This window comes from Tenrec ecaudatus, chromosome 6 (genome assembly GCF_050624435.1).
Source record: "Tenrec ecaudatus isolate mTenEca1 chromosome 6, mTenEca1.hap1, whole genome shotgun sequence".
NCBI classification, from domain to species: Eukaryota; Metazoa; Chordata; class Mammalia; order Afrosoricida; family Tenrecidae; genus Tenrec; species Tenrec ecaudatus.
The window spans coordinates 8,963,788-9,034,051 of record NC_134535.1 but is presented as its reverse complement, the minus strand read 5'-3'; the positions used below and the strand labels follow the sequence as shown (position 1 = coordinate 9,034,051).

Genomic DNA, 70,264 nt, shown 5'->3' with positions numbered 1-70,264 from the left:
GGGTGGGGGCTGGGCGTGACCAAGGTCACAAGATGGGAGGGGAGGGGGTGCTGGGATTTCCTTCCAGAAAAACATAGGATTCTGAGTATGAAACAGGAACAGGGCGGCTCAAAGGAGGGGTGCTCGGTGGAAGCACACGGGCTACACAGCCAGAGTCCTTTGAGTGGGTCCTGACTCACGACCACTCTGTATGTGTCAGGAGGGAGTTGGGCTACGCAGGTTCTCAGCTGCTCATCACCGGTCTCTCATCTGAGGCGCTTCAGTTTAGACTCTGTGGCCGTTACATCATCTGTTGTCAATTTGAGACTGAAGAGTGAAGGGGTGGAGTTGAGCCTGTCAATCAGGTCGCAGCTGGATGACCTCATTTGGAGGCACTAAGTACACAAGTAGATCAGTGGAGGCGGGACCCACTCACATAACCCCTGTGAGACATTCCTGTTGAGAAGACACATGGACACAGGGCTATGCCAGAGCCCTGGAGCTGAAGGAACCACGTGGAGACCCTGCCAGCGCTGAGATGCTTACAACTCCACTAGATCCACAAGGCTTCCCACCCACTGGCCTGTGATCTTCCTGCATTTGGCGTCATTGCATGTGTTTTGTGAGTCTGAAGAAGACTTTATAGATTGGTATCGGACATATAGGCTAATATCAGACTTATGGACTTGATCTGGACTGGGCCGGGGTGTTTTCTCAATATTCAACTGCTCTTGTATATAAAACTCTTTCTTCTGTTTTTTTTAAAAATAAAGCTCTTTCTTATGCACATAAGTGTGTCTATGAATCTGTTTCTCTAGTCTACTCAGACCAACACAGACTCAAACCGTAAACCTTTAGATTAGCAGTTGTTAACCACCCGGGGACCTTGAGAGGAAATTGAGGCAGGGAGCCCTGAAACAACTTGCCCACCTGGCTTGTCAGGGGGCATTGAATGCCAGAGGCTGGATGGTGGGCAGTTTCGGCCTCTGCGTGTGGGCTCTGTGGGTGACTGGCTGGCGGGGATATGTGGCACACGTGGCCAACCTGTCCGAGTCTCCCTTCCTTACCGATGACCCTGGAACGGCAGCAGAACCAGACGTCTGGACAGGTTCCCAGCCCTTGTCGTACCTTCTTGCCTCTTAAAGGTGTCAGCTGGGTGGGGAGGTTCTGGAATCATCCATCCAGATGTCAATACACTGGGATTCCCACCTTGTGCTTGGCTCTGTTCTAGGCCCGGGGATAGAGCAGGGGAGCTGGCCTCCTCATGGAAGCCCATGCCCACCGCCATCACCACTTACTCTTCTTGAGTAGGGTTCTTCTGGTGCCCCGCCCCCTACCCTCGGTGTCCCAGCAGAACCGAGCTTCCTCTGCAGAGTTGTCGATGGCTGCTCTGGGACTGTGGATCGCCAGACCTCTCCTCCCCAGCTCTCCTGGGGGGCTTTGAGCAGCAGCTGAGTGCATCAATTGTTGGTATCTCCCAGGGATGCCTTACACCTGCAGCCTCGGTGGAGAAAGATAAAAGCAGGTGTGTGACTGGGGCTGGGTTGGGACCCCTTTTGGGGGGAAGGATGTTCAGGGGGAGGGGAGGTAGATGATGTTTGTAGCTGAGAACTGCAGGGCAGAGAGAGCGAACCAGGCAGGCACCTGGGGGAAAGGATTTGGGAGTGGGGGAGTGGAATAAGTCCAGAAGGTGACTCTGAGGGAGGAGTACTGGGGGAGTCTGGGGGAGCAGAGGCAGGGCGAGTGGAGGGAAAGTGGGGGAAGCCAAGGCCAGAGACGGCATGGGGTCCACCAGGCAGGTCGCCGTCAGGATGTGAGTGCAGTGACAGGCCGGGAGGGGTCTGAGCAGCGAGTCTGGGCTCAGCAGGATGGCTGGGACCACTGTGCATGAAACAGACTTGGGGTGGTGGTAGCAGGAGCAGGGGACCAGGCAGAACACCGAGGCAGCCACCCGGCTAAGTCACACTGGTGACCTGGACTCAGGTGGTGGGGAGATGATGGTTGGAGTCTAGACTGGCTTTGCTCTGGGCTTCCAATCCCAGCCAGGCAAGACCGTTCATGAGCCTCAGACTTTGGGGGAGGTAACTCCCCTGCAACCCCTCAGCGCCTGCATCTCATCTGTAAATTGGGTCCACAACAGGGATGCCTCAAAGGGTTGTTGGTAAGCCACATCAAGAGTGGGGGCTCAGGATGTAGCTAGCCCTTTCCAGGGGTGCCCCACCACTGAGATGTGTGTGCATGCGTGCACGTGTACGTGCATGTGCAAGGTACATGTGTGTACATCTGCATGCTTGCGCATGCCGAGATGCTGAGCACCTGGTCCTCGCTCGATTCCCCTGACCCCTGTCTGTCCCATGGAACTAAGCACACACCTTTCATTGTGCCCAGACACGGGACAGCCACCCAGTCACCCAGTGTGTGGCGAGCCTCTGAGGGTACACCCATATGCCAGTGGACCCAGCCTAACTGCTGATGTGGCCTCAGTCAAGCCCCAGTCGCTTAGAGCGTCAGCCTCCTCCTCTGAGATGGGCCAGCGGCCCCATGCCCTGCGGAGAGGGGCTGAGATGGAGAGCGGCCAGCTGGCCCCTTGTCCTCTGCTCTTGGGCTTGGGGGTGCACTGGAGAAAGGAGCCAAGGGCAGGAAGTGTGAGGCAGCAGCAGGGCAGGCTGGGAGCAGCCCAGGTGGAGTGGGAGCCACCTGGAGGGCCCAGAGCAGCTTCGCAGAGCACCTCAGTCTCTTTTCAAGTACCAGTCCACGGTAGAGTTGGGACAGCGAGTGTGGTTTCTTGTTTTAGTTTTGTTTACTATTGGAGTCCTCAGCTTCACTTGCTGCTAAGTGCCCAGGGGCTGTGTGTTCCCCGCCTCTCCCACCCCCACAAGGACCAGGATCTGGTCCCTTTGATCCACTGCCTGGCATAGCCCCAGGTGCCCGGCACTAACAGGAGGAGGAGCCTGGGAGGGAGGTGTGTAATCGACACGCAGTGAAATGAAATTCACCGTTGGTAGAACTCACTTGTCTGTCCCTCTGCGTGGCCTCCATCGAGACGGGAACATTGCATCACTGTCTAGGCTTATCTTTGCCCCTGGCTAGCCAGTCCCCTCCCGGCTCCTGTTGAATCACTTTCTACCAGGAGAGCTCTCCCTTTTCCGGAAACCCGTGGAAGCTCCAGCCCTGGGTCTGCTGAGATGGCGCAGGCTGCTGCGTGGACCCTACAGAGCAGAGGCTGAGGGTGGGATGGAGGCGAGGGGTGGCCCAGGGAAGAAGGGGGACCCCCTTGAGACCTCGGTCTGAGGAGAATCCCTGCCAGGTGCCCTGCATGGTGCCAAGCAGTGGGCTATGAGGCTGACAGTTCCCACGCATGAAGCTGGAGTTCAAGACAAGTCGCTGGCCCCCTCGGGAGGGATATGTACCAATGTGCACATAAGCATGCGTGCACACACATACACAAAGATGTGCACACACGTTACATGAAACCACACGCCTGGATGCATGCACACACGTGTGTGTATGCACATGCACATGCACACACATACACAGGGATGTACACACCCGTATGCCTATATTCATGTGAGGTCTGAGACCATCGGTGTTGGGGACACTGCCCCCCTCCAGTGTGCCCTCCGTGGTCCACCAGTGTGCAGCTAGTCCTCTCTGTATCAGCAGCAGGTGCTTTGGAGAGGAGGGAAGTGAGGACGGCCCAGCCAGATACCCCCACGTCCCTGACTCATGGCTCTTACCCTGCTCCTGGCATGTGGGGGTCAGCGCCAGGAACGGTCCACCTGCCTCCAGCACGTGGCATTTCCTGGAGAGCCGAGAGTGCTGGGAGACAGCGTCCTTGTGAGGCAGCAACACCTCCAGCCCGGTCTTGGGTGCCATCAGGGTCAGGGCTCTGGGCCCGGCAGCTCCGGCCGGAGCTCAGGATGAGCCTGTGTCTACCCCGTTCCAGAAGGAGCTGAGAAGGCCGTGTGCCCTTGCTGGTCAGAGGTCCCCTCCCAGCCTGTCAGGGCTCCCTCCTCCAAGGGCTGCCCAGGCGTGGGTGGAAGGGTCAGAAGCAGGCCCCTTGGCTTTGGCCTCCCTGGCAGAGGGGCAGAGGGGACGGCCTGGCTCCAGGCCCAAGGGCATCTGGCTGGGAAAAGCAACCTCACTCAACTCCACCACCAGCACAGCCAGGAGCAGGAGGTGAGGGTGGTCCCTGAACATTCACCAGTACCCTGAGCCTCCTTGCTGGGAAGGCGCAGGTAGATGGGTGGGGGTCCAAGGTGCTGGCTGCCCTCTCTTAACCCTAGCTGCTCAGGGCTCTACCTCAACCTCCCCGGGGTTTCCAACAACGTGGGTTCACAGGTCAGGGGAGGGAGCACACGCACCCCCCCACCACCCAGTACCCCTAATAGCAACCACAGAGAGCTCCCAATAAGTCACAGAGGGCAGGCCCTGCTGCTCTTACTGTTGGGCTCTGAGACTTTGTCAGTTGCCCAAGGCCACACACTGGTCAGTGGAGGAGTCAGGGTTGAAAGCTACGCTCCTGACCATGGATGCCACCATCCTGTCTTCTGACTGTCCCGCCAGCACCCCCACCCCCACCTCGGGCTCCCTTTCCAGGGCCCCCTCTGGCCAGCGGGATGAAGCCGTGTTCTACTTGCCATAATTGGCAAGTAGAGGGACCCCAGAGAGCTGGGTCACATGAGTGGGCGGGGCCTGCGGAGGTGCTTCCAGGCAGTGGGTCCAGGCAAACTGAGGCCCAGGGAGGCAGTCCTGCAGACCAGTAGGGCCCGAAGGGTGACTAGGGACTCCCAGCGCAGAGCACTGGCCCCTTCCAGCTGCGTTTAGGGGTAAACCAGAAGGCACAGCCCAGCATCGGGGAGCACCAGGGATGTGGGGTTTAGGAGAATGCCCCCCTCCCCCGGGCTCCCAAAGGGGTGGGAGACTCAGGAGAGAGAGCAGGCTAGTCATTCAGTGGCAGGGTCAGCTCCAATATGCCCCCCCACCCCGTCGTACCGCAGTCACCCCTCCCCGCTGGCACTTGCTGCCAGCCTCCCATTCCAGACTAGATCCGGTGGTCCCCGTCCTCCGCCCCCAGGCCTCTCCTGAGGTTGGCACCCTGGTGCTGGCACCGGAAAGCGACATTCCAGAGGCCCCTCACCTCCCTGCCAACCCTGGATTCTTGGCAGAGTGGTAGCATGGGGCTTCTGGGAGACACCCCGAAGGAGCATGGGGGAGGGGTTGTGGTTGGGGAAGATTGTGGGAGTGGCCAGTGCTGGAACACCTGTCCTTGAGGTGTTGGCAGTCCTGGCTGAAGGTAGGGCAGACCCCTGCCCAGCACCCAGGCTGCCGCACGCCCCTGGAGCCACTGGGCCAAAGGAGAGGAAGGCGGCCCGTCGGACGTCTCTTTTCCAAACCCCCAGCCAGCCTCCTGTGATGACTCCGGCTCCGGGGCTTGTCAGGACAGACCTGCTCCTGGCAGCGTTGGCCGCGGTGATCTCTCCGGAGTGACTGCCAGTCCTTCCTTCTGAGGTGCCTCTGCTCAGACTGGACCTTCCAACCTTTGAGTTCGTAGTCAAGTCTGTTTAAAACAAAACTAAACACAAAACCCAACGAGCTTCCAACCGCGTAGTTGACGCCGACTCAAAGGACAGGGTAGAACTGCCCCTGTGGGTTTCTGAGACTGTCACTCTTTTTTTAAAAGAAATAAATCATTTTATTGGGAGCTTATACAACTCTTATCACAATCCACATATACATCCATTGTACATTTGTTGCCATCATCATTCTCAAAACATTTGCTTTCCACTTGAGCCCTTGGTATCACCTCCTCACTTTTCCCCCTCCCTCCCTCCCCACTTCCCCCTCCCCATGAGCCCTTGATAATTTATAAATTATTATTATTTTGTCGTATCTTACACTGTCCGACGTCTCCCTTCACCCACTTCTCTGTTGTCTGCCCCCAAGGAGTGGGTTATAGGTCAATCCTTGTAATCGGTTCCCCCTTTCTCCCTCATCTTCCCTCCACCCTCCCCGTATCTTTATGGGAGCAGGAAGCCTCGTCTTTTTCTCAAAGAGCACCAGGTGGTTTTGAACTGCTGACCTTGCATTAGCAGCCCAAGACGTAATCACTCTGCCATCATGGTTCCTTAAAAAGTCTTTTTAAAGAGCTCTGCTGGTAACAGAAAGATCGGTGGTTCGAACACAGCCACGAAGAGGCAGCGTGCCTACAGCCTTGGGACCTGGGGAAGTTCTCTGACTGGGTGGCTGTGGATCGGAAGTGATTGCAGGGCGGTGAGTGGGCTGAAAAGACACATCCTCTTCGGGTGACGAAGGACCTCTCACTACCTGCGGTGGAAGGCCTTCTGACCCCAGGCTTGGACTTAGCTGTGTGCACTTGGGAAAGAAAGACACACACATGGGCCCTTCCCCTGCGTGAGGGCCTGCAGCAGGCCTCTGGACGGTGGTGCTAGCGGCTGGCTTGGATGCTGTGGGGATCATTCCCAATGTGTTCCCTGCGGCTTCCTCCCCCGGTCCCTGCCCTCCTGTCCCCTGCAGTCACCAGACAGGCCCTTGTACAAAATGAGTCAGGTGGGGACTCCCCTGCTATCACCCTGCGGGTGGGGGGAGGGGCCCTTCACCTCTCGCCAAAAGTTCTTTTCTCCTGAGGTCGTCTGGCCTAAGGATCCGGCCCCACCCAGATCTTCGAATAGTTCTTCTGGCCATCCAAGTCGGGGCTCAAATGTCACCTCCTCCAGAGGCCTCCCCTGACCCCTTGTTCCCACTTGGTGGCTTCCAGCCCCTGGGTCCTCCCTCTCTGCCCACTGTCTCCTTCATGGCATCCATCAGGACTCTGGTGATTCTGTTCTTGTTTCCGTGTTGAGCACCCCCACCGCCCCACCTCCCCCAAGAATGTCGCTGGCTCCAAGGTCCTCACCCCTTTGTCCCCCACCTCCCGGCATGGCTGAGCCCTCTGCAGGCACAGTACAGGCCCACCGACCACAGGCCTATCCCCTCCACGCTCGTCCTCCCCACCAGGCTGTGGCACAGTGCCAGGACTCTGCTCAGGCCACTGGGTTCAGGGGATGCCCCAGCCTGTGCCCAGCAGCCCAAGGAGTGGGCAGGGCAGGCAGGCAGGCGGGAAGAAGGGAGGGAGGACCTTCGGCCCTGACCTTCTTTCTCCCTGTCCTGTTCCCTAGGAACCGGGGGCAGCCGGGCCTGGAAACTCCCCTGGGTCTGACCGAGGGGATGGGCAGTCCCGGGGTGACCTCATCGCCTCGAAAGGAGGGAAGTGGGGTCCGGAAACACAGGGTGCATCGGATGGGCTAAATTTAGAGCTTTGCCTCAGCCTTACCAGACAATATTCCTGGAGTTCGTATTGTTTGCAAGAGGCCAGGGGGCAGACTGCCCACTGAATGGCTGGGGCTGAGCCATGCCAGGCTGTCTGGGCATGCAGGGCTGGGGGTAGTGGGTGGGGTAGCTCCTGTCCTGCTGGGGGGGACAGTGAGGTCAGGGGGCAGGGTTGAGCCAGATGGGGTGGCCTGAAGGCAGAAAAAGGTAGTGGGTCCCTCAAGGATGAGGAAGGGGCTCTGGTAACACCTGCTCAGCTGGGAGAACCTCAGTCAGGGTTCCCATCCTCCCCTCCTGTGAAGGAGGGCAGCCTGAGGCTCAGACCCTCGGACAGGTCACCAAAAGCCACACGGACACCTGGTGTCACCAGGACGGGCATTGTGGGTTTTCAGCGCAGATAGCTCTGCTTCCCCCTACAGTGCCAGCTGGCCCCAGGTGGACAGCAGAGAGGGCTCAGCCTGTGCAGGCTCTGGAACCCGTTGTCATGGCAACCCAGCGTCCAGGCTGAAACGCTCTGGAGGTGAGCCTAGAGTCTAGGCCTTCCCTGGGTAGGGAGGCAAGGGCTTGGTCGGCCTCTGACCTAGCCTGCAGCCTGGGCTGGCCACACTGTCCAGAGCAGGTGCTGTTTCTGCACCCACGCCCCTTCCCACACTGTAGCCAGGCAGCCCGAGGGGAGAGCGGGGTGGCCCCTGATTGACAAGGCTCAGCAGGACAAGCTCCAGGGACCCCCACGCTCCCTTCTAAGCCCCGCCCCCCTCCCACCTGCAAGTACCATTGAGGCCCTGGGAGTTCGGGCCACCTGGCCTGGAAGTGGATGGAAGAGCCGAGAGGTCCCAGTTGACCTCAGCCCTGTCCTCCGTCCTCTACCCCAGCCCCGCTCCAGTTCCAGGTGGGTAAACTGAGGGTCTGGTGGTGGCCGAGGCTTGTTTGGGACCACATACAGTGGTGGCAGCATGCCCTGCCATCGTGGGCCTGTCCCATGACGGTGCCTGGGTGCCCGTCCCCTCTGCCTGCAGCCCGTGGCCCTGCCAGGCCCTGCCGCCCCTGACTTCACACCGTGACTCACGCTATCATGTTCCCAGAGCTGAGTAACCACCTGAGCTATTTATACTCAGGCCCAGCAGGCTTCCTTCCCCCGCCCCCCCACCCCACAACTCAGGCAGGGAGGACGGATGGGGGCGGGGAGGAATGGGGGGTGTGGGCTGGAAGAAGGCAGCTGAGCCCCCCCAATACACACAACCACTCACTCACTCACTTACTCACTCACTTACTCACTCACTCACTCCCGTGGGGTACCACTGTGTAGAGACCCCCCATACCGGACAGCCCAGCACACAGGAAGGACTTGGGTCGAGGCATGGACACTTAGGTGTGATGATGGCTTGGGAGGGGGAATTCCTTTCCCCAGCGAGTCACTGTCTGGAAAAACAAAGAAGGAAAAGCTGAAATTTTTCCTTCCATCAAAACAGGAAGGAGCTGTGAGAGGAGGGGGAGGGGAGGTGGGCAGGGTGGAAGCCTAGAAGTACCCCCGCCCTGGGGTGGTCTTCTGAGACACACCTCAGGAGGGCTGGCTGCCTGGGGGCACTGCAGGCTCCTTCTGAGCACCTGGCATACCGCCTGACACACACCCGGATGCCCGAATGTGCTGAGTGCCCCCACGGCCCCCGCTCTCCCCCACCTCCACCCCATGTACCTGAGACATGCTCACCCACCCCAGGAGGAGGGGTCTGCCTTCTTCCTCCCCAGGAGCCACTGTCCAGGGAGTCTGGGGCCTTTGGTCAGGTTCAGCACCGCCTCTAAGCAGCAGGCTTTAGGAACCGGCTTTCCCTCTGCATCGGGCATGGGAGTGTGTGTGGTCATGTCCCACTGGTCCCTGAGTCTTGTCCGAGGGAGGGGGCTCGCATCACTAGGTGACTGTGCCCTGGGGAGGTCACCTCCGGGACCACCCAGTCCGGATGAGGCAGAGGCTGGGGCACAACTCTCTGGTCTCCTAGCCCTATTCTTGTCCAGGGGGAAGGGAAAGGAGCGGGCAGGCAGGGAGGGAAGATATGGGGAGATGGTGGAAGAAGGGAAGGGGAAGAAGAGGGAAGGGGGAAGTAGAGGGAGGAAAGGCAGGGGGTGGGGAGGAAAGGTGGGGGAGGGGAGGAAGGAGGAGGGGACCTGAGGAGACAGGCATGGCCTGGCCTCTGGTTCTCACCTGGGACCATGGATGCCAGACAGCCTGGTGGCCTCAGCAGGCCCTGCCTGGTGGCTGGGGTGCAGCCTAGCATTGTGCCCGTGGCGTGAGGGTACTACTAAGCCCATTAGTCACCGCTCCGGGCTGCCCTCTGTTTGCTTATGGACTTCTACAACAGCAGCCGCCCTGGGAGGGTGTTTGTACAGTCGCTGCTGTCTGTCTGCCTACCTGCCTGGGCCTGCAGGTGCCCCCAAGGTCAGAGGGCTCGGCGGTGGTGTGAGCTGGCAGTCCTGCCTCTGCAGTTGCACACAACTGCTCACAACCATGTCTTGTTGGGACCCCATTCTACAGATGCCAACGCCGAGGTCTCCGACGACAAGTCCAAGCACAGTCGTGGCCACACCAGGAGATGTCTCCCTGAGTCCTTGCCTCTGGCTTAGCTGCCGATCCATCCTGAGAACCCAGAAGTCCCCAGCCACTCTGAGGTTCTGCTTTCCCACCAGTAAAATGGGACAACAACGCTTCATGCCTCTGTGCTGTTTCAGGTAGAGCCACACAGAATCCAAGCCGCTACCGGCTGCCTCATCTTTCTCCGAGGAGTGAGATGGTGGGTTTGAACCACCGACCGTTCAGTCAGCACCAAACAAACACCAAACCGGCTGTCATCAAGTCGTTTCCAACTCATGGCGAGCCTGAAGGACAGGTTCGGCTGTTATTCTTCCAGCTTTGAAAAAATGGTGGCAAAAGACAGTCCCAAGCGACCATTTTTAAGTGCGTCTGAGCATTTCGTTCTGGTGGGGGAGTGGGCTCCAGGGCGGACTGTTAACTGCAAGGTCAGCAGTTCAAAACCACCAGTCACTCCGTGGGAAGAAGATGAGGCTTTCTGCTCTCAGGAAGAGCGGCAGTCTCAGAAACCCACAGGGGCAGTTCTACCCTGTCCTTGGGGATTGCTATGAGCCAGAATGAAGGTGATGGCGGGGGCAAGGGGCCATCGAGTCCATGCACAATGTGCTGTGGTCACCACAGGACGTCGCTGTAACCTTTCATCCCACACAGACACTGTATCCAGTGGACGATGCTGCCCCTGACCCTCCGGTCCTCCCGGCTGGCTATGTGTGCATTGCTTCTTGGGGAGACTTTGTATCTGTGGGACAGGGCCTCAGTGCCCTGTGTCCATTTCAGCACAGCGCCTCCCAGGTCCATCCATGCGGTCATGCCTGTCTCAGGCTGCATCTCCTCCCTCCAGCGGGGTAATGCTATGGTATGGACAGACTGAGGTTCATGGACCACTTCATCTGCTGCTGGCACGTGGGCAGCTGGCAACAGGCTCTCAATGCACAAACACGTGTGGCCCAGGCCTCCGTTTTGGCCTGCGCTGTGGGCCGGTGCTTCCTCCATTGTACCAGGCCCACAGACCACCTGGGCATCTTCTTAAAAGGAAGACTCGGACTCAGTGGGATGATGTGGACCTGGGACTGTGTTGCTAAGAAGCTCCAGGCGCATGCCCGGCATGCCCAGCCCAGAGACACACAGCCAGTAGCTGGTAAAAGTCTCACACCCTGGTGGGGGGCTGAGATGCACCCACCCCTGGACATGTGACCTCCATGCGGCGGTGGCAAGGGTGGTGTACCTCTGGGACCTCACCCTGTGGGCAGGCAGCTTGGAGAACAGAGAGGGTGGTGGTGACAGGCAGTAAGCATATAAAGGGCCTTCTCTGCTGCTCTGGCATCAAGCGACCCACAGGACACAGCAGAACTGCCCCATCGAGTTCCCGTTTCCAAGACTGTGAGTCTTTACCAGTGCCAACTGCCTCATCTTTCTCCTGAGGAGTGGCTGGTGGGCTGGAACCACTGACCTTTCAGGGAGCAGCCGAGTACTTTACTTCTGCACCATCAAACCCCAAACCAAACTCAATGCCATCGAGTTGATGCCCAGTCAAGACTCGTGGGGACCCTATAGGGCAAGGTAGAACTGTCCCTGTGGACTTTCGAGACAGCAACTGTTTACAGGAGTAGAAAGCCTGGTTTTCATCTCAAAGGGTGGCTGGTGGTTTCAAACTGCTGACCTTGGGGTGAGCAGCCCAGTGTGCAACCACTGTGCCACCAGGTTCTCCAGGGTGCCGTGAGAAGCAAACTCAGCCCAAACCCACTGCCTCCCGGGTCCGTCTGGATCCCCACGGACTGCCAGCCTCAGCTAGCAGCCGGGCTTTTAACCATCCCACCACCAGGTCTGGAGTTACACACATGCACGCATGTGCACGCGCGATCCACAGGGTTTCCAAGGGCTGATTGTTCAGAAATAGATCGCCAGGCCTTTCTTCCAAGGCCCTTCTGGTCAGTAGCTGAGGTTGTACCACTCAGGGACTACTGGCGGGTGGGGGGCACGGCATGAGTAAAGGTGTGGTCTGGGGGGTAAGACACCCTCCACTACTCCTTGTGAGCCCCAGTCTCGCTCAAGACCCCCTCCTCCTTATCCACCGGCCCCTCTTTCTTTCTCAGACCACGTTCCCACATCCCCAAAGGCCCTTCCCCTAGAAAAGTCACCTTCCACCCATGTCTGTCCTTGACTTACTAGTTGACCTTGAGTAAGCCCCTTGACATCCGTGAGCCTCAGGCCAGTAATAGGCCCTTTGCTTGGACCAAAGGGCAGGTTGTGTTATCCCCCCCGCCCGCCCCCCAGGGTCCCCGTAACAAAACACAACACATAGGGAGGGAGGCTTTGTGGAACAGACTTTTATTGTCCCCCAGCTCTGGAAGCTGGACCGTAGGTCAGGGAGGAAGCTGCTCAGGGCGTTGCTAGAACCACATCCATCTTTTGGCCTGGTGCCCCTCTCACTTCTCCAAGGACACCCCTCATGCTAGATCAGGAGCCACGCTACCCCAGTGTGACCTCCTGCTCATAGAGGACCATCTCCCAACAAGGCCATCCATGTTCATGGGTACTGGGTATGCAGGGGGAGGGGAGGAAGGGGCACAGGTGGGGTCTTGGGCATCAACTTGATGGGTAGACCTTTTCCCCAAGGGGAGCTTGGGAGGTGGGACTCAGGGTGGTAACATAAAGGGAGAGAGGTGACTGAGACGAGGATGTCCCTAAATCCCAGGGCAGCCCCAACTCCCAGCTCTTTGCTTTGCAGTGGCCCCCAGGGCACTCTGGTCAGTGTCACACCCAGCCACCCAGCCCGGGCGGGGCCTTGCTCTCCCTGGGAGAGAGGAGAGCCGAGCAAGCGCCTTCAGTCAGGAGTCTGCACTCCACACTCACCTGTGTGCCCTCTCAAGATGAGGTGAGAGGGTGTGTCTCCATCGCTGCCTCACCTCTAGGCAGTGGGTGCACAGGTGCAGCACGGTGCTGCAGCCCCAGCTCTGCCCTCACCCACCCTCACCTTGGAGGGGGAACAGCTCCTCTCAATGTAGTTGATGAGGGCATGACCCTCCCTTAGGACCACTAATGTGGATGGGTGACTTCCCCATTGCCAAAGCTTCCCCAGCTGTTCATGGCTTCTGCAGGTTCAGATACAGTCTGCATTCACACCCCCAGCAGGATGGTGGCCCCCACTCTGTCCCCATCCCTTCCCAAAATCTCCAGTGGAGCCCTGGGAACCCAGCAGAAAGGATGGTGTTGCTTGGAGAGAGCGGCCAGGATGGAATCTAGGATGGAGGAGCCCACTGTGGGCAGCTGCTCCCTGGGTGTGAAGTCACCTCCTTCAGTCACACAGGCCTTGTCCCTCTCAGCGCACCTCCCCACCCCTGCCCCCAGTCCCGCTCATCCACTTTTCTGTGTGCATCAGGACCTGAGCAAGGTTGGTCAGCTTCATCCAGGCCTCTTGGGAGCCGAGGGGTCCGTGAGAGGTGGCCACTTCCTCCTGGGGTGATCAGGGCAGGTGGTGGCCCTCTCTGAACCCCAGAGGCTCCCAGGACAGAGCAGAGGTCCAGCCGGGCTTGGTCTGGTCCCTCTCTTCTTGGTGGGGAGTGAGGTGGAGGCGCTCAGGCCAGGGCTTGGCCCAGGAGGAGAGTAGGGAAAGGGGCAATGGGCAGGCATCCCCAGAGCTGACCCCAGCTGGGGGTGGTTCCCCGCCTGTCTGGCCCAGCCCCTCTGGCCACAGGAGGGCTTCATGCCATTTCCAGCCGGCATCCAAGGCAGGTGGATTCAAGCTGCATCCAAACATCCTCTTCCTTGTCTGGAACCCAGAGGAGCTAAAAATGCTTCTTCTCCAAAGGCAAACAAACACCGCCCTTCCCCGTCTTTGTGCTCAGTACACAGGCCCAGGGCCACGGAGGCAGGTGGCAGGCTCGAAGGCCAGCCAGGCCTGGTCTGTCTGTCTGTCTGCCTTCCTGAGGGTCTCCTTGCCGGCTTCCCTGGACTCATGGGCCCCTGTAGTGGCCAGAACCTCACTGGGTTGGTGGGGGGTCTCCCACAGGAATGGGACCCACTCCTTCCCCCTGAGTTCAGACAGAGAGTGGGCAGCTTGGGGTAGAAATTAGAACCATCCTAAGACCCTGGGATTGTGGGTCACCCACTCTGGATGGATGAACTCATTTAAGCCCCATGAGGGGGCTGCTACTGCTGCCCAGTCTACAGATAAGAAAACTGAGGCTCTGGAGGTCTACGGAACATGCACGAGGCTGCAGAGTCCATAAGCTCTGTGGGTCTTAGAACCCTGACCATCAATCGCTAGCAGGGAAGTCTCACTCTCACTGAGCCTCAAGTTTCTTCTCTGGTAAGAGCACAGTGCCCCTCTCTTCTGGTTGAGCATGTCGTCGGCCCCCCGCTGGACTTGATGCAGCCCACCTTCCTGGCCTTCTCTTACCCTTCGGGGGCCCTGCCCTGCGAAATGCTATCTCAGATGAGGGCTCCAGTCTGACATGCCCAGCCGTGGGCAGGCCCCACTGCAGCCCCAGACCCCACAGTTCAGGTCACCCAGTTTTCTCCCTGGCCCAGGCCTGCTGAGGAGGTGGAGGATTATGAACAGGGCTCCCCGCCTCCCACCCCAGCCAGGTCTGGCCCCAAAGCAGAAGGTGGGCTCAAGCCATTCTGGGTCTGACCCCCCTAGACTCTCAGAGGGAGAACAGGCAATAAGGGGGGAGGCGACCTTGGAATCGACAAATCCCTCCAGCCGACAGTTACTGACCAGTCACTGATGTTTTAGGGCTGGTGGGCAGGCTGACTGGCCCAGTGCTGGGGATCAGCATCTCTGTGGGCCCAACCACAGGACAGCTCTGTGCTGGGGCACCCCCTCAAGCCCGGGGGGACTTCCTGGAGGAGGTACTGGACAGGAGAAAATGGTGGACGTGTTCTTCAGATAATTGCTTGTGAGGACAGAACCCCACCATGGTGTTGGCACAGAGCAGGGTTCCCCTTAGCAGGACACTCAAGGCCCAGGCATCAAGGGTCCCTGTGCCTTTTTGGGTCCCAGCCCTGCCACCACTAATCCTCACACTGACACATGGATTCAGTCACCTGAGTCAGCTCACCCAAGAGGCTGGGAAGTCACTGGGCCATGGGAGAGAGGGCTACATCTCTTTGCTCAGTCCATTGCCCACGTTCCTGGGCTGCCCACAACAGGGACCCGATGGTGTCACTCCACAGAGCCTATCCAAAACGTGTCACTGTCCTCACCATCCTCATCAATGTCATCTGCCGGGAGACAGCAGAGCAGCGGGGAGCTTCCTGTGTGTGAGCTCTGCCACTGGCCTGCCGGAGGGCCAGTCCAGCCTCACCGTGGGCTAGCTGTGTGACCTTGAGCGGGGAGCTTAACAGCTCTGGACTCCAAATTCGTCTGTGCTTCAGGCTCAGAGCAATGCTGCTCCAAGGACGCAGAGAGCGGTGCATATACCAAGCAGTTAGCGTTCAACAGCAAGGCAGAGCTGTTAGCCTCCTTCTGGCACAGGAGGGCAGAGAAGGTCAAGGTCAAAGTCAAGGTCAAGGCCACCCCTGAGCAGGGTTTTATCTGGAAATCTTTACCCTTCAAATCTGGTGTTTGGGGGTTATCTCCTCTCATTACGGCCTCCCCTCCCAACATCTCCCATCCCCCGTTCTTCCTAATTGGTCTGGTGAACCAACTACCAGTGCCGGCTGGTGGGGCCCCTCAAAGGCAGGCCAGGGACTCCTCACTTATTCTCGGGCAGTGTCCAGCCACTGGCATACCCCAGGAGGCTGTGCTGCAGCAGGACTGTCTTCTAGGCTTTATTTCGACAAAGCCTCTGGATCCTTCTATGAGGTGGGTACCAAATACTCTGAGGTGGACTCAACGGCCCTGCCGTCTGTTTGAATCTCCGCACACACATTCATGACCTCCTCACTGTCATGGAGATGACAGACCTCGTTATCGCCTCAAAAGCCTTCCTGGGCTTCTTTGGCATCTCTCCCGCTCAACTGCTGACAGATAGCTCCCCAGTTTACAGAGAGGAAGACTGAGGCCCAGAGAGGTCAATAACCTTCCAGGGTGTGAACCAAGGTGATTTGCACCCAGCCTCCCTCTTAGCCACTGTGCTAAGCTGCCTCGACAGTAATGGAATACAGAGGGCAGACCAAATGAGACAGTGGTTTCTGGATGCCAGATGGCCAGGTGACATGGTGAGCCTGTGGGTCCCGTGGTGGGTGCTGGGCGTGGGTGTGACACAGTGACTGTGACAGTGTGACTGCTTCAGGCAGGGACATAGCAGCTCCTGGAGCTGAGGGCGGGAGGCGTTAACTGGCTGGGCCTTGAACAGGGGGCCAGGGAGCTAGTAAACACCAGCGTGACTGCAGGGTGGGGGGTGAGGGGTGGACTTTGCAGTCCAACAAATTCAAATTCAGCGAATGCAGCAGAGGCTGTGTTCTGCCAGGCCACCAGCCAGGAGGAAGAGGCAGGGCCCAGCCTCCAGCTTTCCTGTCCTGGTTGCAAGGCCGGCTGCGCTCACCTTGGGGTTGGTGGCTGGATCTGAGGGATGCTTCATGCCCATCATGGCATAGGAGGAAAGTGACTTGCCCAAGGTGACCCAGCTGCTCCTCCCCACAGTAGGATCTGCACCCAAGCTGTCGGGAGCACCCCTGCCCCCCAGTTCTCCCACCACACCAGTGCAGGGTGCGGATGTCTGGTACTGGAGCGGTGTGGCTGGAGGGGAGTGCTTGGCCCCTCCCCGCCCCCCCTCCCCTGCCGGTGGCCCTGGAGACTCCCCCCCACTAACCACGTGGTTTCCAACCTAGTCCACGAATGGTCACTGCGCTCAACCGCTGGCCGCTACTGGCTCTCCATTCCGGGAGCCAGATCCTTGGGCAGAGGGCTGCCAGGCTCCAGGAGACCCCTAGGGCCCCACCACACCCCAAGCCCTCCCTGCGCTGGAGCTCCGCTCCCCCACCCCTCCTCCCGGCGCTGACTCCAGGCCAGGAGAGGAAAGGCTGTCTCCACCCACCTCGCGCTCTCCGTCTCCTTTATAAAGGCCGGAACAGCTGAAAGGGTGGCAACTTCTCCTCCTGCCGCCGCGAGCGGCTGCCTGCCTCCCCGAGCGCCCGCCGCCTTCCTGAGGGCTCTACTCCGGCCGCCAGCGCCCATCTTTCATTCCTGAGATACAGCTATTTGGCGCACACACATACACACACGCGCAAAAGAGGAAAAAAGGAAAAGGGAAAAAAACCCACCCTCCAGCTTCGCTGCAAAGAGAAAGCCGGAACCGCCGCCGCAGAGGACGCCCAGAGCTGCAGGCGGACCGACGGACCCGCGCCGCGTCCACCTGTCGGCCGGGCTGGGCCGAGCGCGCACGCCGCGCGCCCGGAGCAGCCGTGCCCGCCGCCCGGGCCCCGCGCCAGGGCGCACACGCTCCGGCCCCCCCAGCCGGCCGGGGCGGGAGTTTGCACCTCTCCCAGCCCGGGTGTTCGGCCCGCCGCCGCTGCAAAGCCAACTTTGGAAAAAGTTTTGGGGAGGAAGCCTGGGCCTTGAGGCGCCCAGCCCTGCGCCGTCCGATTTGGGGGACCATCCCAGAAAATGTGGCAAAACAGCTAAGCCGCCGGGCAGAGGAAAACGCCTTTAAGCGGCGAGTGAAGACCAACCATCGGCTGCCGCGTTCCTGTTCCTCCAGGAGGTTGGAGTTCCCTGGGCGCCCCCACACGGCTAGACGCCTCGGCTGGTTCGCGACGCAGCCCCCTGGCCGTGGATGCTCGCTCGGGTTCGGGCTCCGCACAGGTAGCGGCCACGGACCCTGGTCCTGCGCCCAGGCCCTCCCTAGCCCCCCAACGACGGAGCCCGGGCCGGGGGCGGCGGCGCCCAGGGGCCATGCGGGTGAGCCGCGGCGGCGGCTGCAGCGGCCTGAGCTCCTGATCGCCGCGGACCCGCGCGGAGCCCACCCCCCTCCCCAGCCCCCGCCCCCCGCCCTGGCCGCGGGGGCGGCGCGCTCAGTCCACGCGTCCGGGGCCCCGCGGGGCCGGGCCCGGAGTCGGCATGAATTGCTGCTGGGCGCTCTTCCTGTTTCTCTGCTGCTACCTGCGTCTGGTCAGCACCGAGGTGAGTTGAGACGGCGGCGGGGGCCAGGCCTCTCCATTCATCTCCCTACCCCCAACCCGACGCCCCCTCCTTTCCCCGCAGTGAACTTTGAATCCTGGCCCTCTGAGGGCCTGGCACCTGGGCGCCCGGGGGCCGCCGAAGGCTGGGACGACAGGCTCCTGGGGAGGGGGCATAGCATGGCTGTCTTTCTCAAAGGGTCATTCCAGATCCCCCTCCAACCGCGTCTGGGGAGGGTGTGTGTGGCCCTGCCCCCACCCCTCAGCCGCCTTAGAATAAGCCCCGACCCCTGGGGGGGGTAGGGTGGTGCCGCGGGCGCAGTAGCAGCGCAACTCTCCCATCCTCTGCAGCCCACTGACTGGGCTTGGGTTTGGGCTTGGGTGCACGACCAGCCCAGGGGAACGGGGCTTGCTGAGGAAGTGGGGGCTCGCCCACTACGCTGACCTTCGGTGGGGGTTCGAATCCCACCCCAGCTCCCGCTCCCGGCTTGGGTGGGCGCCCTCGGGCCCGCGCAGGGCATGGCCAACCCTGGAGAGCCATCCTTGAGCAGCGCGTGTCAGGGGCGCGGGGGTGGGTGGGGGCTCAGAGAGGCGGAGGGCGAGGCCGAGGGCACTCGGGCTCGTGGGGTGGGGAAGGAGTGGGAACTCTGACAGTATTCAGCACCCTGGGCGGTGGGAGGCCCGCCGTACCTGCGCCCGCGCCCTGCCAGGGGGAGTACCTCGCTCCCCCGCAGCAGGGTGCGGAGCGCGCCGCCTGCAGCAGCCGAGATGCTGGGGAGGTGGGGGGCGAAGGCGTCCGCAGGAGCAATCGGGTCGGCTCTCTCCCCGCCCCTCCCAGCCTCGCGTAGCAGTGAGTTGGCAAGTCTACCCCGAATCCAGGTGGGAAAGGGGCGGGGCAGGGAGGAGGCGCGAGGTGGAGGGAGCGGAGCCAGGAGGCCAGGGCGGCGAGGTGCGCGGCGGCGTGCCTGGGTCCCGTCCCGCCTCCGCGCGGCCCCGACCCGGAGCCCGCCCCTCGCCACCCCGGCGGGGCTGGCTCCTCGTGGCCTCCTGCGGGGCGCAGGAAGGCGGCGGCCAGGGTGAAGGCGGAGCGCTCCAAGGCCGCGGGCCGGCTTGGGCCGCCGCCAGCGCAGGTTGTTTTGACCGCGGAGGAGCCGTCGCCGTCTCCTTTTGTTCTCGGGGCTCCTCCGGGGCCGCGGCCGCCGGCCCCGGGGCCCCGCCCTTCCGCGGCCACCCCCGGCAGCCCGCACCCGAGAGGGAGGGCGCGGGTCTGGCCTGCCGGCCCCTCCTGACGCCCCACTCCCCGCCTGGCCCGCAGCCCCCCCCCACGTCACGGCCAGCTGTTGGGGAGGGGTAGAGGTGGGCCCGGCCGGCCCCAGCTGCTGCTTCGCCTCGTTGCCCCGCCGGCCCGAGGGCTGGGCCCGGTGCCAGGGCGTCTTGGGAACGGCGGCACCCCAGCCGATGCTCTCCGCAGCCCACCCCGCCCGGCCCCCCGACTCGCTCACTCACCCCACGCATGCACACTCCTGGCCGGAGGCGATGCCGCGCTCGGGCGGGCGGCGGGCGCGTGGAGCGGCGGGCTCGCACTACGACGATTGGGTCGCGCGCCCGCCGCTGCCACGCCCGCGCACCCGCGGGGGTACCCGCGCGCGCACCGCACACAAACGCACGCACGGCCCGGCACCCGCGACCGGAGCACACGTGCGCGCGCACCCACGCACGTACATAGACACGCACACCCAGCGCCAGGTGCCCGCCCTAGCGCAACAGGTGGGCCACATGGGCCCTGAAACCTTTTGGCGAACCCATTTCCTTCGTCAGGTCCATCACAGAACGCCCGCTTTTTATCTATCTCTATATCTATCTATCTATCTATCTATCTATCTATCTATCTATCTATCTATCTATCTATCTATCTATCTATCTATCTACTCTATCTACTCTATCTATCTATCTATCATCTATTTTCGGGTGCCAGGGGTCTCTCCAGCCCCTGAAACCTACTCACACTCCCGTATGGCCAAAAATGGGGAGCTGCCAGATCAAATGTAGTCTCCCTACAAATCAGCTCATATCTATATGGGCTCACAGGAATGCGGGCCTCAGGGCACCTGGAACCTTCCTGGTGGTGCTGATCATAGTCTGCAGCTGAGGGGTGGGGTGGGGCAGTTTCCAGGCGCCATCTCCAATGGCCTGACACATCCAGCACCCTGCTTTCCTGCAACTCTCTGAGCTTGTGTTCGCAGAGGGGAGTAGATGTCCCCCCAGCCCCCCTGCCTCTCACTTTAATCCTTCAGGAACACGAGTGCAGAAACCAGATGGGTGGTGTGTGTGTGTGGTGGGGGGCGGCTTTGCAGTGCATGAGGTGCACTTTTGTGAAGGAGCCCCAGGCTTGCTTCTGGGGGCCAAGACCTAGGGAGGGACTGCACTGACATCTAACCCCACCTTCAGTATGGGGGTCAGTCCCCAGGAGGCTGACTAGTGGCAGGGGCTGGTCATGTATATCTCGCCCCCCCCCCCTCGCACCAACGCACTGGGCCCAACTTTAGGGGCCAGGCAGGGGCTGCCTGCACATAGGCAGGGATGGGCCCAGGGTCTGCAAGGGCTCTGTCAGCTGAGCCAGCTTCTGGGCTGGTGCCTCCTCTTGGTCATGTGATCCTCTGGCTTCTCTCCCTTCTGCCGGGAAGGAGGAGGGGGCGCCCAGGCCTTTCAGCACCCAGCTCCTCCCTGGTTTACTGATGGCCTGAGGAGGGGAGCATTGGGGGGGGGGGTGCTGGGAGGAGGCCTATGTTGGAAGCACCCAGCCCTGGAGATGTGCAAGGTCAGGAGCAAACCGAATTTAGAAGCGCTCTCTCTCTCTCTCTCTCTGTGTGTGTGTGTGTGTGTGTGTGTGTGTGTGTGAGTGAGAGAGAGAGAGAGAGAGAGAGAGACTAGTTTTATTTCGTTTATCTGTGTTCCTGTCTAGAGGGTGCACTCTGCACTGCTGTCCCTGAGGGTAGGACTGTGCAGAAGGAGCAGACATTGTGGTGCTTGCTAGGTGCCTTGTAGACTTGGCCTCCTTTTATTCTCACCTGGGGTGGAGGGAGGGGGGGCACAGTGGCCAGCCACTCCACCAGCAACCTGTCTTTCCAGCCCCCACCCCCCTTTTCTTGAGAGACAAGCACATCCTTCTCAATCTCTTGGGACTTGGACAGGAAAGTGGGGGAAGCCACAGCAAGGCAAGTGCAGGGGCTCTGTGTAGCGTTGCAAATCCCTTTCCCTTCATGGGCCTCAGTTTCCCCACCTAAGAGACTGAGATTAGCTCCAAGGGCTTCCAGAGCTGCAGAATCGCCGGGATGGCCACCCCCAAGTGTCCTCACTGGCTGGGGGCTGTGATTCTGGTGGGCTGGCCACGTTGGACCTTGCAGGGCAGGGTGGGTCAGGCCACCATGAACCAGGGGTGGGGGTGGTGGAGGGGGAGGCTGGTGCAAGGGAGCAATAAGGGAGAGGAAGTAAGAGGTGGGAAAGGCCGGCGCTGTCAGTGGCTTCTGTGGTCCATGCAGTGACCTCTGCGAAGGCATTGGCAGTCCATCTAAATGAGGGCTGACAGCGTCCTGCCGGCCAGAGGGTATTCAGCTGCCTTGTCAGCTTCTGCCTCAAACAAGGCCCAGCCCGTGTCTCCCTTGGCTGTGGGAGAGGCTGGCAGGGGGGTGGGGTGCCTGTCAGTGTGTGTGCTGGGGCCCAGCGGCAGGGTGGGGATCACGCCCCTTTGATCTGTCAGCCAGGCTGGGAGCAGGTAATTCACCTGGCCTCAGGAGCACGGGTGCCCTCCCTCCCTTCTGCAGCTGGCATGGGGGGTGGGGCAGGGAGGAGGCTGTTTGTCTTGGCTGCCTCCTGGCCATGCCCTTACCCTGCCTGGAACCCTGGGACCTGGGGCCACTTCGTCACCACACCAGCCCTCCTAGCCGGGCTCCTAGGGGCAGGAAGGGGAGCGGCTCACCTGAAGAAACCTCTAGATTTGTATGCAGGGAAAGCAAACTGGCACGCCTGGTCCTGTGGTGTAGCACTGGGGACATGACAGAGCTACCCTCTGTCTGTCACTGGGGGCAGACTCTCCACCCACCCCTTGTCAGACTCAAAACTGTCCACAGGTGCCTCTTGCTGCTGCCCTCAAAGGCTCATGCCCAAAGAGAGTGTTGACAGTGAGGGCCCATTGTGACTGTGTGCCCTTGAGGCGATGACTGCTCAGAGCAGAGCTGTCTGGCTGCGTTTCCTGTAAGCTGATCACCAGCAGGGCGCCTCACCAGTGCGCCACCAGCAGGCCTTTGACAACTCTTGGCTTGCCGGCTGCTTTGCCAGGCACCGTGACCCCAGGCAAGGTTTTCTTAGCCTCATTTAAATGAGGAGGAAGCAGAGGCTTTGGGCTGTTACACAGCTTATTCAGCAGCAAAGACAGAATCCGGTCCCGCAGCCCTGGGTCCTTCTCAGTGAGGGCTTCCCCACTTGGCAGCACTACTGATATTGGGGGTGGCTGTCCTGTGCATGGCACGTCCCTAGCCTCTACCTACTGGATGCCAGCAGGACCCCCTCCCTCTGAGCCGAAGCAACCAGAAACACTTTCAGTCCCTGTTGGGGAACTCTTCCCTATAACAGGGACAAAGAGCCTCATGTCCAGGAGGGAGGAGGGAAGCCCCCCATGGTGACCAGGGCAGGGTGGGTATTCTGGGTGCCCCTTACTAGCTCTGGAGCTCCGTCTGTAGCCTCTGGAAGGCGGGGCAGACGGAAGCATCAGGCTCTGGGGACAGGTGGTGGGTACAGCAGGTAGCCAGTGTCTAGCTGGGAGTCAGCAGGAAACATGTGTCCACTGCAGTGTCATTTTCAAATCCAGGGGCTGGCGGTGAGCTCTGGGCCTCTGGTCTCGTTACCGGGAGCCTATGAAGCAGTGGCCTCCCTGCTTCACAAAAGGAGGCTCTTTGGAAGCCGATTGCTGGTGGGCTGCGGAGTGGCTAGCCCAGATGGCCCTCTGTGGGGGAGGTGGGAGACGGTGCTAGAGCACTCCAGGGAGACAGGCCAGTGTTCGCTGAGCACCTATGGTGAGCTTCTCCCCTCTCCTGTCCCCCTCCCCCCAGGCTGCCCCAGGCTCTTCTGCCTCAGCCTTGGGGAGGTTCTCTGGGTTTGTTTCCAGGAGCTGACCTGTAGACCTGTGTCTGGGGTTTCTGCCAACAGTCCCATAGTGGCCCCAGGGGAGTGTGGCCCCTGCACCAGGTGTCCATTATTTGGGAGTTGACCTTTGGACCCTTCCCCTTGGGGGGTGCCTGGATCATTTCTTCACAGATACCTGCTCCTCCTTCTGTGTGTGAGCCAGGAGGCCTGGCAGCCCCCTTCATCACCACCCCTTCGCTGTCCTCACTGCCCTCCTGCCTCCTCTAGGCAGAATTAGATTCCAATAAAATGTTCCTCAACTCCCTGTATTCACAGAGGGAATTCTAATAATGTTCCTTAACTCCCTTGATTACCTCAGCTCCAGGCCCAGAGAGGGCAAGGGGACAGTCTGAGGTTACACAGTACATAGACAGGAATCTGGTTTGGTTGGCAGGGGGTGTGGCTCTCCCTGAAGACTTCCTCTCGGTGGGTCCTGAGCTGGCTGCACCTTTGGTCATAAAGGGAATCTCTGCCTGGGAGTTGGAAGTGAACTTACTTGGAGATGGAGATGGGGGAGGAGGGAGAGGGCAGCTGAGCTGTGGATGAGCGTGCTGCTCCCTAGCAATGCCACAAGGACATGGGAGGAAGGTACCCAACTCTCGGGTGTTGGTCAGCGGGTCAAACCCATCAGCTGCTCCTGTAGCTGGTCCAAGATGAAGCTGTGTGCTCCAGGAGAGAGTGACCATCTCAGAAACCCTATATAGGGCCACTAGGAGCTGGAGCCTTGGTGGCATAGTATTTATGCATTGGGTTGCGATCCTCGAGATCGGCAGTTCAAAACCACAAACGCACCTCAGGAGAAAGATGTGAGACTCTCTGCTCCGGGAAAGAGTTCCAGTCTCGGAAACAGACAGGGGCAGTTCTAACCTGTCCTGCAGGGTCTCTTTGATTCAGCATGGATTCGATGGCAGGGAGTATTTGTTTATGAGGTGGGATTGACTCAGTGCCAATAGGTTTAGTTTTTTGTTTTGTTTTGCGTGGTGCAAAAGAGGAACGATCCTGGCTGATAACACGAAAGGTTGGCTACTGAAACCCACTGGAAGTGTCCTGCTGGACCCAACAGCAGCTGGTTAGCCATGGAGAAACAGAGGCACCGGGTGGTTAGGCCTGTGTGTGTGCCAGGGGGGCTTGGCAGCGCCCTCTCCTCCCCTTCCCCCACCCCTTGCTGTCTCTTCTGCCGTCTCTAGCAGAATTAGATGCTAGTCAACTATTCAGCTCCCTCTATTCTGCCGTGAGGAGGTCAGTCTGCTGAGCCCTTCCTTGCCACAGCCCCTCCACCATTGATGCTGCCTGGAGCATGTATCTGGGGGCCCCAGTTGGCCTGTGTGTGTATGTTTGCATGAGCCTCAAGCCCTCGGTCACGTGGGGGCACCTGACCCACTTTCTCATCCCCTCGGTGATGGCTGTCGGAGTGTGCATCTCAGCCTCTCCCCTGGCCCCCAGCCCCCTTTCTAGAGACTGCTGCCCTAGCCCCATGGATCTCTGGGGAGTGTGGGGGATGAGGTGGTGATCCTCCTATTAGGGCGCACCCTCTTTATGGTGGGACCCAAGGCTTCCCCGGAGGCAGGCTGGCGCTCAGTGGGTCCCACCACAGCCCGTACTAAGTTTCAAGTGTTTCTGGTCAGAGGCCAGAGGGGCTCTAAAAATAGGGTTTGACTGGACTTGGGGCGTGGCGAAGCCTTCAGGCTTCCCTGCCAGGCCGAGGATCGCCCCCTCTCCTCCTCCTTGCTGGAGACTCACGCCATCTTGCTCATGCGGTCCCCCAGAGACGTGGCAAGAATGTCACCATGAGTCAAATCGGAATCAACTCCATGGCCCTGGCTCTGGTACCCAGGCCCTGCAGTCAGAAGGACGTGGGTTGGAAAACATTCTTTGCTATAGCACGTCTGGGGGCAAGCAGTGCGACGGCTGTTTTTTAGCCTCTGTTTTCTCTTCTGTAAAATGGGTAGAACGTGCCCTTGATAAATGCTGGCTGTTACCAGCTGTCGGGCGCAGAGGGAGAAGCAGCCAGCGAGCTGACTGTGGCAGCTTCCTGGGAACCTGGCAGGGGAAACGGACACCACCACATCAAGTGGGACAACGCAGGCTCAGATTCCTGGTGCCCTGGTTGCTTAGTGGTTATGCATTGGACTGCTAACTGCAAGGTCTATGGCTCGAAACCACCAGGCTCTCCATGAGAGAAAGATGAGGCTTTTACTCCTAAAAAGTTACCTTCTCAGAAACCCCCAGGAGCAGCTTCCCCGTCTGATTGGGTTGCTATGAGCTGAGATGGTCTCCGTCACCGGGAAGCATATGTGCTTCTTTGAAGGCTGGTGTTCTTGCTGGGACGTGGGGTGCCGCCTTTGTGCACCAGCCTCTGTCCTGGATTTCCATTTGCCTGTGGCCTCAGGGTCCCTTGGGGCAGGTGGTTGGGAGTGTGTGGAGGTAGGGGGAGGGGAAATGCCGTGGCTGGGGATCCCTACTTTCCACTCACTCGCTGCCCCCTCCTGTGTCACCTGCAGGGGGACCCCATTCCCGAGGAGTTCTACGAGATGCTGAGTGACCACTCCATCCGCTCCTTCGATGACCTCCAGCGTGTGCTACACGGTGACTCTGGAGGTAAACGGTGTCCTGCCAGCGCTTGGGTTTCTGAGGACCTCAGGGCGTCCCTTCTTCCTCAACAGCCCAGGAACCGGGGCAGGGGTGGGTTGGTACCTGCAGCCTGGGCTGTGCCAAGAGCAGCCACCCACGCGTGGGTCTGGCTGGGTACAGCGAGTGGGGCGTGGCAGGAAGACGGGCAGGGAGAAGGCGCCCAGGACATCTGCTGAGGACTGATCCCAGGGAGGGACCCGGCCAGTGAGGGCGGAGCTGGAGGAATACTCTCCCGGGCCCCTGGCTGAGGACCTGGCCTCCAAGGTCTCCCCGGGACACCTCACCCGGGCCAGCGGGCAGCCCTGCCCATGCCCATGCCCATGCCGGCAGTGCGCTCGGCGCTGGGCACGTGCTTGGTGGCACACATGTGGCAGGGCTGACGGGCCGGGTTGGGAATGTATTTATAAACATCGTCTTCAGAGAGAATTCCATTCTATCCTAACCTCTGGCCTGGTCCCTAGAGCCCCGGTCAGCACCCCCTGCAACCCCTTCCCTCAGGGACATTGTCTTTTTGTCACTTTGTAATCCTTGCCCAGACGCTATCTATGGGGGACAGCATTTCCTGCCTTTGTTTCTGTCCCCGTTGGGCCCCTGGCTCACTCTCAAAAGCATTCCCCGGGCCCTTTCAAACCCGCCTGTGCTGGGGGGTCTCGAGGCCAGTGGGAGGGGGCCCTCGCTGGGCCCACCTATTGTTCACCAGTCCCTCCCCCCATGTCTCCCACACCCCTACCCCATGCCCGCCTGGCCAACCCTGGCCACACAATGGGGCAACTTCCAAATTTAGCCTCGCTGCCATTTCTTTCCAAGGCCCTGGCCCCACCCTCCGGCAGCACCCCCACACCCCGGGTGGGGGTCACATGTGCCCGAGGTTTTCAATAGCCCGCCTGTGTGGGTGAGTTTTTCCTAATGGACTTGACCTTTCCACCCAGCACGTCTTTCCCCACGGCCTCTGCTTCAGGGCCGCTGCAGGGAGGGACGGGCAGGCAGTGGCGTGTGAGCAGCTACTTGGAATCTCATCAGTCACTGGGCTCCCAAGGCCAGTCTCCTCCAAGCATGATCCCCTGGGACCTCGATGGCTGGCCGGCTGCAGCCACCGGAACCTTTGTCCTTTGCCCCGGGGGGCAGGGGGAGGTTGGTGGGAGCTCACCCCACAGCACCCCTTCACTTATTTACTGGCTCGGCACCCACCTGTGAGCCCTGCTTGTGAAGCCCTAGTTCAAAGTCCAAGTTCAGAGTTCTCCTGCCCAACCTCACCTCCCGGCAGCCGACCTGAGCAACCACTTGAGTGGGGCCAGCCTGACCCAACCACCAAGCCACCAGGTTGAGCAGGGAGGGGCTACGTGAAATCTCGGGCTGGGGGGAAGCAGTCGTCGCTGAGTGGGGGTGATCTTTGGAGAGGGGACAGGAGACAGAAACAGATTCAATGAAAGACAGGGTGAGAGAGACCAAAGCTGGTGGGGAACAGGCCCAGGGCTCCCCCCAGAGCAGGTTTATTCTCCACCCTTCTCCTCTGCCTTCAGCCCCCCTCTACCCCAGTGGCCAGCCCCCTCCCACCCCCTCTCCTCACTAGCAAGGCCATTGTCCGGCTCCAGAGGGGCTGTGGCCAGGGCAGGCTGGTCTCCCCCTGGGGATTCTGGGAATTTCTCCATTCAGCACTTCCTATGGGAACGTTGGGTGGAGGGGGGCATGGAGCCCGACCCCGCCCTTTTGGACCCAGGAGGATTCCTTACAGTAGCACAGGGCAAGGCTTATTTTTAACTCCACTGCTCTGGGTTCTAGCCAAAAGCATGACTGTAGAGCCCCGAGTGGGCCCGGGGATGTAGCTGGGCCCTGCTTCCCCTGAGCCCATGGCTGTGTGATGTGGCCGCGACCCCGGGTGGACTTGGGCACTAGGAGGGTGGGCTGTGCTCTGGAGTAGGGTGCCCATGGAGAGCTCGTGCTCCGCTCTTGTTCCCACCAGGGCCCTCATTGCTACAGCCAGGCCGGCCAGCAGTTGCCTTCAGGACTGGGGTAGAGGTCTGACCATGCCTTTTTCTTGCAGATGCAGACTGGCCTGAGCTGGACCTGAATTTGACCCGATCCCATCCCGGAGACCAGGCAGAGAGCTTCTCCCGTGGGAAAAGGAGCCTGGGTAGGATTGGGATTAGAATGGCTGTCCCTCTCGGGGAGGGTGCCAGGGAAGGAGGATGGGGGTCCTGGGGTGCACAGCTCCACCAGGGCCGACTCGATGCACCTCCATCCCCTCACCCAGGGACCAAGCTGAATGAGGGGACGAGAGGAGAACCTTCCTAACCCCATATGGGGGGCTAGAGCCATCTCACTCCACTCAGCACACAGTCTGTCTCCTAAATACAGTGCCTTTCACTCCTCCAGGCCTTATCTACCCTGAGGGTAGATCTTAGCAGCCCCCCTTTGACAGAGTTGGAAACTGAGGCCCAGAGAAGGTCAAGAACTAGCCCAAGGTCATACAGCTAGGAAGTCAGGAGTTGGAGGGGCTAAGATGCCAACCAGCTTTTCTCATCCGAGCCCCACCAAGCTGTCCCTGGTGTGGCTTCATTCGTGGCCACAGCCCACCTCCAGCTGCCAGGCAGAGGGAGCAGGAGGAGAGGGAGGGCCACCAGGCCCCAGGAAACCTTCCCAAGCCAGGCAAGTGGCCACCCCAAGCCCCTACTGCCCTTTGTACAACTGCTGCACCTACGCTGCAGGCTGGGTGACCAGGGGGACCTGAGAGCCCCAAGCCCCACTCCCTGCACACAGAGAACTTATCTCACTTTTGGACCAGCACACAGGAAAGACGGCAGCAGACCCCTCCTACAGGGCTCCCTGGTAGTACACTCTGCACAGCCCCATATAAGAAGCCCGCATCCCTGTGTCATCCCATTTCACAGATGAGAAACTGAGGCTTTTAAAGAAGCCACAATGTAAACATAAACTAGTGTTGAGCATGGAAAAGGCTACAATGTAACGCAGAAGGAACACCCCCCTCCCCCCAGGGGGTGTTCAAGCCAAACAGAACCCTCCCACTAAAGTGGCCAGGGTTAGCGGGAGGAAACCAACCTGTTTTTTTCTTCCTCTCATGATTGTGGTGACAGTCTCCCTAACAAAACCTGTAGATCCCACATGCGTAGTTCAGCCACACGGGGACAGTCTTTAAGCTCCTTTGCCATGTCCTTCCACCATCGATTAAAGAAGTCAATACTCCCCACCCCAAGCAAACACGTCCCCCACCCCTGCACCTGGGGCAGTGGGTCACCACCTGGGCTGCAAAGCTCAAAGCCGGCTCAAAACCACCAGCCAAAGACGAGCCTTTGTTTGGACTCCCATAAAGAGCTAGTCTTGGAAACGACAGGGGCGGTTCTACCCTGTCCTGGAAGGCTGCTGTGAGTTGGATCGACTCATCTGTTTATTTCACACGAGCACACGGAGTACCTGGCCCTTTGCGACTGACTGACAGCACCAGTAAAACGAGGCAGTGAGCCCGGTCCCCGAGTATGCTCACAGTGACATCTTGGGTGCACAGTGCATGCACCCCACTTGGCAGCTGGGAAAACAGGTTTCAAGCAACCAGTCCAGCAAGCCCCAGATGGAGAACAGCTGAGTCCGAATTCAAACCCTCGAGGGGCTGGACTCTCAATCATCGCACAGGGGCTTCCAGCTTCTTCTGCCAGGTGGTGGTGGGGAGTAGGGGGTCCCAGGCCCTCCTGACGGCCACTGCCTTCCAATGTCCCCTCCCTACAGACGCCATGACTGTGGCCGAGCCAGCTGTGATCGCTGAGTGCAAGACGCGCATCGAGGTGTTCCAGATCTCCCGGCACCTCGTTGACCGCAGCAACGCCAACTACCTAGTGTGGCCGCCCTGCGTGGAGGTGCAGCGCTGCTCCGGCTGCTGCAACAACCGCAACGTGCAGTGCCGCCCCACCCAGGTGCAGCTGCGGCACGTCCAGGTACGCAGGCCCCGAGAGGCCCAGCTGGGGCCCAGCAACACTGACCAAGCTTCAGTGGCATACCACTGGGGGTAGGGGGACTGAAGGCATTTCTGGCCAACTCCTGGGCTCTGCCCAGACAAGGCCACTCTTGGGAAGCAGACCTGGGCAGGTATCCCGAGACACCCCAGTGTCGCCTGAGTTCTTTCAGGCCGCTGGAAACAAAAGTCAGGGATAGATGGCCTCCAGGCAGGGCTGGGGGTGGGTGCGGAGGTGCTACCGTCTTTTTTAGAGGTAGGGACTGCAGGGTTTGGGAAGGGGCCTGTCTAATGGCTTCCCTTCAGGCTAAGGTCGCTCTGGGGACCTGCCTGGGCCCTTTGAAGCCCTCCCTAGTTTGAGGCTCCAGTTCTGTCCCCGTCCCGTCCGTGGCGAGGAAGGAGAGTTTGGCTAGGTGGCCGTGTGTCTAAGCAGGAGGGTGCAGAGAGCCAGGCTGGAGATAGGGCCACTCTCAAAACAGTCACCATGCTGTATCCTCAAATCCTAAAGCGGGATTTGAGGAGCCCCCCAGTTTCTTCTGGGCAGCGCAGGGCCCTGGGAGCCTCAGGTGCCCTGACTCATGAGTAAAGGTCTCTGTCGGCCACCGGCTGCCCAGGCCAGCCTTGCGAGCACACTGACTTAGGCAGCTGGCAGAGCTCCCTAGGCCCGGCGTGGTTGGCAAGCCCGTCCTTCCGAACGCGCTGCCTGCCCTGCCCTCACAGCACCCCATACCTGTGATCATGAGGTCACTCTCTCCCCCACCCCAGCTGTCATGGTATCTCCTGTCCCCCGTGCTCCCAGCTCCATGCACAGCCACCTGATAGCTGACCTCCCCTTCCCGCCGCCCCCTCTGTAAAGCCGGCCCGCACTTCCTTCCAGACAGCCACCTCCCACCCCTGCTGAAGCCCCTGACCTTGGCTGGCGCTCCAGGAATGAGGACACCCCAGGCCCCACATTCACCCGGAAATGCCTTCCTCCCTCTCCCGGGGGCAACGAGGGGGGCTGTGGCCAAGTGGGAGGCCAGGTCGGGTTGTTTTGATGGAAAAGCTAAGGGAAGGGCAGAGGGCAAGTCCCTGCTATTGTTTGGGCCACAGTGTTTGCCCTGTGGGGCCCGTTCTTGGGCTTTCTAGGAAAGATGGACTGGGGCCCTGTGGGGCCGGTTGATGGCTTGCTACAGAGGTGGTCTGGGGCTCTCATTCTCTAGGTGAGAAAGATTGAGATTATGCACAAGAAGCCAACCTTCAAGAAGGTCACAGTGACCCTCGAGGACCACCTGGCCTGCAAGTGTGAGGCAGTGGTGGTGGCCAGGCCGGTGACCCGGAGCCCAGGGGCTTCCCAGGAGCAGCAGCAAGGTAACCCCTTCCTGAGCCTGCCTCTCGCACACCCCTTCCTGCCCGCCTGCCTGCCTCCAGCTCCGGCCCTTGGCTCTTGCTTCATTTCACCTGAGCCTTTTGCTCTCAGAGAACAACCCAGATGCCAGTCCAGTCTATAGGCTCCCCCACGGTGCTGTGGGCCAGCCCAGCCAGGCTGACCTCTGGAAAGGCTGGACCAGACCTGCTGCCTCTGAGCCTTCCCACACGCTCTTCCCTCTGCCAGTCCCCCCGGGGCCAGCTCTGCCCAAGCCCCACTGCTTTCTGAAGCTGTGTCTCTCACCTTCCTGCTCTAGAGGCAGCTCCCCCACCCTCACCCCCAGTCTTGTGACCTCCTTCTTTGTTGTGTGAGTGCTTACATGCGCGTGTGTGCGCGCGCGCACACACACAGACACACACACACACACACTCACCAGGCGGAAACCCAACAGAGAAAGACAACTCAGGGGGTTTCCTACTACAAGGAGAGTAAGACTGGACCTTTCCCTGGGAGACCTGGCACCACCATCCCTGAGGCCTTGGAGGTCAGGGGAGAACTAAGGCCCCTGGGGAATAAGTCACCTGGAGAGAGAATTCAGCTTCATCTGTGGAAAAGCTGGCCAAAAGTCAGGGTTCCTCAATGGCAGTGGCTACTCTGTGAGGTAGTGAGCTCCCTATCCCTGGAGGTGTGCAAGGAAAGGCGGGGCAACTACGCAGCAGGGATGCCACAGATGGGGCTCGAAATAAAGAGCTCCATTCCTGTCCTTAGATTTCATGAATTCCGTCTCCGGGTCATCCCTTGGCGGACGGAGAAGAGGAAGAGGACTTAAAATAGTCATCTCATTTTACACACACACAGGATCCAAGGCCCAGAGAGGCTGAGGCCTGGCCTGGGTCACACAGGAATCCAGGTGTCACAACATTCGGCTTCTGGATTTTGCTCACTCAGCACCTGCCACTGGCTCCTACCAGCCTCGTTGGGCTTTTAAATACTTTTTAAATGTTAGAGCAAGAATGGGTTGGAGCGATGGCCCCGCAGTCCTTCCATGCTGCTGTAACAGCAGTGTGGGAGCACAGAGAGGTTCAGCGGTTTAGGAGAGGAGGCACAGCGGCAACGCCTCGCCTGAAAGCCGAGTCTTGTCACTCTAGGTGCTTCCAGCTAAGTCTTGCTGCCTTCCCCCGTCTGCAGTGAAGGTCAAAGGGACGCGATGAACAGTGATTCATTATAACCAGTAATGGCAGGAGATCATCAGTGATGAACCGCAGCGCTGTCGTCATTCAGAAATTAATAAGGAAAATGATGAAGGGGCAGGTGTCCCCATGAGTGGAAGTCAAGTTGACAGCGGGGGGTTTGGTTTATATTTTTTGCCTATTCACAAGCCCCCTGCAGGCAGGGCCCTCTCTGGGCCCCTCCGTCCCATTTTCAGGTGGCTCTCAGGGACTGTCTGCGCCAAAGTGGCGGACACCTGGGCAGCTTCGTGCCGCTGCGCTGTGCCGCCCGGGGATTCCCTCCCAGAGCACGAACCCGAGAGGGCTCGCCTTCCCTCCACCCAGGAGGGGCTGGTTTGTACACAGTAGAGTGTCGCAGTTTTTCTAGCCAATTGCTTAGGTTGCACAATCAGTCGATGGTGCTGTAGATAAAATGGAAGTTCCTTCATGGAAGGCTGTCTCAGCAGTTTGTCCCTGTGGGTCTCAGGCCCCCTGAAAGCTCGGGGTGTGACCTGTGGAAGTGCAGACCCTCTGACTCTCCTGGGCTGGGTGACTCGAGCTTGTGTGGGCTTTGCCTGGCCCAGTGCCCAGCCGGTGGTTCGGGATCTGGGGTGGGGAATCTTGGAGCCTTTCAGTGGCCTTCCCTGTGAGGGCACTTGAACCCAGGAGTCCCTGCACTGCTAGAGGAGATCATGTGTCCGGGTGGGTCCTATCTGACAGCCAGAGGTCAGGGGTCAGCCCCAGAGGGCCCTGGGGGCTGGGGGAGTGTGAAGGCCCCCAAGCCAACGCTGGGGAGAGGTGGCAGGGACAGCTTTCCCACCAGGTTGTCCCCTGGGTACTCAGGAGGGAAATGAGCATTACCTTGTGTGAAGCTCACTGCCCTCTGCCAATCAAGTTGATCCCCACTCGGGGAGGTTACGGAGGCTGACAGTCTTTATGGGAGCAGCCAGCCTCCTCGCTCTCCCTCCGAGGGACTGGGAGGTTTGAACTGGCAACCTTACCTGACAGGGCCCCTTTCATTTATACCAGAGTAGATGAAGTGATAGACTCTAGAAGGATGTCCCTGGGTTCAAATCCCAGCCTCTCTGCTTCATTTTCCTCATGAACTTAGAACAGCACCAGGGCCTTGGTGAGGGGTTGTGTCAGGGGTTGTGATTATTTCCGTATCGCAGGGGAGCTTCAAAAAGTGGGGAAAATGGAATGGAAACATAATGGAACTTTTCCGCAAACTTTTTGAAGCCACCTTCCTGTTATCGCTGGACTCCAGGAAGCCAGGCTGCTGCTTTCTCTGTCTAAAGATGTGGCCTTTGACAGACTTGCTCTACAGCGCACTGACAATAAGTGAGAGAGGCAACATTTGACCCCCGGTCTGATCCATCGCCCCCCCCTCCAGTTCTCCCCACTGTATCACTTCTTGGGATAGGAGTGGTAGGCGGATGGTAGGGTCTGGCGCCCCTCCTGATGGCCAGCCTCCTCTCCATCCATCATGGGACCGGAAGGTGCTGAGAGACTAGCAGGGGAAAACTCCAACTGGTTTCAAGCTGAGGAATTAAGACATATGTGAATCATAGCAGCTACCATTTGCTGATAACTTCTTACTTAGATTTTAATGGCTTAAAACCATCTTATCATCTTGCCATGGTCTGTGATTTGACTTGGCTTGGCTGGGCGGTTTTATTGGCCTGGTGTGGCTGCAGATGTCAGCTGGGGCTGGAGTGATTGGGAAGCTTGTCTCGAATGCTGGACTTCTTCCTCCCTGAGTCCCTGGGCCTCTCCTCCCCATGAGGGTCCTCCAGGGCACCACCCCAAACACTAAAAAGCAAACAAAAAAAGCCAACAGCAACACCCAACACACACACACACACACACACACACACTCACACCCTGCCACCCCCACGTCCCCCCATCTGGGATCTTATAGAACTGCTCCTTAGGGGTTCCAAGACTGTAAAGGTTTATGGGAATGGACAGCTTTCCACTTTCTCAGAGTGGCTGCTGGGGTTGAACCGCTGACCTTCTGGTAAACCACAGAGCTCTGCAGAGCACAGAGGCGGCAGCTACTCGGCCTTCTGAGGCCTGAGGCCTGGAGCTGGCACAGCATCGCGCCTTGTCTTAGTGGTGGCGGTTAGATTCCTACCTGTCGCAGCCGGCCCCAGGTGAGAGTACAGACACTTCGTGGGTGTTTCTTGGCTGCCGTCGTTAGGGAAGCAGATTGCCAGGTCTTTGCCGGTGGCAATCTTTCGGTTAGCAGCTGAGTGCTTACTCCATGTGCCCCCTGGCCTCCTCTTTCACGGGCTCCACAGGCCCAGTTCTACCCAGATTGAAGAAGCGGGGAAAGTACCGCCCCTCAGAGGGAGAAAGAGGGGGCTTCCGAGCCCTGTGAGGAGTTTCAGCCTACAGGGGCAGTTCTACCCCATGTTATAGGGTCGCTATGAGTCAAAATCAAATGGGTGGTAGTGAGTTTTGGTGTGTTATTTTCCCCCCGGAGGGGCGAGGATGCCATCTTTAAGCTGTCACAACATTCCACAGTCGGATGACAATTCGTTTCTCCGCGTCTTATTGTCCCCATTGCACGGGTGGAAAACCGGGCGCAGTTTGGGGGTCAGTGCTTGGCCCCAGGACACACACAGCTGCCTAGCAACCGAGCTGGGATCTGAGCTCAGAAAGTCTGGTCCCCGAGCCCCCTCTGGTCTCCTCCAGCCCACAGGGTCTGAGCTGGCCCTGAAGGATCGTCCTTCATGGGCTGATGAGATTTTTCTTTCTCCCGAGCAGCCAGGACGCCCCTACCTCGGAAGGCCATCCGGACAGTGCGGGTCCGCCGGCCCCCCAAGGGGAAACACCGGAAATTCAAGCACATGCAGGACAATGACAAGAAGGCACTGAAGGAGACCCTTGGCGCCTAGGGCCATCTGCAGGAGCGTGCGGGCAGGTGAGGGCCGGGCGGGAACTGAAGGCCCTGCACCTGATCATCTTTCTCCGGCCTGGGGCTGGAGCTGGGGACCGGGCTGGGGCTGGGGCTTTGTGGAACACCCAGTCCAGGCTCTAAACCTTGCTTCCTCTGCCCTGTCACCAATGAGAACTTCCCCAGGACAGGACTATGGGGTGGGGGCAGGGGGCGGGGCTTTGGAGGCCCCATCCCAGCATGCCCTAGGCCAGTGGTTCTCCACCTTCTTAACGCCGAGACCCTTTCATACAGCTCCGTATGTGGTGGGGACCCCCTCAGCCGTAAAACTGTTTTCGTTGCTACTTCACTGTCATTTTGCCACTGTGATGAATCGGGCAACTTTGGTGAAAGGGTTGTTCAACCCCCAAAGGGGTCGCGACCCACAGGTTGAGAACCGCGGTCCTAGGAGAACTGGGGTCCAAACCCCACATCTTCCAGTCCTTCAGCAGTCCTGGTCCTAGGTGCTGTTGGACATGAGGCTGCCCGGGATCTCAGTTCTCGCCCCTGGCATGGAAATACAGCTGGGGTGGGGGTGGGGGTAGGGGTGGGGTTGGGTGACCCGGTGGGTGGCCCTCCCCTCCCCCCTGGTCTCTGACCTCTGTGCCCCTCTGCTTTGCTTACAGGGTTATTTAATATGGTATTTGCTGTATCGCCCCCATGGGGTCCTTGGAGTGATAATATTGTCCCCCTCGTCCGTCTGTCTCGATGCCTGATTCGGACGGCCAATGGTGCTGCCCCACACCCTCTACGCCTGTCCACCCTCTGCCAGAGCCCTGTGCCCCGCCCCCCCACACCCTCCCAGCAGCCGCCGGCGTCTTGCCCACAGGATCTAGAGGAGGACACGACCTGAGCTCCGTCCCTGTCTTCCTCCTGCTCTCGAGGACCTGGGCTGGCCATACAGGAGAGACCGACATGGTCCCAACTCCACCGCTTGGAGCGCTGCAGACTGGCCAGGAGAGGAGCCCTGCACCTGACCTTGGGGCCTCTGGAGTGTGGCCTGCCTGCCCGCTGGCCAGCTCTCAGGGAGACTCAGACGCTTGGAGCACAGCCTGGGGAGACCCTCTCCTGCTCCCTAGCCAGGCACCGCCTCTTCTATCTCTGCTGACAGCAACTGCCGCCCACTTTCTACACAGGAGCTGGCGGAAGGTGGGGACCCGGAGCAGCAGGTGGCCAAGAGCCCTTGGGTGGGTTCAAGATGAAGCTCCCATCTGGGTGGACGTAGAGATCGAGGGTGACCTGGGCACCCACTGCCTCCTGGCCCCTTTCCTTCCATCCCTCCTGCTCCCTTTCTCTCTACCTCCACCCGGCACGTGTGCTGGTTCTGCCCGTCCGGTCCACTGCACCCAGGGGCTCCTCAGCCCCTCCCTGAGGCCTCACAGAACCCCAGCCACCTCTCCTCAGGGCAGAAGAGCAGGGGCCGGGGCGGCAGGTGGCCTGCTAGCCTTATTCCAGCCTTATGGAGATTGCCACGGCAGGGTGTGCGGACTGTGAGCCACACCAGGGCCCTGGAGAGCGCACCCTGTGCCCAGCAGACCCACAGCTGATTGGCCCATTCATTCTGAGGGTTTCCGGGCAGATGGAAGTGAGGCGTCCTGAGGAAAGGGGTCCAGTTCCCAGCTGACACAAAGGCTCACTGTGGACTGCTGGGGGCCCTACCCCAGTTGTGGCTCGGAGTGGTCGCCCGTGGTGGGGCGCAGGGAGCCAACACTCCATTTCCTAGACTCCTCAGCTCCAGCAGCCCCGGTTCCAGGCAGGAGTGAGACAGCCTGGAGGAGGCCTCCAGCGAGGGGTGACCCGCACCCTCAGACCCTTAGCTGGCCCCTCCTGGGGGCTGTTCCCTTCAGGAAGCGGGAGGGTGCCAGGGCCGCCTCCTTCCCCTGCCCTCCGCTGCACTTTCTCCCCTCCCCCCTCCACAACCTGCTTCCTTCAGTTTGTAAAGTCGGTGATTATATTTTTGGGGGCTTTCCTTTTATTTTTTAAATGTAAAATTTATTTATATTCCGTATTTAAAGTTGTAAAAAAAAAATAACCACCAAACCAACCGAATTTGCTGGAGGTGTGACTGTTGACGGCGACCCCACCCATTGCCGCGGTGCAGGGAGGTGCGGACACTTACCAAGACAGGTGCCTCCATCACATACAGATGCATACACAGCCATGCATACGTGCAGTCACGTGCACACCCACACTCCTTCACACATGTACAAGGTCGTATATGCCTGCACCTACGAGCACGCAGGTCTGAGACTGGCCGCTCCCAGGGGCTCAGAGCCAGGCAGCATCTCCAGCCGTGCAGACCCAGTGCCCCTGCCCGGTGGACCTTCCAGAGAGAACAGAAGGGCATTTCTCCAGCCTGCAGGTCTCCGTAAGGGAAGAGGGTCTACCAGCATCATGGGGTGGGAGCACCCTGCTGGGGAAGGCAGGAAGGGGCTGTGGGTTTTAGAAGGAAGCCTGCTTCCAGTCTGCCCTTGGCCCAGCCTGTGCGGCCTTGAGCAAAGCCCCGCCCCCTCTGTGGGCGGAGACTCCTCTGAAGCCAAGATGGCCTGGGGGCTCCTGGAATCTCTGGCTCAGCTCTGGGGCCGGTGTGCTTTCCCTCGCTCATCAAGAATAGGGTGCTGTCCCATGAACAAGATATCCAATGAGCCCAAGTCCTACCTGCACACACTGGGGCTGATGGGAGAAGCCCAAGAGGTAGAGGGTCTGGTTCATCCTTGATTTAATCAGAAGCCATCATGTTGCTGCTGGAAGCACTGGGCTTCCTGTCGCCGGAAGCGTGTGCGGTGAAGCTGGGGCTGAGGTTAGCTTTAATACCATTGGGCTTCCCACTGATTGATAGTGACCGATAGATCCACCCAATCACACACCTTGGGTGTGATTTGAACTCAAGAAGTAAGTGTCTGTGCCTGCCAGGGCATTAGGTAATAATCTGAGTTAAGTGCATCCTGGGATTACTAGCCCAGAGCCTAAGGCAGTGGCAGCCACACGGTGTGGTGAGGGAGTGCAGATAGAATGACTTACTGGGAATTGACCCTGACCCTGACCCGGAATGCCTGCTCAGTGTTCAGGAAGACTGGGAGGGAAATGGGACATCTCCTCTGAGAGATGACAGAGGGTGTCTGGGGGTCACCTCTGCTGCGATCAGTGGCATGGCTATTCCATGACCGTAAGCACTTCCTGGGGGACATGGGCCGAGCTGTCCACATTCCCCATGTCCCCAGGTACCATCCCAGGCAGCCAGTTTTGAGCCCATGGGACTCCCCCAATCTCCTTGGACTTCCTGGATCTGGTGGGGCTGCTCACACCTGGTGAGTCTTCTCTGGGTCTTTGATGCAGCAGGCTGAAATGGCATTCTCCAAGAAATCCCACTTCTGGGGTGAAGGGGGCAAGGGCGGGGAGAGAAGGCAGGACCCCCTCCTTTTTTTAATCCCACTATCATGGAATGTAGATGTGATGTCTGCTGCTGAGACATCATGCAGTTAAAAGTGAAAGTTGATGGAGCAAGATTGTGTTAGTTTGGGTTCACTAGAGAAACAAATCCATATAATATATATATATATATATATATATATATGAGAACTTTATATAAAGAAGTCATTATGCATCAAGAAAACATCCCAGCCCAGTCCAGATCAAGTCTATAACTTCAATATCAGCCCATACGCCCGATATTAGCCCATGAATTGCTTTTCAGACTCGCGCAGTGCAGGCAATGACGCCAAATGGAGGAAGATCATAGCAGGCCAGTGGGTGGAAAGTCCTGTGGGTCCAGTGGTGGTGGGGGCATCTCCAGGGCTCTGGCTGCCATCAGCATGGCTCCATGTGGCTTGTCATCAGAATGTGAAGCAGAGGGAGTGTGTGTCCCGCCTCCAGGGAGGAAGATAGGAGTTCCCAGAATCCTCAGGCGAAGGCCATGCCCACACAAAGGCCTCATTGGCTATGACCTGATTGACAGGCTAGACTCTGCCCCCTCACTCAAGTTGATGGGAGATGACGTGACCGCCACATAGATGAGCAGGGTCAGGGTCCCGGTGGAAGCCACGACCCTAGCTGTGACGTCTCAGCTCAGGATCTTTTATGTTGATCAATTTTTAAAAATTATTTTTCAAAAATGGTTTGCTGTTGAGAACAAACAGCAGAAACACACAGCAATTCAAGTGCCACTTGTGTAATTCAGGGTCACGGGTGACTTTCTTGGAATCCTGGCACTGTGCTCACCCTCTTCTGAGCTGTTTCTCCACCGTTCACACAAACTCAGCTTCCTGACATTCTTACCGACTCCTCCGTGTTGCCACCGTCAACTCGATCCCATGGACGTCCTCAAATTGCCTAATGCTCAAGGCAGACGTTGGTTACTAACCTTGCTTGGCTTTCAGATGGCTTCAGCAGGCATTTGTGATTTAGGACAGTCATTTCAGGGGTTCATCCAACCTCATGCCCTGGTGGCATGGTGGGTTAAGCACGGGGCTGCCACCTGAAAGGTCAGAGGTTCCAATCCACCCGCTGCTCTGAGCAAGAAAGATGCGACGGTCTGCTCCCATAAAGATTTGCAGTCTCAAAAAGCCTCTGGGGGCCCTCCTCGTCTGTCCTGTAAGGTTGCAATGAGTCAGAATCAGGTGGACAGCAGTGAGGTGGGACTGGTTTGGGTGTCCCACCTCCACGTCTCCAGAAAAATCCAGATTCCAGGAGATTTTGAAATTCGGTTATGCACATCCCCTTCTTCCCTTTTAAAAAAATCATTTTATTGGGGACCCATACAACTCATCAGAATCCATCCAGCCATCCGTTGTGTCAAGCACATTTGTATATTTGTTGCCATCATCATTCTCAAAACATTTGCTTTCTACTGGAATCCTTGGTATCAGCTCCTCTGTTTTTTCCTTCCCTCCCCCCCTCCCTCCCTCAGAGATCCTTGATAATTTATCAATTATTATTTTGTCATGCCTTGAACAGACCAATGTCTCCCTTCACCCACTTTTCTGTTGCCCATCCCCCTGTGAGGGGGTTATATGTAGATCATTGTGATTGGTTCCCCTTTCTCCCCACACTTTCCCCTTCCCCTCCTGGTACAACTACTCTCAATATTGGTCCTGAGGGATTTATCTATCCTGGATTCCCTCTGTTGCAAGCTCTTATCTGCACCCAACGCGCCCCCACTCATTCATGAAAAGTTTTCTATGGGTCTTTGATCAAAGTGTTTAGTAATGGTAGGTGGGCACCATCCAGGTCTTCTGGCCCCATGGCCCAGGAGGCAGTTGCTCATGGACGCATTTAGCCACATTTTCCATGGCCTCCTCCTACTCCTGGTCCCCTTCTTCCCTGTTGCTCCTGGATGGATTCTCATGCCTTGGATGAAGCTCAGGATTTTCAGGTCAGACAGGAATAGGGCTCCTTCCGTAGTGAGTTACTGTTCTTTGGCCACCGATGTTAATCCTCGTAGACAGTGCTGGTCCCTTTGGAGTTAGTTTATTCCTCCATACAGCTTGGGGGTTCATCTTTGCCTTAGGAACGCGCCCCACTATCCAATGTCTGGTTCACAGCCCATTTTCCTGCCTGTCAGCCTCACGTCCGCAACAGGAACGTGTAACGCGCTTGCTCCCTCACCGTCAACGAGTGGATTTGACTCCCAGTGACCCTCTAGGACACGGTTGACCTGCCCCTGTGGGCTTTCGAAACTTTGGATCTCTATGGCAGTAGACGGCCTCATCTTCCTCCCAGGGAGCAGCTAGTGGGTTTGAACCACTGACCTGGTGGTATCCAGCTCCATGTGTAACCCATTGTGCCACCAGGGATCCTTCAGCTTGCAAATTCTCCATAAACTAGCAGAACGACACATGTTTACAGCTTCTGAAGTAAAATATTCATGGGCTCATAATACCCATCACACTGCTTTATGGATGAGAGGAGACTGTAAGCAGCTCGGTGAAGGCGAAGACCTGCCTGAGATCTCACTGCTGCTGGGCTCCTGGAGCTCACCTCCCTTTACCACTCCTGATGCCATGGCCAGGGCATGCCTTACTGTTTCCCAGTGTCCCCTCAGGGGTCCTGGGACCCCAATACCTGTCTATACATAAACCTGGGCACAGTCCCAATGTAGCTGGGCAGTCCAAGGAAAATCCTGCTCCCACGTCTCTATCCGGCCCACCCCAACCTTTCTGAAGGCCTCCATCTGAGGCTCAACCCACCAGCAAATCCTGCTCTGCCCAGCCTATCCCAAGGACAGACTCTTACCCCCTCCAGCCGCCTCTCTCTACCTGTTCTGATTATCTCCCCAATACTCCATCTGTTCATGAAACTTGTCCACCTTCCCTTGACCTCCCTCCTCCTGATGGAAGAGTTGTTTCCTTCACCACTCTCCCCAGAGTCTGGAATAATGGCAGGTACGCAGCAGACCCTCAATGGTGCCTGCGTGTTGCAATGGCCCATGCGTGCTGAATGAGTGATGACTGAGCACAAAGGCTGGCTATTGGTGGTCGCTGCTTCCTTAATCACACGCACCCCTGGTTGTGTGATTGAAAAGGCTACTTGGAGGGTGACAAGAATTACGGACTAGCTTGTCCTCCACTTCCTGAAGAGTTTTTTGCTTCGAGTAGTATCTCCATTGCTTATAAGCTCCTCAAGGGTTGGGATCCTGTTGAGTCCACCTTCTGAGGGTACCTCCTTTATATTTCCATATCCAAACCTATATATCCATCCATCCATACACACACACGTACAAGCACACACAGACACACACATGCATCATCTACCTACCTATCCACCCACCCACTTAGCCACCCTTCCATCCACCTCCCTTACTCCCTCTCTGTTTAGCACCCTCCTCGTGTCTAGGCAGTGTACTCACCACTCCATCTTGTTGATCTTGGAGGAGATTGGTACCTCAGTGGGAAGAAAGTAGGTTTTTCGGGAGAAAACACGTAGGTCCCCATCCTAGCATGGCTACCTCCTGCTTTGTGACCGTTCAGAGCTTTTGCGGAGCCCCTGGCCTCTCTCCGCCAGTGGTTGGGGATCATGTTTGATGCCCAGTACCCAGCAAGTAGCTGGTCCTAGCATGGCGGAGTGCAGGTGGGCGCAAATGACGGAACAAACGGAAAATCATAGATACATCAAGCATCCGACTGCTGCCAGTGAGTTCGGTTAGAGTCCAGGAACCATACCATTATCCCAGTCAATTATCCAACCATCTTCAGGCAGATATGATTGTCATTGTGTTATCAATGAAGGAACATGAAGTTAGCAAAGTTCAGGTCCCCTCGGTGCCTTGTGTCCTCAGCGCAGTTACCTGTCAATGGCCACTTTCTCTTCATGGGAAACCAGAGAGAGGCACGTGACAGGCTCAGGTCATGAGGGGCACATGCCTCTAAGTAGGAGATCAAGCCAATCTCAGTCAAACAGCCCCAGGCCTTTTAGACGATCAAATCCACAGTGGATCTTAGAAGAGACTCTTAAACTTGCTCTTGAGGGTAGAGCAGTAAAAGCGACTGGAAGAAATGATCAAATAATTAAAGCTGAACAACTAGAGGAGACTAATGTAAAGTGTTATAATAAACTGTGCAAAAGCCCGGAGCTAGAGAACCAAATGGGAAGAGCACGCCAGGCATTTGTCAAGCTGAAAGAACTGAAAGAAAATCCAGGCCTTGAGTTTCAATACTGAAGGATTCCGTAGGCCAAATATCAAACAACAAAGGAAGCTTCAGAGGACGGTGGATGAAATACAGTCACTGTACCAGTCATTTCAAAAGGTGGCGTGTGATAAAGAAACCAAGGATGCTGGAGGAAGATGTCTAAGCTTCCCTGGAGGCACTGATGATCAACAAGGCTCCCTTGTTGACGGAAGCCCAATGGAAATGATTCAACGAACTGACGCAGACCAAGAGGTGCCCACTGGGCAATGGCAAGAAAATTGAACGTGGGCTTTTAACTGGAGGAGATCTTTATTTTTGCCCGCCCCAAAGACAGTTAACCCAATAGGGTCTAAAAATCACCGAACAAGATCACTAATATCACATACATGTAAAATACTTTGCGGAAGATGATTTGAAGATGGCTGCCACAGTACGTTGACAGGGACTGCTAGAAAGTCAAGCCAGGTTCCTACGGGATGCGGAACAAGGGATAGCATTGCTGACGCCTGATGGGTCTCAGTTTAAAGCGGAGATCACTAGAAAGATGCTTAGTTGTGTCTTCTTGACTCTGCAGGCTGTGTCAGTCTGGGTTAACTAGAGAAACAAATTCATAGACACTCGTGTGCATAAGAAAGAGCTTTATGTACAAGAAAAATTGAATATTGAGAAAACATCCCAGCCCAGTCCAGATCAAGCCCACAAGTCTGATATATTAATCCATATGCCCTATACTAATCCATAAATTCCTTTAAAAATCATTTTATTGGGGCTCGTACAACTCTTATCACAGTCCGTCCGGCCGGCCATCCATTGTCTCAAGCACATTTGAACCTATGCTGCCATCATCGTTTTCAAAGCATTTTCTTTCTACTTGAGTCCTTGGTATCAGCTCCTCATCACCCCCCCCTTTTCCCTCTCCTTCCCCATGAACCCTTGATAATTTACAAATTGTTATTTTTTCATGTCTTGCACTGTCTGATGTCTCCCCTACCCCCTTGTCTATTGTCCATCCCCCTGGGAGGGGGTTTTTGCTAGGTCATTGTGATTGGTTCCCCCTTTCTCCCCTCACCTTCCCCTTCCCCTTTGGTATGGCTACTCTCAATATGGGTCCCCAGGAGCTTATCTGTCCTGTATTCTCAGTGTTTCAAGCTCTTATCTGTACCCATGTACATCCTCTGGTCTAGTCAGATCTGTAAGGTAGAATTAGGGTCATGATAGTGGTGGTGGTGGGGGGAGAAAGCATTAAAGAAGCAGAGGAAAACTGTATGTTTCATCGGTGCTACACTGCACCCTTACTGGCCCGTCTTCTCCCAACAGCCCTTCTGTAAGGGGATGTCCAATTGTTTACAGATTGGCTTTGGGCCCTGATTCCGCACTCCCCCTCATTCACATTATGATTTTTTTGCTCTGGATCTTTGATGCCTGATACCTAATCTCATCAACACCTCGTGATCACACAGGCTGGTGTGTTTCTTTCATGTGAGCTTTGTTGTTTCTCAGCTAGATGGCTGCTTGTTTATCTTCAAGCCTTTAAGACCCCAGAAGCCGGGCACCATCCGCTTTCTTCACCACATTTACTTATGCACCTGCTTTGTCTTCACTGATTGTGTCGGGAAGGTGAACATCTCAGAGTGCCGGATTATTAGAACAAAGTGTTCTTGTGTTGAGGGAGTACTTGAGTAGGGGCCCAATGTCCATCTGCTTCCTTAATATTAAACCTATAAATATATGTACATAGATCTATTTCCCCATCATCATATATCAATATATTTACATATGTACATGCCTGTATTTAGATCTCTATAAATGCCCTTTGCCTCCTTGTTTTTCCTCTATTTCCTTTGACTTTCCTCTTGTTCCACTATCATGTTCAGCCTTCATTCGGGTTTCAGGAATTCCTCTCAGTTACATTGTCCTTGATCCAGCCCTACCAGACTTCCTATACCCTCCTCACCATAGATTTTGGATCACTTGTTGTTCCCTTGTCCATGGGTTTGTTAACACCCACTTTCTTTCCCCTGCCTCCCCTTCTCCGTGTCCTCCCGGAACTGTCTCCCCGTTGTTCTCTCTTCCAGGTTGTTTATCCTCCTATCCCATCCAGATAGACACACAGATACAACAATATGCACAAACACAAGACTGAGCACAATAAAGCAACAATAGAAAATAGAACAATAGCTATAGCAACAACAGTAACAAAAAGCAACAACAACAAAAGAAAAGAAAGGCCTATAAGTAATTCAAGGTCTATTTGTCGTCCTTTACGAGTGTTTTCCAATCGAGTCTGGTGGGGCGCCATGCCCTGGCCCCAGAGTCTATTTTTGGTGTTCCCTGGGGACTTCATTGCTTTGCTCCCCTTGCTGCTCTGTTGCACGCCCCCAGTGCCTCACCTAGGCGTGGCGAGGTAAGGTTGGGCATAATTCTCGCACTGTGTCTCCAGTGCTGTCCCCCGTGGTGCTTTGGGTCAGTGAAGAACGTCGTGTCTCATGGTGGGGCTGGCCTCTGTGCATTGGCTGCTCTGAGCAGAAATACTGTCCTCAGGGCTTGGTGGACCAGGATGTGCTTCACTCTTTTTTCCTCCCCCCTCGTTAGCTCCTGTGTACTCTGATCAGACACGGCCCTCTCCTTGAGCTGTAGCTTCAGTGCTGTGCTCTGAAATGAATGCTTCTGAGCGGGCATAAATTCCTCTTCAGACTCACGCAGCACATGCAGTGAGGTGAAATGCAGGGAGATCGCAGGCCGGTGGGTGGAAGGTCTTGTGGATCCAGTGGTGGTGGAAGCATCTCAGCGCTGGCACGGGTCTCCACGTGTCTCCTCCAGCTCTCTCAGTGTCTCAACTGCAGGAAAGGGAAGGCCGAGAGAGAGGGTTGGGGAAACTAACACTGAGGGAAATATGACCAGGACTATATTCCCTAATTTATGCAGAGGGAATCTGGAAAGCTTAGTTAAAGTCCAAGCACATGATCCTGCTCTATGTGTCGTTCCCACAGATTCTCCCCGAACAGCTATGCTGCCTTGAAGTGAGCACATGGTTGACTCTGCTTCCCTGTAGAGGCAGGCATTCTTTGATCATCTCCTACCACCAAGGCACCCATCCATCCCCCCCTCATTGTCTTCCCCCAATGCAGGTATTAGGTTTCCTCACCTGTGAGCTCAGGGACTTTACTGAGATTCCCACCCACCTTGTGACGTATGTGACTCCTGAATATGCATGACTGGTGGCTACCTATAAAAGCCCAAATAGTAAAGAGCTCTCTCCTCTCACCACCATCCCCCACTCTCTGAGCAGACCTGGCTGTTGAGATCACGGATGGCCAGGAGGTGAGCATGCTACCATGAAATGTGTCTGACTCCTTCATTTTACCGTCTATCTCTCTTATTCTCTATGACTTTACTATAATCTTTATATATTATCGACACAATTGCGCCCACAGAACCCCTATATTGTCAAAGGCTGGCTACTCCGACAGTGGGTCTGGCCTCCAGTGAGCTATTTATCTCCATCACACCTCAAAATGAGGTCATCAAGCTGCGACTTGATCTACAGGCTAGACTCCACCCCTTCACCCAGGTTGACAGGAGATTGCAGAACTGCCACACGGGCCTTGTGGGTACAAGTCCTGCACGTCCCAATAGCATCATCAAGACTCCTTAAAGACAATGGTTAATCCGTGGTAGAATTGTTACCTTGCACTTGGGGAGGTAAGGTCTCCTCCCAGTGTACCCCATATGTAGGCCCTGCCTTTCTGTCAAAGGAGGCTTGTGGGATCCTGAGGAGCTTCCAGACTAAAACACACTGGGGTGAAAGCCGGCAAGTTGCTTCTGGAAAAGGGTCAGTGGACACACAGTGCATCCCCATGGTCGGATCTGAAACTGGGCGCGGGGATGGTGCAGGGCTGGGCAGCATTTTGTTGCATTGCCCACGGGCTGGTCATGAACCAAGAGCCAATGATGGCTGGTAACAACAACATGGAGCCGGACTGACCTCATCACGATCATGAGCAGAGGTGGCTCAATGGGGCTTGGGGGTCAGAGCATCCACATTGCCGCCTTGTGTCCCCCTCCCTCATGGCAAGCTCCACGGGTCCCCAATCCACGATCTAGCTTCCACAGCAGCGAGCCGGTGACGCGAGCTCATGAACTCCAGTTCATGCCGCTGTTCTCTGTACGGCTCAACGCTCTCCGTGTTGCAGGCTCAGCTCTGTGGTTGACAGAGCAAGGAGAGACTTCCAGCACTCATGGAAGGCCTCCCCTCCCACGCTTCATCTGGATCTTGAGCCAAGACTTTAGATGGGATTGTCTTCTCTTTCTTTAAGTCCAGTGGTGGCAGAGCCGAGAGCCCAAACCTCAATCCATTTCCCTCCCAGGTGACACTTTTCATTCCCCAAGCCTTTCTTTCTTTTTAAAAAACTTTTATTGGCACATGGGGTAATATTGGACTTATGGATTTGATCTGGAGTGGGCTGGGCTGTTTTCTTCGATAGAAAGTTCTCTCTTACACACATGAGTGTCTATGAGTTTGTTTCTCAAGCCAACCCAGACTAACACAACACCCAAGATACTCCTTAGAAGCCAGGATGGCAAGACCCCATCTCGTGTAACTTGGACATGTTACCAACAGAGACCATCCGCTGGAACAGTGACGTCATGCTCGGTAAAGCAGAAGGCCAGAAGAAGAGGAAGACCCAGAACAAGAAGGATGGATGTAGTGCCTGTAACACGAGAGTGGCACAGGGCCAAGCAGCGTTTTGCTCTGTTGCTCATGAGTGGTTGACTGTGTCCACGCCAACGACACTGAACAACAATACTGTGGCATGAGAAGAGAGGCAGGAAGTCCGATTTCCCCCCTAGAATCTCCTAGAAAAAGGAGCCCATTGAGAAGCCAAGGCTTAGAGGGGCGGGGAGGCATTGGGGAGCCAGTACCGGCGAGTGCAAGGGCGTTTGTACGGTGAGATTGACCTCATCGCACTGTGAGCAGTCAAGAGACCCAAAGATGAGTTGCATTAGGTACATCTGCTGCACGAAACCTCTTTAGACCGTTGGAAGGCAAGGATGTGGCTCCTGTGAGGAGTGTACAACTCTTCTGGATGTGATTGAGCTGTTGTGATTCCGATAGTACCCCATACGTCAGTACTAGTCCATAAATTCCTCTTTAGACTCAAGCAGCATGCAGCGATGCAGAATGCGGGAAGATCACAGGCCAGTGGGCGGAAAGTCTTGTGGATCCAGTGGTGGTGGAAGCATCTCAGAGCTGGCGTGGGGCTCCATGTGGCTCCTCCAGTTCCTGGGCTCTAGCATAGGTCCATGTGTCTAGTCAGCAAGAAGACGAAGCAGAGTGTGGGTCTGGTCTCCAGTGAGCTATTTATCTCCTTTGTGGCTCCAAATGAGGTCATCCAGCTGCGACCTGATTGACAGGCTGAACTCCACCCCGTCGCAAGTTGACAGGAGATGATGTCACTGTCATAGGTGGACTTCTTTCAAGACAGATTTGTTCATTCTTCTAGAAATCCGTGGTTTGTGCAATAGCCATTGGCAAACACATAATTCAAATGCATCCATCCTTCTTTGGTCCTTCTTATTCATTGTCTAGTTTTCACAGACATGAACTGGTTTAAAAATAGCCTGGCTTGAGTCAGGTGCACCTTGGATCTCAGGGTAGCATCTTTGCTTTTTAACACGTGAAAGAGATCTTTTGTAGCAGATTTGTGGATCCAAGTAAAATGAAAGTGTCCAAAGCTTGGCTAGTCTCTCTGTTGATCACAACGTGGCTTGTTGGTCCAGTTGCGAGGGTTTCTGTTTTCTTCTTGTTGAGGTGTGAGCCACACTGAAAGCCGTCGTCTTCCAGCTCCGCCAGTAAGCGCTTCAAGTCCTCTTCCCTTCCAGCAAGCATGCACATGCTAGAGGCTTCCAGAATCAGACCCCTTATTGTGCTACGAATATTGACTGCCTTGGGCCCCCAGCGGTTCAGCGAGCCAATGCCAGCCTCTTCAGATCTCCTCACACATTCACTGCTGGCCACACCCCCCTGGCACCAGTTTCTATATATTTTCAGTTGCAGGCCACAGACATCAACTCTGGTTAATGGAAGTGGAAAAGGAATTTATTAGGAGAATATTGGGTGACTTATAGAACTTCTGAGCACCCAGAGAGCGCTTGAGGTTGGGGTGTGCTCGCAGGATCTGTGGTGTCAGATGGTCCAGGGGTCAGCACTCTGACCCCTGCTGGAGGCGGAGCCACCAGTCCGCTGAAGCCCCAGCACTGGACGCTGCTGCCTGGGCATAGCCAGGGAGAAGGCTGTGTCTTGGCAGCGTGAGTGTTTTGTTTTCAAGCCCTGGTTGGGTGCATCGTATTGGTGAGCCTCACAGGCCCTTATCAGCTGATAAGGATCAAGGATTGCAATATTCAGTGTGGATGGCGACTCATTGTCAAGAAGACCCCCATCCTCACACCTGGCCCAACAGGTAGCATCATGATGAATAGGGAAAAGAGGTTGAAGTGGCCAAAGAGTTTGTCCTGCTTGCATACACGGTCAATGCTCATGGAAGCAGTAGTCAAGAGCTCAAGAGACAAGTTGCACTGGTTGAATCTGCTGCACAAGATCTCTTTAGAGCAGCGGTTCTCAACCTTCCTACTGCCTCGACCCTTTCAGACAGTTCCTCCTGTGGTGGGGACCCCAACCATCAAATTATTTTCGTTGCTACTTCATCACTGTCATTTTTCTACTGTGATGAATTGGACAACCCGTGTGAAAGGGCTGTTAGACCCTCAAAGGGGTTGAGACCCACTGCTTCAGAGCATTGAAGAGCAAGGATGTTCCTTTGAGAACTCAGGTGCACCTGACCCAAGCCACGGTCTTCTCCATTGCCTCATCTGCATGTGAATGTTAGTTAGACCCTGATTAAAGAAGACTGAAGAAGAATCGATGCATTTGAATTGCGGTGCTGGGGAGGAACATTGGAAGTACCGTGCACTGCTGAAAGGGCGGACAAATCTGTCTTGAAAGCAGTACAGCCTGAGTGCTCCTTAGAGGCTAGAATGGAGAGTCTTCATCTGAGCTTCTTTGGACAGGTTGTCAGGAGAGACCAGTCCCTGGAGAAGGGCCTCATGCTTGGCAAAGTGGAGGGGCAGCGAAGTAGAGGAAGGAGATGGATGGACACAGTGGCTGTGGCAACAGACTCAGGCATAGGGAAAGTGTTGTGAGGACAGCGCAGGACTGGGCAGTGTTTCGTTCTGTTGTGCACGGGGTCACTGTGGGTCGGAACTGACTCCATGGCGCCTGACATCAACCACATCCCCAGCTGCAATGGAGGCTGGGAAAGTGAATGTCGGGTGTGTTTGGCTACAGCGAGTGTGTCTCACCTTCTTCCAAGACCATGAGATGGGTTCAGAAAGTGGGTGTCAACGTAGTGAGACCACACACAGAGTGAGTGCCTCCTTTGGCTTCACCATACTCCTCCTGTGTCTCTCAGGATGTGCCCACCTGGCGGTCATCTGCCCCTCCCGAGGGACCATCTCTGTTGCGGTCAGTTGGTTCTGGCTCACGATGGCCTGATGTATAACAGGAAGAACAACGCCCCAAACACTGCCTGGCCCTGCTGCATCTTCAGGACCATGGGGTATATCTGAGTCCATGGTTTCAGCTACCGTCCATCCCTCTCCTTGATGGCTTCCCCCATTTTTGCTGATCCTCTTACTTGAAGTCCCCTTCTCACAGTGGGTCTTGCCCTGAGGATATGGCCAAAGTAGGTGAGCCATGGTCCCATCACCTGGGCCTCTGAGGAGCCTCCCGATGGCATGTCTTCAGGACTGATGGCTTCGGTCTTCTGGCAGTCGGTGGCACGGTCACTCTTCTTGCCAGCCCTCTTTCTTCTGATTTCTTTTCCATTGTCCAACTCTCAGATGCACACGAGGCCACTGGAAAGACATGGCTTGAGCCAGGCTGACCTAGTCATCAGACGAACGTCTTAGCTTGTTAAAACTATTAAGAGGTCTTTGGGAGAACATGCACCCACTGTAATGGGCCATTTGATTCCTTAACTGCTGCTTCCGTGGGCATTGCTTGTTGCCTGTGAACTTGAGGACGGAGAATCGAAGGACTTCACCTACGACCGGGTCCCCAGATCCTAGCGTCATTGTGGGAACAAATTGAACACGCTCTGATTCAGTGCAAAATGGTACGGGGGCATCAAAGCACGCTCTTCGACCTCGGTAAGTAACATTTGAACCCAATGTCAAAAACATCACAATGTAAGATAAACCAAAGATGAACCAAATAAAGATGGAATCCTACCCTGGATGTGTTGGACTTTCTCTTCACCTGCCTCACTCTCACCGGGGCCCTATCAGATCCTGTCTTGTGCCTCGCTCGATCCTGGTCCTGCTGCTCCATCATCACGCTCGTCCTTTTGTGGCTTTGGGTCTCAAATGTTCCATTGTTCTTACCTATGTCACTGTGTGAGTCTGGGTGGAATAGAGAAACAAATTCATAGACACTCGTGTGTGATAAGAGCTTTATATGAAGAGTAATTGTACTTTAAGAAAACATCCCAGCCCAGTCCAGATCAAGTCCATAAGTCCGATATTAGCCCATGTGTCTGAGACCAGTCTATAAAGTCCTCTTCAGACTCCTCACAAAACACATGCAATGCAGGAAGATCACAGGCCACTGGGTGGGAAGTCTTGTGGATCCAGTGGCTTTGTAAGCATCTCAGCGCTGGTGGGGGTCTCCACATGGCTTCTCCAGCTCAGGTAGTGTATGTCTAGGTGTCTTGTCTGCAGGAATGTCTTGCAGGAAGTGAGTATGTGTCCCGCCTCCAGAGAACTATTTATCTCCTTAGTGCCTCCAAATGAGGTCATCAAGCTGTGACCTGATTGACAGGCTAAACTCCACCCCTTCACTCTTAGGTCTCAAATTGACAACAGATTATGTAACTACCACAATCACCAAGGACCTTCTCCTGCCCCTCACCCCCACACCCAAACCCTGACCCTTGCCTCCTGGTTGGGCTTCCTGAAGGCAGAGCAGTCTAGTTGCTTTCTTGTTTAAAATGTTCTGTGATTCCAACAGAGCTCTTGTGCTTCCGAGCAGGATGTGCAATGCCTTCTGGGACCTGTCCTGTCCTCCTTCCAGCCTCTTCCTCAACAGCCGCCCACATGTAGGAGCTGTCCTCCCACCTGCTCTTCAGATGTCCCTCCTCCCCTGCATCTTTCCCCACATCCCCCGCCCACCTCCACCCCCATAGTCAAGGTCCAATTCTTCCCCCAGATTGCAACTCCACGACCTATCTTCAAGGTCACCCTCAAACTTACCGGGAAGTTGCCTTTGAAGCTCTGCTGGCTCAAAGTGAGACTCTTCTCTTTTGCATCCCCTTCTTAAATTGGGAATGACTCAAAGCGGCAGTCTCTCTTTGGGGGTAGGTAGGATCTGCACTGGGTCCACCCATCTGTTCTCCATCAGGGCTGGCTCGGTACCTGGCCCAGGCAGATGCCAGCTGGAAGAAGGACCACGCCTCAGGGGTCAGCCTGTGCTGCCGACCAGAGCATGCAGGTTCCCCATGCAACTGTGAGCTCTGTGGACAAACCCCACCTTTCCTCCAGACACTGGTGCAGAGAGTACAGGGGCCTGGCCGGCACACCCAGAACCTGATGCTGGTCTCCAGGGACACCTTCCGGCACCTTTTGCCTTCCGTGGTCTGGCAGGCTGGCTGAGTGGGGACAAACAAGGGCCTGGGGGGAGGCCCTTCTACCTTTGCTTCCTCCTTCGCTAGCTGGCTTCTTAAGCTCAAGGGCGGAGCCAATGATCTAATGCAAGCAAGTCTCGGTCTCTGGGGCCCAGGTCCTGCCTCTCACCTTCTCAGTGGCCAGCATTTTCTTTCTCCCACTAAACAGAATGCTGGCTTGTCACGAGGGTCAGCGGGTATCCACCCTAGGGGGTGAGCCGTGGTCTAAACCAGTCATGGACACCTAGTTCCTGGACGGGTGGTTGGCCTGAGTGTGGTCATGTGACCCCACCTTGGTTGTTGAGGAGAGGAACGCAGTCTTCAGGGAGGCAGGCAGTGAGTTGTACATAAAGAAACCCCACTCGGAAGAAGGAAAGGGTATCAGGGCTTACATTGGGAACACCCACCAGTTTGTAGACGCCCCAAGTTCGTTTACAGGGTCTCCACCTGGATTAAGCCTCCGGTGAATGCCCTCTGATCACAGGCCAGGGGTCCAGGGATGTGAAAACCTTGCCATCGAAAGAAGGAGAGCATTGTAAAGTCGATTACGGCAGATAGAAAGTTCCGCTGCCATTGAGTCAATGCCGACTCTGTAGGACAGAAATACCCTGTGAGTTCCCAAGACTGTAGCTCTTCCCAAGAGTGGAAAGCCCTGTCTTTCTCCCACGGGGTGACTGGTGGTTTTGAACTGCTGACCCTGCAGTTAGCAGCCCAATGCGTAGCCACCACACCACCAGTGCTCCTCAGGAAAGATGTAAGACTCAACTCACTGCTGTCAATACTGAGTCAGCCCCCGTGGGTTTCTGGGACCGTGCCTCTTTATGGGAACCGGAAGTCTCATCATTCTCTCGTGGCAGATACAGTTGGGGTAAAACGTAATATCTTAGCATTTAATATTTTTTCAATAATTTCAATATTTTTTGCTTTCTTTTCATTTTAGGTTTTCCTCTGTGTTGTCATTCATGGTTGTTTGGTTTTTTTTGCTGTTGTTGTTCTTGCTGTTCGAGTCCTGCTTGTGTCTTGTATGATTTTCTGTCTATGAAATCCAGGTTCGGTAGATCTGTAGAGACCGTGACTGGATTAGTAATCGCCCGGGGGCCTGGCCAGGGGTGAGGTTGGGGAAAACCTGGAGCTAACAACAATGAGGACCAGGAAAAATGTTCTGACATCGATGGCGGTGACGGCTACACAACTCTTCGTAATATGATTGAACGATGGAACCGTACGCTGTGCGAAGTAAACGCTGATAAGGGTATTAAAACAGAGAGGCATTCTCGATGAGCTAGCCCTTTCCTAGGGTCCCTTCTTCCTGCCTGGAACGCAGATACAAGGCTTGGAAGATCCGCAGCCTCCGGCAGTGAGGAGGCGACCAGCGTGATGCCCGGTTGGTCGAGAGGAGAGCAGAAACTCCAGCCCCGACATTGCCATGTCATGGAACAAGTCCACAGTCACCACTGCCCGGTTTCTTGTTGTGAAAGAAAAATATGCTCCATTTGTTTCAACCGCTGTCATCGGCTTCTTCTTTACTTGCAGCTGAACGCACCCCCAAGGGATCCCTTGTTACATACGCCCAAAGAAGGTTAGCTTTTACCTGACCTCGGATTCCTGTCTGTGCCTGGGCTAGCTGTCTCCCCTTGGTGAGCTTCCCCATCATCTAGAAACCGGAGCTGAAGACACCTGCCTCCTCCCAGGCTGTCGTGAAGATCGTTGGAGAGGTGGGCATTACTCCGTGGGCTGTGGAGGCTTCCGCTGCAAAGGAGGCTTGTGAGGGGCCTCTCACCTGGGGACCAGCGATCCCCTTGGGTGTGGAACAAGGTTAATGCAACACGAGAGAAGAATGCATGCCCGAGGGCACAGTCAGAGTGCCAGCTGGTGGGGAATCCCCTACTACCGCTGGCTCGGGCAGTTGAACTACATGTTCTACAGATTAGGCTCTCCAGAGGTGCCTCTGGAGCCCAGCCACCTCTGCCTCTTCTTCAGGCTCATGGAAGCCTCTCCGTGCCTCAGTTTTCTCATTCAAAAATCGGAACCTAGTTCACAACTCATAGCAAAGCAAACCCACTGCTCTCGAGGGGAATCGGACACAGAAAATGCACATTCCGTACCCCGTCATGGTTAGCTGCTTCATCAGCTGTTGTCTCACAACTGCTGTGTCACAAAGTGTCACTAGACCCAGTAGTGGGTAGCAACTAGCTGGAGGGCCTGAGGGTCTTCAGGGATCTGTTCTGAGTTGCAGGTTGGGTACAGGTTTGCTCCATTTGACTTCCATCAGTGGCGGCACCAGTGGCTACCTGGTCTCCGTGGGAGCGAGGCAGGGCTCGAGAGGATCGATCTAGCCATACAAGCCCATGTCTGCCTTTGGGTGTGCCCCTGTGCTGACACCACAGTAGCCAGAGATGCCCGGGGCCTAGGCCACAGTCAAAGTGTGGGGCAGCCATGGTCAGGCTGCAGTGGGCAGCCCTACCGCGGGGCAGTGAGAATTGAGGCCAGCCTCACTCACCTAACAAGGGAGTTCTGGTTGTCACGTTGGCATTGCTGGAGCCCCCAAGTTAAGTAAAGACACTGCCAACCCGCCCTCCTCAGACGGCCTGGCAGCACACATACAAAGGCACGTGAAAATGAGAGGAGACGGGGCCTTGTTATGGGTGGACTGCGTCTCCCCAAAAGATGCACTCACTCCTCATCTACCGGCTACCCTGTTCTCTGACATTTCGAATCGATGACCCCACTCTCGGATAGCTTTGAGCACTGAGGACTTCCATCTGCCAGATACAATGCCAGAGGGGGGAGTAACCGCTGGCTGGGATGCTCAAGGTTATGTGTCAACTTGGCTGGGCCATGAGCCTCAGTTATTTGGCAGTTATGCGATAACACATGTTGGCAGTTATGCGATGATGTAGGTGTCTTCCCTTTGGGATCTGATATGGTCACCCTCGTTCTTTTGAATGCAGGGAATTCCAAGGAATTCCAGGATACTTCCCTGGGCTCCTGCGGTCCTTATCCATGGATCAAGAGGCGAATGGGCAAACAGATCAGGGAATGCAGAATATTTTAAAATCAGAAACGGTATGCCTCAGGGTTGTATCCTCTCATCATAATTATTCAGTCTGTACGCTGAGCAAATCATCACAGAAGCTGAGTTATATGAAAAATGCCTAAACCCCTCAGGACCAATAAGGGGAGCGGCAATACTAGGAGGGGAAGGGAAGGGGCGGGGAGTGAAGGAGGAACCAAACACAATAATCGACGTATGGCCCCCACTCCCAGGGGACGGATAGCAGAAAAGTGGGTGAAAGGAGACAGCGGTCGGTGTAAGACATGAACATACAAAAGAATAATTTATATTTATCAAGGGGACAGGGTGGGAGGGAGGGTGGTGAAGGGAGGGGGGGAAATGAGAGCTGATGCCAAGGGCTCAAGTAGAAAGAAAATGTTTTGAAAAAGATGATGACAACATATGTACAGATGTGTTTGACACAATGGATGGATATATGGATTGTGATAAGAGCTGTAGGAGCCCCCAATAAAATAAAAACTAAAAAAGAAAGAAAGAAAAATACCACATCAGGATTGGAAGAAGGCTTATTAACAACCTGCAGTATGCAGATGACACAATCTTGCCTGCTGAAAGCAAGGAGGACTTGAAGTCCTTGCTGATGAAGATCAAGGATGACGGCCTTCAGGGTGGATTACGCTCAAGGTCAAGAAGACGAAAATCCTCACAACTGGACCAGTAGGTCGCATCATGATACAATGGAGAGACCGTCGAGGCTGTCACAGATTTTGTCTTACTTGGATCAACAAATAATACAATCAAGAGATCAAAAGACTTGGATACATGTGCTGTACAAGACCGAGTTGGTGTATTGAAAGGCAAGGGGACTGTTTGAGGACTAAGGTGCACCACGGCCTCCCGTGCTGAGACCGTGGGACACTGAATAAGGAAGACTGACGAAGAGTTGACGGGTCCGCGTTGTGATGCCGGAGAAGAAGGCGGCAAGTGCCGTGGACTGCTAAAACCATCTGTCTTGGGAGAAGTCCAGCCGGAATGCTCCTTAGAGGCAAGGAGGGCGAGCCTTTGTCTCACGTACTTTGGACGAGGTGTCAGGAGAGACCAGTCCCTGGTGAAGGACCTCATGCTCGGTGAAGCAGAGGGGCAGCACACAAGAAGAAAATCCTTCGAGAGACGGACGGACACAGTGGCTGCAGCAATGGGCTCGGGCACAGGAACTGTGTGGATGCTGCAGGACTGGTAGTGGCAGGGTTTCCTTCAGTTGTGCAGAGGGTTGCTATGGGCCGGAACAACCACAACCAGGTTCATAAGTGAGGAGTAGGTGTTTGTTGAAGGCCTACCTCTGGGTATCCTTGAATGGGACCTTGTCGGCAAACAGGGTATTTGAAGATGCTCTCAGTTCAGTGAACTGGACCGATCTCAGTGGTGTCTGTCCTTCCAATAGAGGAGATACCCCGAGCAACAGACGTGCCGAGGGACATGGGCACATAGGTGGAGACAGAGACTGGAGCGACACATCTACAAGCCAAGGGGCACCCAGCATGGCCAAAGCCCACCAGGACTGTGAAGAGGCAATGGAGGATCTCCCTTGGAGCCTTCAGAGGGAGCTGGAGCCTGCAGGCACCCTGCTGTCGGACGCCAGCCTCCAGAGTGATGACAGAACAGGCTTCTGTTTGCTTAAGCCACCCACTTAGTGAGCTTTGTCAGGCAGCCTCGGAAGCAAATCCAGACATGTTGCAGGCGCTTAGGGCATAGGATTTTGGTGGTTGGAGGGCAAGGCCTGGGGAGAAGAGGCGGAGAACACAGGGGGAGCCCTCTGAGGTTCGTGCATATGGGACCTCCTGGGGGCTCCCGGTTTCCTGTGCTGTCCCATGACGTCACGCTCAATCTCACCCCATGTTTCCATGATCTGTCTTCCTGGGCTTCCTGATATAGGGCCTGAGGGTCCCCTGTCCACCTCTCTAATCACAATGGACACTGGGAGCCTCTAGGGAGAGCCAAGCATGGCCTGGGGTGGTGGGCACTGGGGCTGGGGTGGGCACCTGGCCTTAAGGCTGGAGAGCCTTTGTCCTGGGGGTCTGATTGGCAGGGAACTGGAGCAGCCCATGGGCAGGAGGCTGGGTGACAGAACCATAGCCTAAGGGAGGGGTAGGGCGGGCAGAGGGAAGGGTGAGGGCTTGTGGGGTCTGATAGCACCCCTGAGTCAGACTGGGAGCATGGAGAGGTCACAACTGTGCCCCCAAACAGCTCTGGGTTGAGGGGTGGTGTCCAGTTTGTCCCCTAAGACAGCAGGACTGTGGGTTGGACCTGGATGGGGCCACCCAGCTGAGCCCGACCATGGGGCTGGGTGCTCAGGCTCAGGTTGAATTGCGCAGCCACCCCAGATCCTGCCCAGGCTGAGAGGTCCGTGTATCTGGGTGTGTGTGTGCACGCACCCCTCTGAGTGTGTGACGGATGAGTGGTCTGCGCCTGGGTGTGTGCACAGCTGTCTGTGGGTGTGGCCGTGAGCGTCGGCGGCTGTGAGTGCGTCCCTGTTTGGCTGGCAAGTCTGTGCATTTCTGTGTGTGCGTGTGTGTGTGTGTGTGTGTGTGTGTGTGTGTGTGTGTGTGTGTAAAGAGGGAGGGAAGGAGATGGCGAGGGCAGTGAGCCAGACACTCCCCAGCTGCCCAGCAATCTGAAGTCTGGGGGCAGGGCTTTCTCCCCACACCTGCCCTTTGGCTCTGGGCTGGGGGCACCCCACTCTGTGGGAAGGAGGCCCTCTTGGTGGCCCGAGTGTGTTGGCGTTTCTTGGGTGATTGACGGCGGCCCAGCAGGCAGACCGTCTTCCCGTGACGGATGCTGGAATGTTTTGGCTAATCAAGGCAGAAAGAAGGGGTGTGGGGGCGGCACGGCCACCTGTCCAAGCCTGGGAAGCAGTGCGTTCCCAGAGCAGGCTGACTCCTCTCCCCACTCCGGCCTCTCGGTGCTGGCGGTCACCTCCCTCATGGCCAGCAGGCTAGTGGGGTTGGGGGGGGGGGGATTTCAGTTTGGAGAAGGATCCTCTGTGTGCTGGGGGCTTCAGGTGAGGAGAGGGGAGATGGGTGGGGGCAGGGTGGGGAGGTGCCCCTTTTTCTAATGGTCCCCATGTACTGTTCATACTTGCCCAGCCAGGCAGCCTGGGAGTCTCCCTGAATCCACTGATGGCAGGAATGACCCACATAGGGAAACTGAGGCAGGGGGGGATGATGACTTGGCTTAGCCCTCAAACAAGGTCATGGCAAGATCGCCTCAACTCTCTTGCCTCTGTCCCTAGGTCCTCTGGGTCACTAGCTGGACCATTCTCACCTGGACCATTCTCACCTGGACCATTCTCACCTGGACCATTCTCTCCTTCAACACGGACCTGGGCTGTTATGTGCCAGGCTCGAGACCTTGGGGGTGGGGTTATGACTCAGGGGCTGATGTGAGCAGGGGGTGGGGTTCATGTCACCTGGAGCTTACTTCCCAGGTAGGTTATGGACAGAGGAAGCAGAGATCAACAGAATCACCAGGATCCATGTGATCCCATCTGGAACCTCCCAGAGGCCCAGCCCCTTCCAGCATATTTTCACCTGCTGCCTCCGCCCACCACTTGGATCTTCTCATTGATGAAACTGGGCAAATTTCCCCTACCTGGTCACACACACCTTCCTGTGGAGTACAGAGTCCAATGTGGCCCAGCTACGTGTGGAGTTTGTAACTACAGCCAATCCAGCCGGACGGAGTGGGTAGCTGGGTGGGAGGCCCCGGGGCTGTTGGGAATTGTCTGCCAGTCTGACAAAGGGCTACCCCTTTCCTGAAAATACATCAGGTGACTGAGCCGGTGAGGAGTGGGTGAGCCAGGTGAGCAGCTATGGCTGCCTTACAGCTACTCTCCCCCACTGCATCCTGGGACTTGCTCAGATTTCCCCAGTACGAAGCTGGCTGAGCTGTGTGGAGGTCAACCTGGTGCTGGTCGGGACTGGAGCCAGGGCCGGCCGGATCCAGCTGCTGCAGGAAGGGGCGGGGAGGTCTCCTCTCATCTTGCGAGAGAAGGAGGACTTGTTGACGTGGTGGTGGCTTCTTGTTTTCCAGGCAAGTATAGGCAGCACACCCTGTTGCCCAGCCCTGAACCCGTCCTTGGCCTTGACCAGGTCAAAAGTCACGTTCGATGTGGTTCTGAGTCGCCTCCTCAATTTATTCCTTCCCTCTGCCCTGACAATCAGGGAAGAGAGATGGGCCTGAGGGCCACCCTGTGAGTCAACAGACATAGCCAGAGTGTCTGTGTGTGTGTGTGTGTGTATATATGTGTGCGCTTGTGATTGTATGTGTGTGCACTTGGGCAAATGTGCATGTATGTGTGCTTGTGCATGTGAGCACATTCCAGGGAAGAGGCTGAGCTGGGACAAGGGGAAAACATGCCTGGATTTTTGTGTCTTTAAAATATTCTTTAATATAGAGCTCACTGTACCTGGGCCCCACTGAAGGGTCACTGGGTTAGATACTGGACAGAGCATCCATCTCCACAGATGTGTGAGGTCTGGTACTGGGTCTGCCTTGGATCAGGGGCTGACCCTGTGTACTAAGGAGCCCCAAGACTGCTGGGATAGTTGTGTAGGAGTAGTGGATTTATTGCCAAATGGGAGACTTTAAGGATGACTAATTGATTAACTGGTTGATGACATCAAACGGTTGGGCTGGTGCTCTGCATCGAACTGTGTCTGCCCCAAAATATGTGTTGTAAATAACTGCCTCTATTCCTGTGGCTATAATCCAATTGGGACCAGGTGGTATTTGCCGTGTGTGGTAGTCACCTAATCTGGTGTCAATTTAAGGATTAAGAGTGTAGGGGTGGAGTCTAGGCTGTCAATCTGGAGATAGCCAATGAGACTGCTGTGTGGGCCTGGCCTTCTCCTGAGAATTCTGGGAAATCTGGTACTTCCTCCTTGGAGGGGGAATACACCTCTATCCACTGGCCTGTGATCTGCCTTCGGCATCATTGCATGTATTTCGTGAGTCTGAAGAGGACTTTATAGATTGATATCAGAGATATGGGCTAATATCGGGCTTATGGACTTGATCTGGACTGGGCTGGAATGTTTTCTCAATGTTCAGTTGCTCTTGTATATAAAACTCTCCCTTATACACATATGTGTGGCTATGAATTTGTTTCTCCAGTCCACCCGGACTAGCACACGGTGCTATGAGGCAGACTTTGTTTAGGGTGTATCTTGGGAAGAGATTAAACAAGCAATCTAAGAAGCATAGATGGGGAAGAGAAATGCAGGGCTACGTTAAGGTCACTCAGAGGAGAAGACCCCCAGAGCCAACCAAGAGAGAGGACCTTCTCTCAAAGCAAAGACTCTAAATTTGGACTCCTAGCCTCCTAAACTATGAGAAACGAGTGTCTGTTTGTCAGCAGTATTTCTGGTGGATCAGTACTAGGTAACTGAGACAGAATTTGGTGCCGGGAGTGGGGTTTCCACTGCTCTGACAAATGCGTACCATGTGAAAGTGGCTTTGGAATCGAGTAATAGGCGGAGGCTGGAGGAGTTTTAAGGTGACCGATAGCAAAAGCCTAGATTGTCCTAAAGAGACAGTTGGTAGAACTGTGATCAATTAAGTTGATTCGGATGAGGGCTCAAACTAAGGCGAGGAGAGTCACAGAGATTATCTCCACCATCTTAAAGGATACAGATGGCCTCATTTACAGAATGCTGCCAGAGATGTGGGTGTCCAGTGTGCTGCTGGTGAGACTTGAAAGGAACAGATGGACATGCGACTGGGCAACAGAGGAAGGGTAGGGCTTCTTATGTAGTGTCAAATAATTTATCTGAATGTTATTATAGGATTGAGGGTAGAACTTGCAAGTAACACACTTGAGCAAATGACTAATGTGATGTCTAAGCAAGTTTTTAATGGGGCTGTGCGGTTCCTCCTTGTTGCTTATAGCGAGAAAAAAAAAGGGGGGGAAGAGCTGATGCTCTGTATATTCAATGGAATTCTGATCCAAATCTCAGCACAATTCTTCAAAGAAATGGAAAAACAAATCACCAATGCTCTTTGGAAAGAAAAGAGACCCAGGATAATAAAAACACTTAAAAAAATCAAAAACAAAGTAGGAGGTCTTTTACTCCCAGATTTCCAAATTATTATACAGCCACAGTAATCAAACTAGTTTGGTACTGGTATAACGATAGAGCCATTGACCAATGAATTGAAACAGAGGATCCAGAAATACAGCCCAGCACCCAGAGACACCTGATCTTTGATAAAAGATTGCAGCACAGTAAGTGGGGAAGAGATACCTTTTTCAATAAAAGGTGCTGGAAAAATTAGATACTCACTTGGAAAAGAATGAAACAGGACCCAGACTTTACACCATGTACAGAAATGAACTCAAGGTGGATGAAAGACCTAAGTACAAATCCTATAGCCATAAGGATCCTCAATGAAAAAATAGGGACAAAGGTAAGGGTCTAGACAAAGCATAAATACACTACCAAACAAAATGAAAAACATCCACACTACAGAAGACAAAATAAAGGAGTGTGGCCTTCTAAAAATACATTTATGTGCATCAAAAGACTTCATCCAAAGAGTAAAAAGAGAGCCCACAGATTAGGGGAAAATATTTGGCAATCAGAAAAAGGGCTAATTTTCAAAGTCTATAGTAAACTACAACACCTTAATACGAAAAATACAAATAACCCAATCAAAAAATGGGCACAAGGCTTGGATAGATAACTTACTAAAGATGACATATAGTCAGTCGGCCACCAATCATGGAGAAATGCTCACCTTCATGAGCCATGAGGGCAATACAAATTAAACCTTTGACTGCTAATGAACCAAGGCTGTCTGTCCTAGGGTGTGGCTATCCAACATTAAAAACAACAACAGCATCCACAAAGCAGAAACTAACAAGTGTTGGAGAGAATGTGGAGAGACCGGAACGCTCATGCATTGCTGATGGGATTGCAGAATTGTACAACCATTATGGAAAACAGTGTACAAACACCAAACAAAGTCACTGCCCTGGAGTCCCTGCCGACTGACAGTGGCCCTATAGGACAGGGTAGAATTGCCCCCATGAGTTTCTGAGACTGTCCCTCTTTGTGGGAACAGGAAGTCCCATCTTTCTCCCCCAGAGGGACTAGTTGCTTCTAACTGCTTACGTTGCAGTTAGCAGCCCACCGTGTAACCACCATCCCACCAGAGCTCGGGGAACACAGCGTGCAGCTTTCTTAAGCAAATGCAGATACAAATACCGTATGACCCTGCAATGTCTCCACTGGGCATGTGCCCAGAACAAGGCATGAAGAGATGTGCGCACACCCGTGTTTATTGCAGCAATTTTTACAAGAGCAAAGAGATGGAAAGGCTCAAAATCCCCATACGTAGAAGAATGGATCGACAAACTCTGGTACAGACACACAATGGGATATTACACATTCCTCAAAGAATGATGGGTCTGTCAAACACCGCATGACCTGGGAAAAATCGGAGGACACGCCGACGCCCAGCGCAGTTAGCCGCTCTCATAAAAATAAGTATTTCGTGGCCCCATTATTAGGAAGGAAGAAATAACAATAAACATGGTTTCCACATCAAAGGACAAGATTTTCAAGATTACAATGAGGTCAGAGCCTGGGGGAGGAGGCAAGGAAGGGACAGGGAAGTAAGGAGGCTGGGGGGCAGGTCAAGAAGACAAAGAAAGAACAACTTACACGGGGTGGGGGCTTAGTGGGATGTTGTCATTGGTTTAACAAAATGGGCCGTGGGACTACCTCCAGGATGTTTTCTCGGTGTATGTCATACTCCACAAATAAAAGGGGGAATGCAATAAAAATGAATCAAATTAAAATATGGAAAGGAGAGAGAGAGAGAAGAGAAGAGAAGGGTCCCATTTGTAAAGCCCCCCAGTTGCCCTCCCTGTCAGATCACCACACTGGTCCGAGTGGTTGTGAAAGGAGAGAAAGCAAAATTGAAACCAACTTAACGTCTGTGGTGCACGAGCTAGTTTCAAACAAAAAGGGAACAATAGAGGAAAGACATGGCATTAAATATTAACGGTGCAAAAAACCCCACTTCAACGTGAGAAGAGAACTTGCAGATCTGGAGAGTCCTGCTAATGAACCAAGGCCGTCTGTCCTAGGGTGTGGCTATCCAGTCCTGTGTCACTGACTGACGGATTTAAACGACCTACTGGGAATCCGGGGAGTGTGCAGAGAGCAATCGTCCGCTCTGCAGTCAAAGGTTTATGCACAATCTGTGCCATCGAGTCCATGGCGATTCCCTCCATGTGACATCACCCACCCCAGCTCCCATCCCATCTCCTACCCCAGCTCCCACCCCAGCTCCCACCCCGTCTCCCACCCCATCTCCCATCCCGTCTCCCTCCCCTTCTCCCACCCCGTCTCCCATCCCATCTCCCACCCCGTCTCCCACCCCAGTTCCCACCCCAGCTCCCACCCCATCTCCCACCCCATCTCCTACCCCAGCTCCCACCCCATCTCCCACCCCATCTCCTACCCCGTCTCCCACCCCATCTCTCATCCCGTCTCCCACCCCATCTCCCACCCCAGCTCCCACCCTATCTCCCACCCCGTCTCCCATCCCATGTTTCTGGTGTTCATTTTTTTTCCTTTTTACAACCTTTTGAACTTTGGCCTTAGGCCAACGGTTCTCAACTTGGGGGTCGCGACCCCTTTGGGGGTGTCGAACGACCCTTTCACAGGGGTCACCCAATTCATAACCATAGCAAAATGACAATAAGATCTGTGATGTTGCCGTTAATTGGGCCAGTGGTCCGCACCATGCCAAGAAGTTTGAGGCCTCGGGCGTCTGCTAGCCAATGGGACTGTCATCGGGACCCTGTATCTCCCTCGGGTGCTCTGCATCGATATTGACATCCACCATGGGGACGGGGTGCAGGAGGCCTTCTCCCTCACAGACCGGTCATGACAGTGTCCTTTCACAAATATGGAAATTACTTCTTCCCCGCACAAGTGACATGTATGAAGTTGGGGCAGACAGCGGGAGCTACTATTGCCTCGATGTGCCGCTGCAGGACGGCATCGATGACCAGAGTTACGAGCACCTTTTCCAGCCAGTTATCAACCAAGCAGTGGACTTCTACCAGCCCACCTGCACTGTGCTCCAGCGTGGAGCTGACTCTCTGGGCTGCGATCGATTGGGCTGCTTCAACCTCAGTATCTGAGGACATGGACAATGTGTCGAATATGTCCAGAGCTTCAATATCGCTCTACTGGTGCTAGGTGGAGGTGGCCATGCTGTCCGAACGTTGCACGTTGCTGGACTTAGGAGACATCCCTGCTGGTAGAAGAGGCCGTTAGCGAGGCGCTGCCCTATAGCGAGTCCTTTGAGTACGTCGCCCCAGACTTCACGCTCCATCCTGACGTCAGCACCTGCATTGAGAATCAGAATTCACGCTAGTACTTGGACCAGGTCCGCCAGACAATCTCTGAGAACCTGAAGATGCTGAACCACGCACCTAGTGTCCAGATTCTCGATGTGTCCTTGGAGCTCCTGACCTACGACAGGGCGGATGAGGCTGGTGCAGAGGACTACAGCAGGCCAGAGGCAGCCAATGGGTTCTACGATGGAGACCATGACAGCGACAAAGAAAGCAACGTGGAAATTTAAGAGCAGCCGGGAATAACATGTCCTAAGGAATTCCTTTTCGCCACTTGGTTGGGCCGAGAGAGAAGGTGGCAGCTCCCCAGGCCTGGCTGGGCCACCCCCAGGGCTTGTCATCAACTCTGGGGAAGTTCTTTGGAGTCCACATCTGCGTCTAGAACCAACTCTTCCTTTTCCTGCCCCTCCCAAGGCCTGCCAGTGGCACCGATTAGCGGAGGAAGGAAGGGAGGCAAGGAGAGCTGCCCTGGGTCACTTGGGACATTGGACTCTAATGGTCAGGCCTCAGCCCTCTGACCGCCTTACTCCCTCCCTACTTCCCTCCAGCAGGAGACAGAGACGTTTCGGACGGAATGGGGTGGAGGACTGAAGGTGCCTCTGGCTTCCTCCTTTCCCAGGTGCTGCTGCTGCAGAGCTTGTTTCCAAGACAGGTGAGGAGAGAACTTTCCAGAGGACTCATCGCACCAGAGGGAAGTTTTGAGTCGGGGAAGAGTACAGAAATGGCATGTCCCTTTTACCACGGTTTTTAGCCAATAAATCAAGTTGCTATTTTTTGTTAAAAAAATGACAGTGATGAAGTAGCAATGAAAATAATGTTATGGTTGGGGGTCGCCACCATATGAGGAACTGTATGAACGGGTCACGGGATTAGGACGGTTGAGAACCACTGCCTCAGGTAAATACTGCATGCCCCTCAACTGTGTAATTATTCCCTGTATAGACCTGTCGACTGTTTGACTGACAAGGGAGCACACGATGTTCAGTTTCAGACGGAGGGATGGCCATCCCTCCATGTTCCATCATCTCTGACTAGTGAGCTCAGTCTCTTTCATGACTTTGAGTTTTGCTCTGCATCTTCCTCCCACTCTGTGTAAGGCCTTCTAACCTGTTCCCTTTCAGAGACACTGGGGGTGGTAGCTGGGCACCATCTACCTCTGGTCTTAGGGTCACGGGACTGATGTACGTGAGGTCCATTAGTCTCATGGACTAATTGTTTCCACATGTCTTCATCTGGTTGAGTCTTTATCGTTACTCATGAAAGTAGGATGCCGACTTTGTGGATTAAATTATGCCAATTGACCTTGGCACCCCCACCCCACCAGACTGTGGTCCCAAGCACTCAGGCCCAGTGACTCATTCCTTCAAGATATGTGGTTATATTAAAGACGTTGGAATGATTCTGCTCCCTGTGTGTTGTATCACGTTCACGGATATAGTTGCAGCAAAGACAAACATCCATGTACCAAATATCCCTTGCCGACACATATTTCTGAGTACCGCCCCAGGCTTCCTCCCACACATGTTCAGTCTGCATGTGGATCCACATACCTACTTGTAGATCCATGTTATTGCAGGATTGTGAACATAACAGGGTTTACCGCCGCTGACTTTATTTCTTGCCTTCCTCCCCAATGTCTTCTCCTGTCTCGGTCATTTGCTGTCAACTTCTCTCATCGTATCTGACCTTCCCCTTCACCCAACTTTATGAAATCTACGTGATTTCCTTTCCATTCGGAAGGTCTGTAACTACCCTATTCCCTCTCTCTCCTTTTAAAAATTGTCTAAGGTGCAAATGAATATCTCTGGTTTCCTATTCTGTCTTGTAGATTTATTTTACTTGGATACTTCCGTGTGGTGGAGTCCTGTGGTGTTGCAAGTATGTTAACCTCAGATTGTTGTCTGCCCTCGCTGGTTCTCTGTCCAAAGAACCCCTGTTAATGTTTCTTGTGAGATTGGCCTGACTTTTACAAATTCCTTTCACTTCTGTTTATCTGGAAATGTCCTCAGTTCATGGTTATATTTAAGAGATAGTTTTGCTGGGTATATGATTCTTGACTGACAACTTTTTCTTTCCAATTTTTATATATGTCATCCTATTGCCTTCTCTCTCTCTCTCTTTTTAAATTAAAAATCATTGTATTGGGGGCTCGTACAACTCTTATCACAATCCATCCATCCATCCATTCATGGTGTCAAGCACATCTGTACATGTGTTGCCGTCATCATTCTCAGCATCCCATTGCCTTCTTGTCTGCATGTTTTATACTGAGAACTTGAGTTCAGTCTCAATGATTCTCTGTTGTAGGTAACTTTTTGTTTTTCCTGAAATACTATCAGGAGTCTCTCCTTGTTTTTGGTTTAGGAGAGTTTGATGGTGATATATTATGCTGGTTTTCTTTCGGAGTCTACGCTACTTGGAATTCATGCAGTTTCTTCAATGTATATCTTCTCCTCTTTCATGACGTCAGGGAAGTCTTCTTACAACAGACAGTATTCTCTGTCCTTTCCCCTTTTTTCTATTCTAGAATTTCTATCACATGTAAGGTATTTTTCTCGATGCCAACCCACATAATTGTTAGGCTTTATTCACTCTGTTCTTTCTGATAGTTCCTCTAGGAGATTAATATTCAGGGATTTATCTCCACGCTCTCTAGTTCAGCCTTCCATTGGTTCCACTCCACTCCTTTGCCCTTTTCACTGTATTATTTATTTCTGAAATCTTAGTATTGGTCTTCTAGGTTTTGTATGGCTTCTAATTTTTCCTTTATTTCGTCAGCTTATTCTTGTAGTGTTTTCCTGATTTCTTCTAATTTCTTTCTGTGTTTCCTCTCCATCCATTGCACCTAAATGTAATTTTTTGATTCCCTTATCAGTGAGGTCCAATGCTGTTTGTTCCACACAGATGTTGTTAGGCTCTCTATTTTCATTACATGTGTGAGCCACTCTCTCTTATTTCTTCTTGTGACTGGAATTATTTTTGTCTTTGAGACATTGTGGTATTGCTGTATGTGCATTAATAGCGGTACAATTATTATCTATCAATAATCGATGATGGTAATCAATGATGGTTTGCTATTGTGTCCTTGGGCACTTACCACTTGTCTCCTAATGGTGTGGTAACGAGTGTGCGTGTGCTCTCTGTTCTGTGTTCTGTTTGGGGAGCACAGTTGAGGATGGGTCTGGCTGGTGTCAAAGAGTCCTGGTAGCACTATGATTCAGGTTGAGCCGCTATCCATAAATGCAGTGGCCTCTCTGTGGGGGGAAAGACGAGCCCATTTGCTCAAGATTTACAGCCTTGGGAACTCTATAGGATTGCTATGGGTCAGCATTGACTTGCTGTCGGTCAGTTTTGTTTGGCTTTGTTCTGGCTGGCGTGGGCTGCCGTCTATCAGTGATCAGATGGTACAGGAGTGGGCAGGGGCTGTAAGTGTGGGCGCGCGGTAAGATCAGTGAGGCTGTAGGAGGCGCGATTGTGGCTGGGCCATGAGCTTGGTCCCATCTCCCATCGATGGGCCAAACCCAACAAACAACAAAGCAAGACAAGCAAACAGAAGCAACAGCAAAGATGACTGTAATAAAGAAAAAAAACCAAACAAACAGGAGAAAGTCGGCAAACGAAAGCAAGAAAAAGAATCTAATAGGTAAAGTGGGGAAAAGAAAGGGAAGAGGAAAACTAAGAAGAGATACAATAAGCAAAACTAGTCAATGTGAAAAAGAAAGGAGAATAGTAAAGAAAAATAAAGGGAAAAGCTAAAAGAAGGAAGGGAAATAAGAAAAGAGAAACAGAATAAAAGAAAGAATAAGGGAAAACAGCAGGAGAAAGACTTTGAAAAGGATGGAAGCAAACTCGAGGGGCTGGGGCATAGACTCACCATCCGCCAGTCAAGGAGCTTACAGGGTGGGGTGAGGCTGAGGGGCCAGGGTTCAGCACACTCCGTCCTGGGCGAAGTTCCTGCCAGCCTCAATGTTGTCTCATCTGGAAGCAGCCTTTTGCCACCTCAGATGGAACTTTCAGGTCCAGAGGGGACAGGGTGACTGGTCATGCAAGGACCCCTTGCCCACCCAGGGTGGCCAGGGTCCTGGCACTGCGTGTTCTGCTGGTCTGGTGAGGGAGAGTTCAGGAACCCTTAGACTCAGAGGTGATGTGCCTGGCCCCCCAGATCCCCAAGGGGCTGCAGTGGGCCAGGGGGTGCCTCCAGCAGCTGGATGGGTGAGGGTAGAGGCTGATCATGCTTTTGGTCATCAGGAGGGTGTGGGGACAGGGGAGGAGCCCACCTTCCTCATCATCAACCACCATGGGTCAGGCCACAGTCTCAACCAGATTCTGCTTGCTAATGCTCAAGATGGCCAGGCCATCAGGCTGGCCAACCGTGCACCCACCTGTCTTCTGTCTCACCACCTTTGTTCAGCCTCTTCTCTCCTTTCCTTTCGAGCTCAGAGTTCCAGGATTATCATTGGGTCCCTCATCTCAGTCCTTTGTCACAGCAATTAAGCAATTTAAATCCAACCAACTACCACAGGAAAACAAAACAAAACTCATCAGCTTAGCCCAAAGGAGGCCGACAAAGAACAAAAGGAAAGAAGACTGTCTGCCTCTTGGAATTCTAGGCAGGAAGCAGATCAAAGAAACTAGACGAGTTATCTTCAAGGAACAACACGGGTCATTTCCAGAGCAGCTTGGAAATCAGGACAGTTGGAAGACACATGGAAAGCGGGGCCTTCACACCTTCAAAGGGCGGGCGTGGTCTCCTGGTTCCCAGAGGGTGGGACCATGGTCTTCTAGATTCCAGAGAGCCAGATCTTCATGCCATCTTAAAGTGTGGGGCTGCCATGAAGGTGTGCCACGGGGTGGGGCCACCACCCAAAGCTGAAGCTTATTAATAACTCATGCCATGCCGATGACACAACACTGCTTGCTGAAAGCGAGCAGGACTTGAAGCACTTGCTGATGAAATCAAGGAAGTCCACTTTCGGTATGGATTTCAGCCCAGGTCCAGAAAATCAAAATCTTCACAACTGGACCAGTAGGCAACATAAATGGAGAAAAGATGGAAGCTGGCAAGGATTTTGTCTTGCTTGGCTCCACAATCATTGCTCACAGACGCAGCAGCCGAGAGATCAAACCATACATTTGCGTTGGGTAACCTGCTGCACAAGAGCCCTTTCGTGTGTTGAAAAGCAAGGCCATTCGTTGGAGGACTAAGGTGTATCTGAGCCCAGCCATGTCAATGTCACATGTCAATCACCTG

The 70,264-nt window shown here is 55.2% G+C and overlaps 1 protein-coding gene and 1 pseudogene across 1 annotated transcript; both read left to right on the top strand.

The window, feature by feature from the left end:
* Positions 1-17,894: 17,894 nt before the first annotated feature.
* PDGFB (platelet derived growth factor subunit B) lies at positions 17,895-35,182 on the top strand. Its single transcript, XM_075552668.1, has 6 exons — positions 17,895-17,957; positions 25,633-25,729; positions 27,804-27,893; positions 29,501-29,706; positions 30,926-31,073; positions 35,052-35,182. The coding sequence occupies exons 1-6, from the start codon at positions 17,895-17,897 to the stop codon at positions 35,180-35,182; spliced, it is 735 nt and encodes a 244-aa protein (XP_075408783.1).
* Positions 35,183-64,393: 29,211 nt separating this feature from the next.
* LOC142450698 (histone deacetylase 3-like) lies at positions 64,394-65,243 on the top strand (annotated as a pseudogene).
* The last annotated feature ends 5,021 nt before the right edge of the window (positions 65,244-70,264 follow it).

Bases quoted from the DNA above. Each gene is read 5' to 3' on its own strand.
- PDGFB (XM_075552668.1), top strand. From the start codon at position 17,895: ATGAATTGCTGCTGGGCGCTCTTCCTGTTTCTCTGCTGCTACCTGCGT. The intron at 17,958-25,632 runs GTGAGTTGAGAC...TGTCACCTGCAG, and splicing joins TGCGTCTGGTCAGCACCGAG to GGGGACCCCATTCCCGAGGA. The intron at 27,894-29,500 runs GTAGGATTGGGA...CCCTCCCTACAG, and splicing joins CCGTGGGAAAAGGAGCCTGG to ACGCCATGACTGTGGCCGAG.